This window comes from Toxorhynchites rutilus, chromosome 2 (genome assembly GCF_029784135.1).
Source record: "Toxorhynchites rutilus septentrionalis strain SRP chromosome 2, ASM2978413v1, whole genome shotgun sequence".
Taxonomy (NCBI): domain Eukaryota; kingdom Metazoa; phylum Arthropoda; class Insecta; order Diptera; family Culicidae; genus Toxorhynchites; species Toxorhynchites rutilus.
Window position 1 is genome coordinate 226,632,539 of NC_073745.1, and position 72,089 is coordinate 226,704,627.

The 72,089-nt window shown below is 39.3% G+C and overlaps 3 protein-coding genes across 11 annotated transcripts; 1 reads left to right on the forward strand and 2 right to left on the reverse strand.

Moving 5' to 3' along the window:
* Nucleotides 1-1,868: 1,868 nt before the first annotated feature.
* Nucleotides 1,869-13,555, forward strand: LOC129767464 (aldehyde dehydrogenase family 3 member A2-like). 9 transcript variants are annotated; one of them, XM_055768394.1, is made up of 11 exons: nt 1,869-1,966; nt 7,010-7,117; nt 7,188-7,300; nt 11,313-11,371; nt 11,430-11,488; nt 11,546-11,948; nt 12,006-12,400; nt 12,457-12,654; nt 12,726-12,841; nt 13,082-13,217; nt 13,299-13,555. In XM_055768394.1, the coding sequence occupies exons 4-11, from the start codon at nt 11,357-11,359 to the stop codon at nt 13,459-13,461; spliced, it is 1,485 nt and encodes a 494-aa protein (XP_055624369.1). In that variant the 5' UTR covers nt 1,869-1,966; nt 7,010-7,117; nt 7,188-7,300; nt 11,313-11,356; the 3' UTR covers nt 13,462-13,555. The 9 variants fall into 9 exon arrangements, with proteins under 9 accessions (XP_055624369.1, XP_055624371.1, XP_055624368.1 ...); XM_055768396.1 differs by having other exon boundaries at nt 7,238-7,300; XM_055768395.1 differs by having other exon boundaries at nt 1,874-1,966; nt 7,010-7,059; nt 7,123-7,300.
* A 7,192-nt stretch (nt 13,556-20,747) lies between these two features.
* Nucleotides 20,748-34,838, reverse strand: LOC129768490 (membrane-associated protein Hem). Its single transcript, XM_055770178.1, has 3 exons — nt 34,709-34,838; nt 32,762-34,141; nt 20,748-23,094 (listed from the first exon to the last, which is right to left on the reverse strand). Exons 2-3 carry the CDS (start codon nt 34,112-34,114, stop codon nt 21,076-21,078), a joined length of 3,372 nt encoding a protein of 1,123 aa, XP_055626153.1. The 5' UTR covers nt 34,115-34,141; nt 34,709-34,838; the 3' UTR covers nt 20,748-21,075.
* A 21,994-nt stretch (nt 34,839-56,832) lies between these two features.
* On the reverse strand, nt 56,833-60,378 carry LOC129766710 (uncharacterized). The gene has a single exon (XM_055767310.1). The coding sequence runs from the start codon at nt 60,376-60,378 to the stop codon at nt 56,833-56,835; it is 3,546 nt and encodes a 1,181-aa protein (XP_055623285.1).
* Nucleotides 60,379-72,089: the final 11,711 nt, after the last annotated feature.

A 72,089-nucleotide genomic window follows, 5' to 3' on the forward strand; every position in this document is an offset into this window, starting at 1 on the left:
GCAAAATTATCGATTTTCAGGCGAGGGGTCAGGGAAGAAGATGAAAGAAATGAGCGCCATTGTGGCAGCCTTTGTGGCTAGCTTCCACCTTCACCTTAAGGACAATCAAAAGAGCAGGTTGATATTAACACTTTGGCGTCCGGCGACACCACAGTGGTTACGTGCGCATAGTATCTCAGTGGCCGGCGATAATACTTTAGTATCGCTTGCATTCTGTTGGGGTTTTGTTTAGGTAACATTAACTTACACTCGCCAACAAGTTTTATGTTTTTTATAAGTAGGGGAGGTGGCGAAATACGGACATATTAAGAAGAACTCAAATTATATCTTTCGAAACTCATGTTTCTCCAAAAAACTGCAGTTTCTTGCATTCCAATATACTGTTTTTCGAATTAATCGGCCGGAAATTTTTCAATGTTTTTACTAAAATTAAAACAGACCGAGAAGTAGAACATTTTTTCGATGATTACCCGCATGAACATATAATGGGGGGAATATGGACAGATTTGTAATATTTATGTATGTATGTCTTCTAAATTTCATGGAAGTAAGAAAACTTGGTCGAGAACCTATGAAAACTAACAATGAGATTAGTAAAACTTAACAATTTATAATATCCCGATAATGTCATGAACGAGAGGCGACAAGCCAAGTAATCCGAATTAGCGCTGCCGGCGCCAAGCGAATATTTTTTTACGACGTCAAAGTGTTAATATTCTAGAAATGGGGCATTTATCAGATTACTGCGAAGTCGCTACTAAAGAGCATCTCACATGTTCCAAGTTCACCAGAAAAAAGAACAGTTTTAAGGAATTCCTCAATTAGAAACGAGAGATAGGTAATGAGAGCGGCCCACGGAAATGACTTTTTATTTAATTCGGCTTAACGTTTTTACTACATGGCCTGATTCACAATGTCTTGTGTATCATTCATTGTTTGGTGTTTTTGTGGTGCGGGTTGCAAGGCCTGCGACCAACCGCACTATCTCGCAGAAGGTGATACTGCTGTTTTACGTCCCGAGTACCACTTGGACTGGGCAGACGCTTATCTTCTTCTTCTTAAATGAGCTACCGTTCCTAGAGGAACTTCGCCGTTTCAACGTAGTACTACTTGCGAAATATGGAAAAAAAAATTTTTTTTTCAAATCTCCAGACTAGAATACTGCCTTAAACCGAAATCGGACCAGAGAACTGGATCATTCATACCATGCCCGGGTTGTGAACAAAAAGTGACTGGCGGTATCATTGCAAGTCGCACGAAATAAATAAAAACTCGCAGTAATTTGCATGCAATTTTTCAGTTGATTTGCATTTGTTTCTAACGAATTCGTAAAAGTGTCTTGCACTGGATAAACGCGATTTAACCTGTTGTTGTTCTAAGTAGCGTATGGCACTATGAACGATCAGAATTGTTTTCGAAAATGTAACACAGGAAAACTTGAGGATCGCCTGACCAAATCCAGGATTCGCTCAAAGAAATTTGAGTTTGTTTCATTATTCATTACAAACTTGAATAGTCATTTGAATCACCTTCACCATTCAATCTAATCGGAGGCATAAATGTTCATGTATAATTTACGCATCATCCCGTAAATCGCCACCAGACAGGTTCCAGTGTGTTGCTCCATTTCGCTGAGTTGCATTAGATTTGATATCATTATTCCATTTCCTTTCAGATTATTAGTATTTTTTTGTTTACATTATCTGTGTGTGATTTGTGTAGGTCAATGGTTCGTCAAACTCGAAGATAAAATCAAAAATAGTTCCCGTCATTATTTTGTTGATGAACGCACCTTTGATATATCTGCTGTTTCGGAGGACTGTTGTTGGATCACATTACTTTCTAATACCAGTCGGCATCACGATCTAAGCGAATTGCATTGTCTCGAAGCAGTGTGACTGTTCAGTTTATATCCAGCTGCTTGATTGGTAACACGAAAATTCAACAGAAGAGTGATAAGTGAATAGTAAGTTCAGCTAAATAAATAAGTGACCTGAAGTTTATGTTAGCACATTTTATCAATTAGAGAAACAAATCACACAATTGCGTTATTTATAAGTATCGGAGTGAAAAAGACACGTTACAATTATCGATCATCTGTAAACCGTGAGAGTTTAAAGTGTGTGTTGTCATTACATTATTTCTTAAATCGTCCTACGAAGGTCGATCTCTGCTTGGTTCCAAAAAAAGATTTCAAACACATGAAGTGAAACGGTTATCATGTTCACGGTCATGAATTTTTGAACGCGTTTCAACTGGAAGTGAATAGCATCTTGAGTCTTAATTTCGTTCGCCACAGTCTCATGCGAGATGCAACTTGTTTCGACCAACCAATTATTTTTGGCTATCATATAACCGATGTGTTATTATGCCATAGTGTGCATAAAATATATCCCAACAATCGTGTGAGCTAAACTGTGAAATGCAAAGAATTGTGAGTTTTGTGATTGATCAAATGCAGGATTCCAGTCTGTTAAACCGACAGCATGTGAGGTGTGATTTTTCGATTTATCGCACATCATTTCATTGATGCTAATTAACCCCTCAAAGGCATTTGAATATTGTGTGTAGTGGATTTCTGCTCCAGTGGCTGAGCGATAACCGTCAACTTATAGAAGATTTAGGTAGAATTTTGTCTGGATGAGGATGTTTTCCGTTAACAATCTACACTGATACACGCGTTCTCATTTCAATAGTCTTCCATGAGCATATCCCATAATTGAAAAAAGTGGAGCAAAACCCAACGAAAATTGGTAAAATACAATTTTGAATACGAGGTTCGGTAAAAAAATATGTACGTTTTATTTTCTATTAAAGGGTGTGTCACATCAAATTGCATCACGGAAAAAACGCTGTAGAAATTCGCCCAGTAGACCGATCCTTTTGAAAATTTTAGACAGTAAAATAAAAACTATTAAACAACTTTTGACATTTTCTATTTATTCATACTTCGAGCCCAAGCCCGTATGCTCGCACCTTCCTCTTTACCCCGTCTATAAGGTTCTGTACAACGTCAGGTTGTAGTTTTATTTGAACAGAAATTCATTTTCTCTTGAAGTCCGCCTCCGATTTGACAACTTTTGGGTTCTTCCGGAGGGCCTGCTTCATAATCGCCCAATATTTCTCTATTGGGCGAAGCTCCGGCGCGTTGGGCGGGTTCATTTCCTTTGGCACGAAGGTGACCCCGTTGGCTTCGTACCACTCCAACACGTCCTTTGAATAGTGGCACGAAGCGAGATCCGGCCAGAAGATGGTCGGGCCCTCGTGCTGCTTCAATAGTGGTAGTAAGCGCTTCTGTAGGCATTCCTTAAGGTAAACCTGCCCGTTTACCGTGCCGGTCATCACGAAGGGGGCGCTCCGCTTTCCGCAAGAGCAGATCGCTTGCCACACCATGTACTTTTTGGCAAACTTGGATAGTTTCTGCTTGCGAATCTCCTCCGGAACGCTGGATTTGTCCTCTGCGGAGAAGAAAAACAGGCCCGGCAGCTGACGAAAGTCCGCTTTGACGTAGGTTTCATCGTCCATTACCAAGCAATGCGGCTTCGTCAGCATTTCGGTGTACAGCTTCCGGGCTCGCGTCTTCCCCACCATGTTTTGCCTTTCGTCGCGGTTAGGAGCCTTCTGAACCTTGTATGTACGCAGGCCCTCCCGTTGCTTGGTCTGCTGGACGAATGAACTTGACAAATTCAGCTTATTGGCGACATCCAGGACCGAACTTCTCGGATCACGTCTAAACTGCTTAACTACGCGCTTGTGATCTTTTTCACTGACGGAGCATCTATTTTTGCCGTTCTTCACCTTCCGGTCGATGGTTAGGTTCTCGAAGTATCGTTTTAGTACTCTGCTGACCGTGGATTGGACGATTCCCAGCATCTTACCGATGTCCCGATATGACAACTCCGGATTCTCGAAATGAGTGCGCAGGATTAATTCACGACGCTCTTTTTCGTTCGACGACATTTTTCCAAATTTACGAAAAATTGACAGTGAAGCATGGCCAACGTGATCTATACACTCTTATCTGATTATAAGCGAAAGCTGAAGATATAATTCCTAAAAATTAAATTTCTACAGCGTTTTTTCCGTGATGCAATTTGATGCGACACACCCTTTATTCTACGTAATCGCCGTAACGTTCGAGGCATCTTTCATAGCGTGGCACGAGTTTTTCTATTCCGAGCGCGAAGTGCGTAGCGTCCAACTTTTTGAAGTACGATTTTACTGCGTCACGAATTTGTTCAGTATTATCGGATCGTTCACCACCGAACCGTACTATTGTGAAGGTTTGGGCCAATTAAGAACAAAAGGCCAGGTTTATTGACGAAAGGAGTGTTCCTCATCCACGATAATGCGCGGCCCCATTCTGCTAGCATAAATCAAGAGCAATTGGAAAAATTCAAGTTAAGAAGTGCTTTGGATTACACGTTGACACACGATTGACGTTGGTAGCATAGCTTAGATAAAACTGCTTTTCCGTGAAGACATTTTGTACAGATCTGATTTTTGAAGTATACGCGTATGCTGATTATACATGCAATTTCGAGAAAGCCTCGTACTGAAAATTCTTCCCTCTGGCGCTTATGTCAAAATGTGAGACTAAAGTAGCATATATGCAGTTACGAGGGTCGTTAAAAAAAAATTTTCAGTGTTTCAGAAATCGCGTAAAAATAAAGGTAGGAAAATAAACAAGGTGATTTTCGTAATATACGTTTTATTTGCTATTTTTCTACATAATCGCCGTAACGTTCGAGACATTTTTCATAGCGTGGCACGAGTTTTTCTATTCCGAGCGCGAAGTGCGTAGCGTCCAACTTTTTTAAGTACAATGTAGTGCATTTATTAACATAACAAGAAGCAGGATGCTACTAATGGAAATTCACATGGGTAATACAACTGCCCATCATTGGAAAAACGCAATTTTCTGGCTGAGCACTTCAAAAGTGTTTTTGATGATTCTTCCACCTCGTCGACTCAAATTTGTGCAACGCAATTCGTTCCTTTTCCACAAGATGGCTGAAGGTGCTATAAATAGTCGACGGCGACAGTTGATTTTTACTGAATCGTGAAGGGTCGTCATCTGTTGACCAAATATTGTTTCTAAGTCCTTGAATTTTGCAAAACAAGTTCTGTTTTCACTGCGTTGAAAATGTCGACAATCGCTGCAAATAAGCACTATTAGTGGAAAGTTTTGATTTTCTGTTTCCGTTGGAAGAAAAGAACAGCTGAAGCGCATTTAATGCTTGTGGAAGTTTACGGTGACTCTGCACCATCGGATAGTTTTTAGAGAGAATTGTTTGGACGGTTCAAAAGTTGCGATTTTTGTGTTAAAGACAAAAAGCGTCTGGGTCAACCGGAAAAGTTTGAGGGCGAAGAATTAGAGACATTACTTGATCAAGTTTCGTGTCAGACGCAAACAGAGCTTGCCTAATCATTGGGAGTAGCTCGATAAGCTACACTGGATTCTTTTTTTATGTTATGTTGCTGTTCGAGTCAAAAACTATTTTGAAAAAAAAAGCGGATGGGAAATGCTGGTTCATCCGCTTTACAGAACGGACCTTGTTCCTTCTGACTACCATACTGGTTTTGATCGATGCAAAAAATTGTTGACAAAACGAAGGAGAAAACTCATTTGCATGTTTTGGAATGGAACTGAAATCATATAAATTAATCATTAATGTTCAACAGTCCGAAACAGCAAAAAGTCAGGTGTTGTCACTTCACAAAAGTATTTGACTGACAACAAGCCAACTTAACTATAAAGTATTCTCCAACTAACGATTCCTGTAGAAAATTTTCTCAATTTTACTAAAACATCGTTTCATTTGTGTGATTTATACATGAAAACGTGAAAATAAGTGTTTGTAGTGAGACAACTTCTTGAGACATTGGATATTCCTCTATTTGTGGACCGATCTTAACCAAATTTTGTGGGTTGTTGACCCACTATGACTCATTGTTTGCTCAGAGTAACCCAAGTATAAACATGTTTGAGTTTATTTATTTTTAGTTTATTTTAGTTTATCAGATGAACCTAAGCATCTGATAAACTAAAAAAATGCTCTATTTTTGTGACGTGATATCGCTTCAAAATACCTGTTTTTCAAATGCTCGTTTCTCATAAATTACAAAATGAAACCTAGGTCTACACACGGCAAGTATTTAATCATCCATTCAATGGTATATAGAAATTGAAGTTTGATTAAGCAAGTGGAGAGATATCTCAAGAATCATAAAAATAGTGAAAACCTAAAATATTTTGATTTTAATTATGTAGTTTTTTAGACTCGCCCCACTCAAAAAAATTATGATATAACCAGTGCTTATTCAAAGGGGCTGTCCACATACCACGTGGACAGAAAAAGCATGATTTTAGACACCCCCTCCCCATGTTGTCCACGTGGACATTCCTCCGGTTTTGAGGAAAAAATCAAGAAATTCTATTTTGTTCGCTTAAATTCCATTTCAAGTTTGTTTCTATTTTCTATTCCATTTTTTTATTGATAAAAATTATAGCCTTACCAATGGTAACGGTTTGTCTTGAAATCTTCGATTTGTCTTCGATTGTCCGGGAGGTCATTATTTTCTTCCGAATTCCACTTACATTATCTTCATATTCATTTTAAAATATCGATTGTGAACTTATACTCAAGTATTTTTATTAAAGCTGGCTGGCTTATTGAGTTTTCAAAAAATCAGACAATGAAATCAAGCTTTTTCCTTGTTTTGTTTTTACTAGGTTCATTAGAGCCATCAGGCACCACCGAACCTGTAAAAGCGAAAGTCATTGATATTTAGACGAGAAAATTCTGTTTTCAAACAAAGTTTTTCGTTTCTCATGAAACTACAGATTCGTCTAAACATCAATGACTTTCGCTTTTACAGGTTCGGTGGTGCCTGATGGCTCTAATGAACTTAGTAAAAACAAAACAAGGAAAAAACCAAAAGCATATTTTTGTAGACATACATCTTTTCGATCATAGATACACCGTTTTTTTCCTGAATATTTCAGCATCTTCATGCAACTTGAGAATTCCATCCTCTCAGAACTTATGCTATGCAGTAAGTTGAAGTTCTTACAAGAATCTTAACAGTTAATAATCTGAAGATGCAATATCTGGTAAGTAAGGCGAGTGGTGTTTTAGAAGTGCCCTAGAAACGTTCTGGATCGTTGATTTTAATACGTTCAGCTGCTAGCAGTACTTGTTGGAATTCATCGAAACTACAGATTTTCTTCCAGTCCTACCAGACCCAGCCATAACTTTCTTCAAGCGAAAACCTGCTTCGGGGTTCCATTCACTTGGTAAGATTTTTTTTAACTCAACATTCTTGTGAATGATGTGCCCTTTACAATTCGCTACAAATATGTATTTTCGTCGCGTTTAAGAAACGAATCACAGTATGATATAAGTCCTTTCAAGTGTTTTTCGGTAAAATAAACCCTTATTCCGGAATCTGGTCGGATTTGAAATTAGCACAATGTTGCGTTCTTTAAGAGGGAATTCTAGTCTAGAAATTTGAAAAAAAAATTTTTTTTTCTTCATATTTCTCTAATTTAGACATTTAAGAATATACCATAGAAGAGACTTTTCGAAAATCTCATTATTTACCAAGGTATAGCCATTTTAGTGATGCGATATCTCATCTAGTACGGCCATAACAATTAACTTCAAACGCGTTTTTCTTGAAACATGTTTTTTCAAACTGGCTCACACAATATCTTAAGTACTACTTATCTGATCTATGTTTATATGAATACAATCTGTATGCATCTCTCTATCGCATGAACCTATAAAAAATCATAATTTCGTAACTTTAATTTTTTTTTAAATAAGAAACTTGAAAAAAATGTTTTAAATAGCATTTTTTCCTTCAAATTTCCGCCATTTTGTCAAAAAACACGTTTTTGACTTGTCCGAGGTTCATACGATAGTGGCAACTTTACTGATTCAGAATCTGTTCGATTTGTTTGTTTCAGATAACCAGAAGGGCTGGAATCGTGTACGCCATGGCTTTTTTTGAACCCCCTCACTTGATCAGCTTCTAATTATGAATATATTTATTTCCGTTCAATTTTTGTTTTATTGTTGAAAGATAGATAAACAAATAGTGATATAATGGATCGTAAAAATATTCTTTGTTTTACTTTTTCGGAGCTCGAAGAAACGTCCGAAATTCGTGTCTCTATCCCCCTTAATCTGGTCGAGTCAAATCCTATCAAATTGTGCAAATGTTGCAACCTTGAAATGCAGAATGAATTAATATGTAGTCCATGCATTGTTGCATGTTTGCATGTTACATGCATGTTTTTCGTGATGTTTCGTTTTCATGAACGGTGATTTTCGACATCTGTAGCGAATCTACTAATTCATGTGCATCAAAGATTAATCTTTTCTTTTAATAATCAGCAGTACCAGCATGAACTTTCAACAACTCAAAAGAAGCGTATTACAAAAATTACCAGACATCAATGAAAAACAACATCATTGCAAGAAATAGATCTCCAGAGATACGGCCCGTACACTCATGGCAGAATTTGTTGTTCGTTTCAATGTTCAGAGATCCTTGAGAATTCTCGAAAAAAACCCAAACAGTTTTGTCATCAAGAGCAAAAGCTGAATTCAACCCGCACTTAGGTCGTGATTTTTAATACTACAAAAAATTCAACATTCTTTGTGTTATTGGGTGTCTTTATCCTGACGGATTAAATGGCCCTCTATTACCGATTGGAATAAATTGATGGATCCTAGTTCATGTGCGTTACCTTCAGAATATACATTTCAGGAAAGAGGTTCAGTTATATGAAAAAATAAGAATGTTTGACCGAGCAGCACTCTCGGGCAGTTCAGTCTTTTTATTGATGAATACTGAGTACTATGGGCGGGCGTGAAGTTCAAAAAATCGTGTAAATACAAAACAGATCTCATTCAAATTTGAATATTAACTTGAATGTTTTACTTTAGAAAATACTTAACGTGTCCACGTGGACATTATCAAAACCCCCTCTCCCCTCACCGTGGACAAGCGTGGACATTTTCGTAACCCCTACCCCCCTAAAGTTGTCCACGTGGTAAGTGGACAGCCAAATAACGTTTTCAATTTTCTCCTAAAACTATATTTTAAATTTGGTTCTCTGGTGCATAACCTCATGGAATGAGTCTTATATCTCATCTTGTTTGGAGTTCGAGATGTTGGCATGAAAATCATGGCTGCCTGCCGGGGAGGTTTGACTCATTGTTTGGGAGGTTTTGATTGTCGATCGTTCTACGCGGATGATGTTGATACAGCAGAACTCCGATTATCCGCGAGCGGATGATCCGCATGCTGAAATATCTTTTTCTTTCTTTGAACTTCATTTTTAGTCCTCTATTGCGATATCCGCGATTCCCGTTATTCGCGTTGACCTTTCCAGACTATTCAGCGGATAATTGGAGTTCTACTGTATTTATAACACAGTTCGAAACATCACTGATTACTTGAACATAATATATACTTTTGAAGAGTGAAATTTTCTCACACTAAGTGTTCTAAAATTTAACATTGAGATTTTAATATTATTTGAAAGAAAATCAATGATTTTGACGCCCTTATAAAATCAGTCGTAATTTAAATTGGTCATATGATAATGAAAATTATGATTTTGTGTATTGTAACGAACTTGGCAAGCTGCCGGTACTCAAATTCCACCAAAGAGTGGAATAGCGAAAATCGCGCTCAGTGGTTCGCATGGAAATGAATCCGGCCAAAAGTTCAGAGCACTGATTAATTGTGAAGCACATACTGAAGAAAATGAGAGGAACTTTAATTGAACTGGAGAATTTTAGGCGGAAATGTAATTTGGCAGACAAACAAGAGGATACAGGGCTTGTGCAAAAGATGGTGGTCCGTATAGGATTAAAAGTTGGTAAGAAAGAAGATCGAAGCAATAGTCCCACAATAGCCCCTGTCACATTGGACTATGGGAAATAAAAGGCATTTTTTAACTCCAACAAGATTTTTGTGTTCGGATTGTTACAATAAGTAACAATTAAGCTGAAGATTACTGAGTAATTCTCATTTGATTATGTGAAAGTGAAGCATTTCATTTCATTTCATGCCCCAACAAACAATAATTAGCTGTCATAAAACTAGTCAGTTAAATAAAGGTCGAACAATAGCTCTGAGGTCTTAATAAGACAATATGCTGAACTATACGCTGTATAAAAGAATATTGAGACCAAATTGAAGCTATTACTCAACCATTGATATTTACCTGTATAATATGTCAGAGACACGTTTCGAAAACGTTTCTTCAACTGCAAAGCAGCTTTTGCACAACACATGACGAGCCGAAATGAATATTTGCTGTGAGCGTCTTTTAAGCTCATGTTCGACTGCTTGCCATACCATTTATGAGCGGTTTAACGGAGCAAATGGTTCGATGGAGGATCATCGATGCAAAGGTCGTGAGTTTGAATCTCAACTGAATGAGCTTTTAGTTCATCAGAAGCAATCAATTTTATCTAGCAGCTATAAAAGACTTATACAAGCGTCTGTCGAAGTGCTAAAAGCGAATTCTATTTATGAATATTTTGTAAAAGAAAATAATGCAGTCAGACAAGGACCACCTTCTTCGACAGCGCTGTCTAAGTAGAGCTAAACAAATCAAACTATGATCGAATAAACGTTTCCACTACAACTTTCAACTGGATAAACGTTTTAAACTGCATTTAACGAACAATATTGACGATAGTTTAAAAATATCTCCTAATCTGGGTGAGCCAGGGTTGAATAGAGGATTTAATTAAAAATAGTTCAGACACTATGAGGCACAGAGCTGAATAAAACTATCATAAAAACGTCAACCTCATACTTAGCGGGGATGTTTAGCGGATAACGGAGGTTATGAATAATTGGGATGAAGTTAATCACGGAACAAAAAGAGGCGAATGAACTGCAAAGTTTAAAGCCTCTCTAAAATAAAGAACGGAACACGGAACAAACCGATAATTGTATGGTCTCCTTGTTGGGTGGACACTTTAGAACAACTAGATGAATGGTAAAACGTATCGGAAAAGGTATATTTTTTTAAGAGAGTGTAAAACACGTTACTGGTACACAGTGATTAAAAATGTAGACAAAGATTAAGCCAAATAAGTCATTTTTTGGGTCTGACAGCAAGCATGGTGGTTTATCGATCTGTAATTTAAATAGTCATATTCAGTTTTTTAGCTAGTCGCATCCGTTTGGATGTACATATGTGTGTATCTAAGTACAACTATTCTATTTTAAATTCATTTTAATTCTCCATCTCCCAAAATTTTTCTTCGAGGCAGAATTGTTGCAACTAAGGGACACCTTTCCTAGAAGCTTCAACATAATGGATTCGGCCACTGTAAGTATAAAAAACGATACTATCGTTAATGATAGATTACGTATTAGTTCCAATTCAGGTAGTGCAGCAACTACGAAGTGCTTACCACAGCGGAAAAACAAGAAGTGTAGAATACAGGTACGAATTCATTGTGTATAATAAATTTAGTTCCTAGAATTTATTCGTAAACTGCAGAGAAAAACAACTCCGGAATCTGCTGCAATTGTATGAAGAAAATCATGAGGAAATGGCTAGGGTTTTAGAAATTGATCTAAGAAAACACAAACAAGAAGCATACATTCTAGAAATCGATTTTCTCATTAATGATCTTCGGAATATAATTTTCAACTTCCGCGAATGGGTCAAGCCAGAGCAACCGGGAAAGGCTATGTTGAACATGATGGATAAAGTTTTCATATATAAAGATCCCTACGGTGTAATATTGGTAATAGGTGCATGGAACTACCCGCTACAGGTCACTTTGGCACCCGTGGCTGCGGCAATTGCTGCGGGAAATTGTGTCCTAATCAAACCAAGTGAGGTGGCGCCAGCGACTTCTAGGTTTATCGCAGAAACAATTCCAAAATATTTGGATCAGGTATTGTGTTTGGTAAAAGTTCAATTTTGCATAAAATAATTACTAAATTTTCTCCAGGACTGTTATCGCGTTGTTGAAGGGGGCGTAAAAGAAACTTCCGAGCTGTTGCAACAAAAATTCGATTATATTTTCTTCACGGGATCTGGAAAGGTGGGACGTATTGTGCATCAAGCATGTAATACAAATCTAACACCTTGTACCCTTGAACTGGGCGGGAAAAGTCCATGCTTCATCGACAGCACAACGGACATATCTATCGCTACGAAACGAATACTTTGGGGAAAATTCATCAACGCTGGCCAAACATGCATCGCTCCAGATTATATACTTTGTTCTAAGGCAGTACAGGAACAGATTCTGGAGGAAGCAAGGTCTATCTTAATAGAGTGGTATGGTGAAGATCCGAAAAATAGCCCAGATCTATGTCGTATTATCAATCAAGGACACTTCGAGTAGGATTCATAAGTTCAAAATATGTAATTTGTTTTGTTATCCATTCACATTCTAGACGTCTGAGACGAATGATTGAAGGAGCAAATGTTGCGATAGGAGGTGATATAGATTCCGAAGAAAAGTATATTTCCCCAACAATACTTATCGATGTGGAACCCGAAGACGCCATAATGCAAGACGAAATTTTTGGCCCAATTCTACCAATCGTGAACGTTGAAGAATCACACGATGCAATTGAATTTATCAATTCGAGGTATAACTGAAAATAAATTTCTATTACAACTAGTGAATTCTTACAATGATCTATTTTAACATATAAAACAGAGCTCCAGCATTGGTGTTGTATATTTTTACACAAGATAAAGATTTACAAGAGGTCTTCATTCATACAACTACATCTGGTGGCATATGCCTCAATGACACAATCCTGCAATTCAATGGTAAGAATAACTCATGTTTGAATGGTATTGTTGTATGGTATATAGTCTTTGTTGCTGCCGGTTTTGACTAGAAGTTCTAAACTCTTTGGATGATTTGGCTTACATAGGAGAATAGAAATTTCAATAGAATACAATATTGAGTCTATTGCCTCGAAAAAAATAACGCATTTTTATGCTTTGCATCGGAATATTTTGTTCAGAATCGATATATTATTTGTTCTAATGTTTATCTATCAACAGTTGAATCATTGCCATTTGGAGGAGTCGGTCCCAGTGGAATGGGAGCATATCACGGCAAGTATGGGTTCGATTCATTCACACACAAAAAGTCTTGTCTTATGAAGGACTTCAACGCACTTGGAGAAAAGTTGGCTTCGTATGTATTGATGATTTCCCTAATTATATAGTATGTAGCATGTAACTACACTAGAACCAAAAAATTGTCATCCAATTTCAGCTCGAGGTATCCACCATATTCAGATAGTAAAATATCGTTTTTGGCAACTATGATGAAGAAACGCCAAGGATTCTCGGTAAAATTTTTACCGTACTTGTTCATGTTTGTGATCGGTGTAGGATTTGCATTGATTGGGAAAAATATTATGGATGCATACTACTAATTAATGTAAATAAACATTACTCAATTAAATTCAAAGAAAATAATGCAGTCAGACAAGGACCATCTTCCAAGACAAGACAAGGACCATTCTTCGATAGCGCATATCGCAATTAAATTCAAAAAAAAATAATCCAGTGAGAATTTTATTCCGTATAATATCCGAACATTTCAGTAATTGTGTGAAGAAGATCAAACTCACCAATGTAATACAGTAGAATCCCGATTATCAGCGAGCGGATGATCCGCGGTGATGATGAAACATGCTGAAATATCTTTTTTTCACGTTGCCACTTTATTTTTAGCCCTCTATTGCGTTATTCGCGATTTTAGTTATCCGAGGTGATGTTGCCAAACTACTCCGTGGATAATCGAGGTTCTACTGTATAAGATAATTATCACTATCGAACACATTTATCATTTTTTCTCACCACCTCAAACATGTTACTTTGTTATATAGAAGACATATTTGAAATAAACAGCTTAAATCGAACGATCCGTTCACGCGGGAACACACATTGTTGTTGATTAATGAAAATTGAAATAAATCATTTAATATTTGGAGTTATTTTTAACACAACCGCTACCATATACAATTTTACGCTTACACTTGTGCTAAACGTTTTACAATGCATGATCGGTCATTGATATGAAATCAGAACACGGTATTTCCGTTTGGATAACGGTTGAGATTTTTCAAATGTTCGATAGTTAGTTTCATGACATTTTATACAATGTAAAAATAGTTATCGGGTGCCATTATCGATTGACGCATTAATCTAATCAATCTATCCTGAAATGATTCAGTAATAAGCGTTTTAAATTGGACATTTTTCTCGGGCGATCGATTTTCGTTTGCAATTCGTACCCCTAATATGAACGGAAAACTTAATCCGTCAAAAAAAGACTAAGTCAAAAAAATTATAGGAGGTTGTGTCCAAGATACGACCGCATTGTTGACGTAGAACTACGCTGTTATTTCATATCAATCGTTTGTTTATACCTTCGGATATTATTCTAGAGTGCTGTGAAATTTTAAAAACAACTGCTTAGTAGAATAATCTCTGAAATGGATTTTTCATTGTAGGATTAGTTCACGATAATTGTTTGATTATTCATTCTTACCCTCGCGAAACAATACACAAGCTGTTCGCATGTCGCAATTTATTTCATGTTAATGCATTGAAAATTTACCTCGAACGCTGTTCCGGTGGCCTTTTTCGCAATTGATATAGACTCGGTTACAGTTGATTATATACATGGTGCACCAGCACCATTATTCCACTTCTCATAACTACATCAATATATCACCGCATGGAAACAATAACAATTACAACACTTGCAAGTATCAAATATCATGCTATATGTTATTCAGTATTGCATGTATACAGAGACATACATTGGTGGCTTGAACTACTAGGAATATAAACACTTTTCATCATTTTGCGCTATTCTCAAAAGAAACGCTTCTGTTAATATTACTGACCTCGAAAAAAGTTGCATTAATTTCTCATGCTCGAGAGAAGCGCAGCTGTCACCCTTAGTAGAGGAAGTTTTGCTACTGGCAAACGAAACCTAATCACATACAAAATTCCAGAAGGACATTTACTTTCTTGGTGACTAAACGAGCGAAATAAACTCTTTTTGTTAATATCAACAACCTCGAAAACAGTAGCATTGCTTCATTATGATCAAGATTAGCGCAAATGCAATCCTAGTTGAAGGCAGTTTTGCGACTGGCACGCGAACCCAAATAACTTATAACATTCCAGTAAGACATTCAAGATGCTTGGTATTCCCCAAATAATTTTTTGGCGCACAACCTTAACGCCTGCTTCGCCATAACGTCAGTCTAATGAATTGCTGCATTCTCAAAGGCACCAACCAATGAGGTACATATAGAGGTGGAGCAGTAGGTGAAGTATATCTGTATTGGCAACCAAAATATCGTGTCGTAATTATTTGCATTCAATATGAAATGTATATGGAAGAAACAAAACAATGTTGAAAATACTCACGGTTGCATGAAAATTTGAGCCAAAATTCTCATGAAATCATTCAACTGGTTGTTTTTTAACAGATGACAATTATATCGTGGCTTATTTCAATTATTCATGTGGTAAAAAAGTTCAGAGAGCGGTCGTATGCTTATTTCTCGAAAGCAGTAACATTTTCGGTGACATTTTGATTAACTGGCGATTATTATCTCACAACATACACACCGACACTGAGAGTCTTCGAAACAGCAACTTCATAACGGTAAAATAATGAAACTTTGTTTGTTTCTATGAACGTGGGGGAGGGAAAATGCCACATGGAAATATCACTCATATTCGTCTTTTTCGACGTGATCTCACAAATATTCACTCCGCGCTATCACATTAGCCTCATACTCAGCGAGAGCTCAACACAAATGTACTTTTTTAATTGATACATTACTTCCTGAAAATAGCATTTCTACATGGATGCGGTGGGCAGTAAAAGATAAACACAACGACTGACGTCACTATTTGCGAAATAGTTATGCGGCGCATGCTATGTCGCTTGAATCTCATTACCTTTTTTCCAGGACATTGACAACGAAGCCCTTATGATTACGGAAAACAAACAATGTTTACTGCTTGGAAAAAGACTGAATTATGCCACACAGCTTGTACTCTGCTGTAATATCCATCGATGTGAATTCGCTGATGAGTTTTTCAAGAGCGACCGCCTTCACCCCCAGCGGGAGGAGCTTGATTTTGGTTGCTGCCTGGGTAACGGCGTTTATATTTTCGACCGACGCGCCGAAATCGCCTACTTCGCTGTTGCTCGATGCGGTGTCACACTCGCGAGGGCTCGGTTCAGTGCGAGCGCTTTTCACTGCACCAACATCGCGTGCATCATTAGATGACGCTTGCCTCGAAATTTCAAATTTCGTCCGATGCCGAATGAAAGTTTACCTCAGCGCGATCCACTGTTTATACTCTAGGCAAATATTCCCCTTCATTCTTCTACTTTTCCTTTGTTCGCGGTGACTTCAAATCCTACGATTTCCCCTTCGTTGGTCGTCGATAAGTTGCTCGTTATTGACAGCTCTGTTCGGGAAAGCACACAAATGGACAGAACAAATGTATGGGAAAATGGAAACGCTTAGAGTTTTCATGAATTTTAACCATTTACAAACCAGGGGATTCTAATGTATTGCATATTAAACAAATCTTAGGGAATTTCCGATTCGTTTGGTATGTAAATCGCCAAAATCCGTTCGCGGCAAAAATAGTTATTAACGTTAACTTTATTTCATAAAAACGTGACCTGTTTTCTGATTTGGCACCCTTAATGAAAGACGTAGTTCTACGTCAAAAAACAGGTAACCTAAAATCCACGTGAGAGTCGTGATTCGCGTTGACAGTGGAATAGTATCGACGTCTCGTGGTGACTTCCAATTAGGGACTATGTATGTAATTGTTGGGAACATGGACATCCCTAACGACCGTTATCAGCATCAACACTGCTGAGCTCACTGGTAGCAGCTAAGCTGTCACTCGTAGATGCGCGCAACAGCATAAAAGAAACAACAACATTGTAATTCCGTCATCGTTTCATGTTCAATATGTTTTTAGTCCGTTCAATAATATAGTTTTAATTTGTTTGTATTTACGTTCGTGCGTGTTCCATTTGTACGTTATGTACACGGTCACCCCGACACCGCGTACGTAAAAGTGGCGACGAGGAAAAAGTTCAATTGAGAACATTTTGCGCGAGCAGGATCAGGCAGTTTAAAATCTCCCGCCGGTAGTGAGTGCACACCAACAGCAGTCGCAGCCAATCTTCCGCCCGCCGGTGTTTCAGCAACAACAACAACAACAAAATTTCCCATCGATCGACGCAACGATGCTGCAATTTTGCAACAGATGCAACAGCAAATACAGCAACAGATGCAACAATCATTGCAACAGTAGATGCAGCAACAGCTTCAAGCGCAGATGAAGCAGCAGCAATCATTTTTGAAGCAGCAAGAGCAGATGTTTAGAGCGGTGATGTCGGCCATCAATGTTCAAGTGCCGACGAACCCGGAACAAATTCTCGATTCGCTGGCGAGTAACATCCTCGAATTTCGATATGAGCCAGATCAAAACATTACATTTGCTGGTTGGTATGTGCGTTACAAGGATTTATTCGCCAAAGATGCCGTTCGACGATTAAGCGAAGGTGAGATTGCTGCTGAGGAAGTTGGGTCCATCGGAACACGAGAGGTACACCAGTTACATCCTACCGGAGAGCCCCAAAGCCAAGTTCGACGATACGGTGAGCAAACTCAAAAGTTTATTCGGCATCCCAGAATCCGTGATCAGCAAACGGTACCGGTGCTTGCAAGTCACGAAGCAAGCCACCGAAGACTACAAAACATGGATGAATTCAAATGCCTCGTGTTCGTATGTGGACTGAAAGCAGAAAGCGATGCGGAAGTCAGAACTAGGTTGCTGAGCAGAATTGAGAAGCGGAACGACATAACGTTGGAGCAGATTTTCGACGAATGCCAACGACTTCTAAATCTCAAGCACGACACGGCGATGATAGAGGCAGCGTCTTCGTCGGCAACAGTGTATGCAGTAGAGCGGAAGCAGTTAAGTGGGAACCATTTCCGCTCAGGGCGAGGATCGCCATAATCAAGATCCTCAAATCAGCGAGGTGCCGGTCCAGCATCACCGTGTTGGAACTGCGGTGCCATGCACTATTCCAAGGATTGCTCCTATCTTAAGAATCGGTGCAAGGATTGTGGTCAGGTGGGCCACAAAGATGGGTATTGCACTAGCGCTAAAAAAGCTAAATCGCCAAGCAAGCGACACTCATTCCAGCTTGTAGCGACAAGAAGAGTGCAAGTAAAAAGCATTCAGAGGCGAAGGAGATATGTGAATGCAGAAATAAACGGCTGGCAGATTACTCTTCAACTCGACACTGCTTCGGATATCAGCGTCATGGAGGCAGCAACATTGTAATTCCGTCATCGTTTCATGTTCAATATGTTTTTAGTCCGTTCAATAATATAGTTTTAATTTGTTTGGATTTACGTTCGTGCGTGTTTCATTTGTACGTTATGTACACGGCCACCCCGACACCGCGTACGTAAAAGTAATATTTCCGATCTTTATTTAACTATTCGTCTATACATTTCCAATATTGTTACTGAATCTTTTCATTATAATATAAAGTTGTCTTCAAAAACAATTTGCATGAGATTGTTTGACCACCTACAAAAAAAGTGTTTTTCATTTCAATAGAATACTAATTTGAAACAGAAGAGTTAATTTTCATTCATAATTTTAATTTTATAAGCGTGTTTATTTCGCCTGGAAATCGCGTTCCCCACGATAGGGGCAATATGACCGTGCGGGACATATATTGAACCAATAATACTTATATTCCAACAATTGTGTTAGAAACACTCTTATTATCGTGAAAACCGTATTCAGATTCAATTGTTTTATAAAGATATTGAAATAAATCTCACACTGACTGATTACCACGAAAACCATATAAGAAAAGCAGTCAACAAAAATAAGCTCTTAGAGGCGAATGAACTGAAAAGTTTAAACCCTCTTAAAACCAAAAAGAAGAAGAAGAAAATAAGCTCTGTACGCTTCATACTAAAATTTATGACTCTGCACTTTATATCAATTCCTGCTAGTATTATTTTTGAACATTTCCACTGATTCATTGCGCTGCTTTGCCGTTCCATGTAAAAGATTAGTTCTTTTTTATTGAGCGTAAATGAACAGGGCAGAATGGGCATACCTGCTTGGGGCAGTATGGCCAGGTATTTTTTCGACATAACCAGTAAATACAGATGTCACAATTTGTAAACATATTTGGAAATAGCTAGATGCGAAATCATGGTGCGGAATAATACCAGAACATCCGATCATAAAAAGTGGTCACAGACCAGCTTGAACGCGACCATCGAAACAGTCAAGGGTTTTGGAAAGTAAACTTCGGTGAGCTTGATGATGCACTCGTGGCCGAGTGGTTAGCGTCTCACATTATCATGCCGGGTGGTCGGGTTCGATTCCCGTTCTGGCCAGGGGATTTTTCGTCAAAGAATTTTCCTTCGACTTGCACTGTGGTCACGCGTATTCTAGAGATTGCCCCTCGGAATACATTCAAAGCGTGTTATTTGGCTTAAGGAATCTCAAGTCTGTATTAATGAATGACGCTAGTTAATGCGTGTGGATTATATGTCGAATGAGATTGCGCTCTTCAGTTTATTCTTCAGTGGCAGATTGGCAAAGCGCTGATTAGCGCGCTTCAGTGCTGGACACAGGTTTTCGCACACTCGAGCTCCCAAGAGTACAAATAATGTAAGAGAGTCACTGCTCGGGGGTACACTTTCGTTTTGCGAACTTATTATTATCTCGATTTTTTTTTGTCAAAAATTTACTTTCTGGCACTTGGTCGTTTTTTGGCTGAAAAGTCGGTTTTTGAAGAAAATTTTTTTTCGAGATAACAGTAAATCTCGACGTTTCATGCAATTCTAAGACATTTGGCATCAACAATATTTTTTTTTAAACCTCTATTTCCTTTACTCCCCCTTGGGTGATTTTTCAATTTTCAGAAAACCTAAATTTTGACATCTGCGACAATAGTAAATGACGTCCGAATGAGCAAATATTTTGCATAGGGTATTTTATCGTGCAAATCAACATTTCGCAAGGAGTCCCGTATGAAAAATCGATATAACGATTTTCATTGGCATCCTAAACCATACGTTTTGCTTCGTATTTCGAAAATAAACGACAAAGTCCCAGAGCGTCGATTTTAGACAAAACAAAATTTTCGGGATGACAAAAGATCTCGACGGTACATGCAACTTGAAGACATTTGGCATAAAAAAAAAATCGAAAACCCCAATTTTCTTTAACTAGGAACTGGTCCTAAATTTTATCGCGTCATCTTAGTTGTTAAGTATGCTTAAAACGCATTTTCCAATGAATTACTATTGTTTTACATACATATGTTATAACTTTCTTCGAACAATGCAAATAAATTATTGGAATGGATTGAAGTACTAGATTGGACGATTTTTTCTTCAAAGTTTTGTCATTTTCTTTTGTTTTTTTGCTTGAGCATTGGCGAAGATTGGGTTGCAACCAAGAACCAGGTTCTAGAAAAAACGAATTCATGATGTCATCGGAACTATCAACTGAACGCAATTATCGAAAATTTTGCTCTTTTCTACATTTCTGACTGATACAGTAGGGGAAAACGTTCTAGTATTCATCATGTTCTCTATAAGTAAAACACACCCGCTTCGAAATAGCTCTTAGATATTTTTTATTCCAAGAACCTTATGGAATATTGCCGTTTATAATTGGAGCGTCTTCTGTCTTTCGCGTCCGTTTCGTTACAATGAATATTTATCATATAAATTATTTACTTGTTTAAGCTTATATTATCATGAAATATGTATCCTTTGTTTTTTTTTCTCAAAATTTGATGTTTGATGGTTATGCTGACTTATAATGGTAGACGACGATCACTTATCATTCTCGTCTACACGAACAAGCATACGGTAAATAGAGCCGTAGTTCAAACGGATTTGGTTAAATTAGTGCCACTATGCGACGCTTGAGTTCTATCAATGCATTAGCATCTGTTCCTGCTTATATACTGCGTGGTAGGCGTTTCTGATTAACGCATATGGGAAGCATGATTCGAGCAAATCCATTGTCAGGAAGGGTGATTCTTGGACGATTTGATCTAGCAGGAGATAAATCGATTCTCGATTTTTGATTACATCTTTGTCGGATTCCTGTCCGAGCCTCAACAGTGAGGAGCTGGCCAGAGCCAAAAATTCTTTCATCCTATCTTCAATATCATTCTGCCCGCAGATCGTAAACATTGCACCAAAAATATTGTTTATCGCGACTGCCATACAGTGCGTATTGTTAGTGTGAGCCTCGAGCGAGGCTCGATAGAAAGAGGTGTCATTTTTAGCTAGTTTCGGAATGGACACGGCAACAAACACCATCAGTAAACAAACGATCAGATGTTCGCCTTCATCCAGTTCAGGCTTTTGTGCCTTCAACGCATTCGACAGTGCGGGATCGACTTTGCACTTAAGACCAGCTGCCGATGCCATTTCGAAAACAGTTTTCAGTGGATCCCCACCTGGAACGTGTTCCTGAAAATCTTTCACCGACGACAGAAGGAAAGGAATCCGTTGATCGAGCACATCAACCAGTGCTTCCTGGGCAAGCTGACGGAAACTTAATATCACACCAATGATGGTCATCCGCTGCAGGACATTGTCCACCTGCTGAAGTCTCTTGAATTGCTCTTTCATAATTTCTGGTTTGTCAAAGTTGCTTCGCAAAATAATCAACACTTCCTTATTCAATGCGACCATTCGTTTCAGCTCTTGCACTTGGTTTGCGATGTGCCACATTAGAGATTCGTTCAGCAGTTTGATTCCATAAGGACCGATAAGTTCGGCGAGTGCGCGAAGTTCGTTGAAATCCGAAAACTCCTCCGGATTGAATGGAATGCATCCTTCTGGTGTTATGCTCACAAAGGCCTTTTGATTCAACGAGAACACAATGTTCCCTCCACTAACTTTCCGCAGTAATACATCTGAGTACCATGTGTTATAATGCGCTGCGATGGTTTTCTCTCCATGGGTATCTTGGGCTTGGGTTTGTTGAAGCAGACAATTGTTGAACACTCTCGTAATATCAATGTGCACATAATTCTCAACCGTTTGCAATACATTCATGTAGGCCCTGACCGAGGCCAACAACTCGGAGGGTTTCGCGATTTCCATAGTGTCAGGATTGTACATAACCATTCCAACGAGCGCTCGTGAGAACCGTGTTTCAAGATGTTGACAGAGATACTCTCGAGGTGCGAATGCGTATTCCCAAACATTCACAGTCGGGCAGTAGTTAATTGCAAAGCAAAGTTCCGTTAGTGCCATGTGCAGTTTATCCATCGTTGTTAGTTCTTCCCTTGTTTTTCGATAACTTTCGTCACCAGGCCTTCTGATATCGTCCATGTGTTTTTTGTTTTTGTCCTTCTTTTTCCGGCTGGCCGCTGCCGATAGGATTTTGGCACAGTATTTGGGAAGCAATGCGTCAGCCATCAGACACTGTTCGTCGCAAATTGTTGTGATGATATTCTTTGCTTCCTTTGCCATCTCGTCCAAAAACATGTTCACCACCGACAACGAACGTTCTCTTATGTGATGCCGCTCCTCGGGACACATCTCGTGGGTGCAATTTTGAAAATGGCTACATATGAGCGGGAATGCAATAATGTATCGATTTTGAGCCGGAAATTCTAAACACATATGAAATTGATCTTCGAACATTTTGTTGTAGAAGCAGAATATCGACAGGTCCGAAGTCTCAACTAGTATCTCGTCCAAATTATCCACCATTTTAGTGTGAAATACCATCGAATCAAGTAATCGGGCTAAATCTGGAAAATCAGCTATGCGTATAGCGGATTTGGCGCTCATGAAAGTCTGCAGGCGGAACCAATCGAGCCGGAACGCACGAAAATCGAACGGCTCATTATCCTCTACTTGCTTTACGGAGAGCGAAGCCGCGGTATTGTACAGCGAGGAAAGAATGATGCTTTCATCTTCCGGGCAAACCTACAAAAAAATAAATTAGTAACGTTCAGAAATTGATTGCAATTATAGTAGAACCCCGATTATCCGCGAAATGGTCTGGCAAGGTCACCGTGAATAACTAAAAATGCAATAGAGGACTAAGATGAGATGTAAACACGAAAAAAGATACCGTGAAACTCCCTCCCAACCAGTGCATGATTCCGCCCATTTGAAATTCTCTATTTGTGTATACATGCAAAACTATAACTATTCGACAAATTAACAACCAAGCACTATTGGTTACGCTTTACTATATAAATTTCTGCCAATATCGTTCGTCGCCCTGTCATTCGCCATATTTCTTGTTTACCTTAGAAAAGTGACCAACAACATTGTTTACAATTGTCACCAATTTACAAAATATAATATAAACGATTGAAAATCTCCGGAAAAATTATAAAAACTGAACGATACACTGCTCTGATTTATTATTTTCTCACAACTTTTCATTGTGCTGGGTAGGATGCGCCAGCGCGTAGTCGGCTGACTGCCGATTGACCCAAGGATAAGCAAAGATAAGTAAACTGAGTATCAAGGACCGTTTCTTCAACTACAGTATCATTAACGTGCATTGCCACACGAAGGGAAACCCGACGACGAAAACAGGAAGTGGGTTATATCTGTGGTATAACCGCAAGGGTGACGTAGGACTTCCGTTGATTTAGTGATCATTTGTTTGAAGTTGCATCTCAATGAATGGATGAAAGAATAAATTGCAAGTTTGGTGAAAATTCTTCTTGTAAATCTGTGAGCGGATGAGTTATTTGTATGAAATGATCATATATATTCAGAAAACTTCAATTAAACTCTTTCAAAGTTGTGAAGTGGTCCTGAAAAGAACCGGTTTGGGGTTATGTGGACCTGAAATGAGTGATTGCCGGATGGTTTGATTGGTGAGCCCATGTGCGGATCCGATAAGAAACAATTGATATAAATAAAGTCATAACAAGCTTTATGTAACATGTGTGTGTGTGGCGGCTGGTTCGATGCATCAAACGGAACCAATTTTCGATACTGATACTCTCTTGGTTGCCTTCTCTTCTCCCGATGGATCGGCTTTTCTGCGCTCCCTCACAGTTCGAAACATACTGAATGCGTTTCAAGTCAGGTCAGTTAATGAATCACTCGTTCCCTCGCCGTCTAGCTCGTCCAGCGACGATATTGTCCAGTTGATGTCCTCGCGAAAAATAAATGAGTTTCACCACCAGAATATCGCTTATGTATGCTTTTTGTCCGTGATTGAATCGAGAGAAGGTATGGTTTACGATGGCAATTTGGAAGCCAAACTAGATGCGAATGAACTCTCTGAGTTTGAAACTTTCAGCGGTTGAGCAATAATCGATTGAAAATTATATGATTTTCGGATACGAAAATATCCTACTGATGGGGAAGAATAATCTTCAGAAGCTTTCCTGCTAATTAATTGCACTTGATTGAAAAATCACCAAACCAAATGTATTTGGTCGCAGTGTTTTATGGATAGAAAATATTAAAATAAACTATTTCGCTTGAATGTATTTTTCAATTTCAAGGGGAACTGGCAGATTATTTTTCAGCAACGATAAGATCTATGCAGATTCTACTCGATACTCGACGCCAATCAGTGGTTGATGCTAACTCGATAACCAGATGTTAATAGCACTTGATTGAAAAATCACAAAACCAAATGTATTCGATCACAGCAGAGTTATATGGACAGAAAACATCAAAATAAACTCTTTCGCTTGAATGTATTTTTCAATTCTAAAGGGAACTAGATTATTTTTCAGCAACGATGACATCTTTCTGGAATCTTCTCGATGCTAGATAGCAACCAAATGAAAAGAATTCCGCGCGTGTATGTGTGTGTGTGGCGGCTGCTCCGATGCCTCAAGCGGAACCGTTTTTCGAAGCTGATACTCTCTTGGTCGCCTTTTAAGTGACATCACTCTCCTCCTGATGGAATCTCTTCTGGCCTAAGATGCACAAACAGGCTCTTGGTGACACCGTTCATCAGCGCTTCCATGATAAACGAAATTATCTTCACCACAACAGCGACAACATGCTCCAATCGCTGTTCAATTATAACTGAGTGGATTTCCGAGCGGCGCTCGCTTATATACCGATTGGTGATTTCAATGGCCTGTTTTGAAAGCAATTTTAAGGCTATTGAAACAAGTTTTTGGATCAAAACAACAAATTAGTAACAAGTATATAATGCGTAGACATTTTATCTTTCGAATGAAGTGTTTATCATACCATTTCGTTCAGTTGTTTAGAAGCTATTAACGCTCAAAATCTCGGTCTCCGGCGTAACGCTTTCGTTTTCGAAACTTTGATTTTACACCCCGGTATAGAAATGAAAGACGTAGTCCTACGTCAAAAAGGATCGTTCTACGCGCACTCGGGCAAGTGTTCGACAGCTGCCCACAGAGGGACATGAAAATTGTCATTGGAGACATGAATGCGCAAGTAGGGCGAGAGATAATGTATAGACCGGCGACTGGGGCCGAATAGCCTGTATGCCGTATCAAATGATAATGGCCAACGATGTATAAAATTGACAGCCTCTCGGAGTTTGATAGTCCGAGATAGTACTTCTTTCCCCCGCAAGGATATCTATAAAGCTACTTGAAGATCATCTGACCAACACAGAAGATCAAATCGACTACGTACTAATCGACGGAATATTTTTCTCCGACATCATCAATGTTCATACGTATCGCAATGCGACCCAACACTGAGTAACTACGGGACACCGCTGTTGCCATAGAATACTCGTAGCAGATGGAGGCAGCGATACCAACGGAAGAGCAGCTAGGCGCAACTACTCTTGAAGATGGCTGGAGGAATATTCGTACAGCCATAGGGTGTACTGCTATGGCGGCGCTAGGTACGACGGCCCCGAACCGGAGGAATGACTGGTTTGACAGCGAATGCGAGCAATTTGTTGAGGAGAAGAATGCAGTTAGAGCGAAAATGCTGCAGTATCGTACGAGAGCTAACGTGGAACGATACAGACAGGCGAGGAACAAGCAAAATCGATCTTCCGCACGAAAAAGCGCCAGCAGGAAGACAGAGATCGAAGCGATTAAACACCTGTACCAAGTAAACGACGCACGGAAGCATAACCGCATGCGCAAAAGCTATGTGCCACAAGCCGATATGTGTCGAGATGTGGAAGGTTATTTTCTCACTAACGAGTTCGAGATGGTTGAAAGGTGGAAGCAACATTATGACGAACATCTAAACGGAATGGTACGACGATAGATCTAGGAGCACGTGTAGTCGATGTTCCGATCCCTGATCTCCAAGAAGTAATGGAAGATATTGGACGATTGAAAAACAATAAAGCCGCTGGTATCGACAATTCATCGAGCGAGCTACTAAAATGCGGTTGTGAAGCACTAGTTAGAGCACTGCACTGTGTAATCGTCAAGATTTGGGAGTGGTATCGTGTGTCTATTCAATGCTGTTCGTCTACTCATAACTGATGCCCAACACGGTTTCGTGAAAAAAAGGTCAACCGTTTCTAATCTGATGAGCTGTATGAGCGTTTTGTCAGAAACCGTAGAAAGTTGCAGTTAGGTAGATGCTTGATAAAGTTCCTCACTGAATGGATAACTGGGTGGCTCAGATCGTACCTAACCGAGCTTTCGTGAAAGTTGAAAGTGCTCGTTCCCGTACATACTGTATTACATCCGGCGTCCCACAAGGCAGCGTTCTTGGGCCTTTGTTTTTCATTGTCTTCGTCAATGATCTCGCCAGCCGGCTGAAATCTGGTAAGTTTTTGTACGCTGATGACTTAAAAATATTTAGAGAAATCACTTCCATTCTGGACTGCTGTGCTTTACAAGCCGACGCGAATGAATTGATTCCATGGTGTGCTGATAATGGCATGGAGCTGAACATCAGCAAGTGCAAGACAATAAGCTTTACGAGGCGTCAATCGTTTGTATCTCATGACTACGTTATTTGCTCTGCCGTTATCGATCGCGTTAACTCCATTGGAGATCTCGACGTTATTTTCGACACCAAACTGAAGTTTCTGAACACATCAACACCGTCATTTGCTCTTGACCTCTCGCTTTGCTCGAATTCACTATCGTTAGATTGCAAGTGGAATGTAATCCAGGACCCCAACGGTAGTGATCACTTGCCAATCAAAATTTCCATCACCATTGGGTCGAATTTTTCTGAATCTATAAACATGGCATATGACCTCACAAGACACATTGACTGGAAAAAATATGCGGACGCGATTGCTCTAGCCATCAATTCCAGAGATGGTTTACCTCCATTGGAGGAGTATAACTTCCTTTCTCGTTTGATCTATGACAGCGCGGTTCGCGCTCAAACGAAACCCATCCCAGGCTCCACTATTCGTCGAAGGCCTCCCAATCCATGGTGGGATAGCCAATGTTCCAAGCTTTATCAGGATAAATCGAACGCATTCAAAGCTTTTCGGAAACGTGGAACCATTGAAAATTTTCAATCGTATTTGGACCTTGAAAATCAATTTAAAAACTTGATCAAAGGGAAAAAACGTGCTTATTGGCGAAATTTCGTGGGAGGTTTGTCACGAGAAACGTCAATGAAAAAATTATGGAAAGTGGCTCGAAACATGAGAAATCGCTCTTCATCCAATGAAAGCGAGGAATATTCACATCGATGGATTTTTAATTTTGCACGGAAGGTTTGTCCTGATTCCGCTCCTGTGCAAAAAATTGTTCGAGATATACCACAAGATAGGTGCGATCTTGATTCCGAGTTTTCGATGGTAGAATTCTCTCTTGCTCTGCTTTCATGTAACAATTCTGCTCCGGGATCGGATAGAATTAAGTTCAACTTGCTGAAAAACCTCCCTGATGTGGCGAAACATCGCTTGTTGAATTTATTCAATCGGTTTCTGGAGAATAATATTGTTCCAGGTGATTGGAGACAAGTACGAGTTATAGCTATTCAAAAACCCGCGTCCGACTTCAATTCGTACCGCCCAATAGCAATGCTGTCTTGTATACGGAAATTGTTGGAGAAAATGATCTTGTTTCGCCTTGATCGATGGGTTGAAACGAATGGCCTACTCTCAGATACACAATATGGGTTCCGCAGGGGCAAGGGGACGAATGATTGTCTTGCGTTGCTTTCTTCAGAAATTCAAATGGCTTACGCCGGAAAAAAACAAATGGCTTCAGTATTCTTGGACATAAGGCCCCCTTTATTCTTTTTTATTATTTTGATTCTGTTTCAATAGAGGTTTTGACAGACAAATTACACTCTCGGGGTCTGCCGCCTCTATTTAATAATATGTTATATAACTTGCTTTGTGAGAAGCATTTGAACTTTTCTCACGGAGATTCGGCAGTAAGTCGGGTCTCTTACATGGGCCTCCCCCAGGGCTCATGTTTAAGCCCCCTTTTGTACAACTTCTATGTAAGCGACATCGACAATTGCCTTACACAAAATTGCAGCCTAAGACAACTTGCAGATGGTGGAGTGGTCTCTGTCGTAGGATCAACAGAATCCGGCCTACAAGAACCCTTACAAGATACTTTGAACAATTTTTCAACCTGGGCCATTGGGCTAGGGATCGAATTCTCCACGGAGAAAACAGAGATGGTGGTTTTTTCTAGGAAGCATAGACCAGCAAAACCAAAGCTTCAACTTTTGGGTAAACCGATCACTCATGCTATGTCATTCAAGTATCTTGGGGTCTGGTTCGACTCCAAATGTACTTGGGGGGCCATATTAGGTATCTGAGTAAAAAATGCCAACAAAGAATAAATTTTCTCCGTACAATTACCGGCACCTGGTGGGGAGCTCATCCCGAAGATCTTATAATGTTGTATAGAACAACTATTCTCTCAGTGATGGAGTATGGCAGTTTCTGTTTTCAATCAGCTGCCAAAACACACTTAATTAAACTCGAGCGAATTCAGTATCTTTGTCTCCGTATTGCGTTGGGATGTATGCCCTCAACGCATACCATGAGTCTCGAGGTTTTGGCAGGCCTACTCCCACTAAAAGATCGCTTCAATTTATTATCTCTTCGGTTCTTCATCCGGTGTAAGGTCATGAACCTATTGGTGATCGGAAATTTTGAGCGGCTGATCGAGCTAAATTTTCACTCCGGATTCATGAGTTCATATCATGAATTCATCTCCATGCAGGTTGATTCTTCTTCGTATATTCCCAACCGTGTTTGTTTCCCTGACTACATCAATTCCTCTGTGCATTTTGATCTGTCCATGAAGCAAGATATCCATGGATATTCAGATTACCAACGATCGAGGATCGCTCCAACGATCTTCGATGAAAAATATAGGGGTATCAATTGTGATAATATGTACTTTACTGATGGGTCCACTATAAATGAGTCCACAGGATTTGGAGTGTTCAACGAATTTTTTAGCACCTCACACAGTCTTCAGAATCCTTGCTCAGTGTATATTGCTGAATTGGCAGCAATTCATTGGGCGCTGGACAGCGTCGCCTCACGACCTGTTGAACACTATTACATTGTAACGGATAGTCTTAGCTCTGTCGAAGCTATCCGTTCAGTGAGGCCGGAAAAGCACTCGCCGTACTTCCTTGAGAGAATACGAAAAATTTTGAGTGCTTTATCCAGACGCTGTTATGTCATTACCTTTGTGTGGGTCCCTTCTCATTGCTCAATTCCGGGTAATGAGAGGGCTGACTCATTAGCAAAGGTAGGTGCGATTGAAGGCGATATTTATCAGCGTCAAATCGCCTTCAATGAAGTTTACTCTTTAGTCCGTAAAAATACCATCGCTAACTGGCAACGCAAATGGAACGAAGATGAATTGGGCCGGTGGCTTCACTCGATTATCCCTAAGGTTAGCCTCAAACCATGGTTCAAAAGTCTGGACTTGAGTCGGGACTTTATTCGCACCTTCTCCCGACTCATGTCCAATCACTGTTCGTTAGACGCGCTACTCTTTCGTTTCAATCTGGCCGGCAGCAATATCTGCGTTTGTGGCCGAGGTTACCACGACATCGAACACGTTGTTTGGTCGTGTGAGGTGTATCTTGTTGCCAGATCGAATTTAGAGAACTCCCTTCGGGCTAGAGGAAGGCAGCCCAATGTGCCGGTGAGAGATGTGTTGGCTCGGTTAGACTTTGATTACATGTCCCAAATATATGTTTTCCTTAAATCTATCGATGTTCGTGTGTGATTATCCTTATATCCTTATACCCTCCATTTCTTCCTTTGTGAGTAATTGGTCCGCTTGCTATAAACAGAAGAATGAAATGTAAATTCACAACTGATGTACGAATAGATTTAAGAATTGAGTGTGTGTGATTATCAACATTGTAATAATTTCCTTATACCCCATCCTTTTCCTGAGAAAATGTCACCCTTTTAATCTCGAGTCCACCACGAGTAATCGGTTTCCCACATTACTAACCATAGATTTAAGAAAATTGTTCATATATATAGTTTTAAAAATATATTTAAGATTTCGGCTCCTTTAAACTTATGTAACTGAGCCTGTAAAAATAAACGAATTTATAAAAAAAAAACACCGTCATCGGAAAAGGATACGCTGTCTTAGGGTTTATCCGGCGGAACTCGCAGTCCTTCCGGGACCCGTACACGCTGAAGTCTTTGTACAGCTCAATGGTACGAAGTGTCTCTGAATACGCAGCATGCATGTGGGCTCCCTACCATACAACGATTATCGTCAGGATTAAAAAAGTGCAACGCTGTTTTATCCGCTACGCCTTAAGGCAACTGCCATGGAACGATCCCACTCATCTTCCTGATTACGAGACTCGCTGTATGTTCGTCGACTTGGAAACTCTGTCGACAAGGAGGACGAAAATTCAACGTTTGTTTGTCTTCGATTTGTTGTCCGGAAACATCGACTGTGCGCAGCTAATAAACGAAATACGTTTCTATGGTCCCACCAGACAGCTCCGCGGAAGACAACTATTGGCGATACGGCTACATAGAACCTCGTACGGGCAGAATTGTCCTTGACCAGCTGCTTCCGTGCATTCAACGAAGTTGGATGTCACTTCGATTTTAATATGTCCAAATGTGTTTTCAAACGTAGAATTAAGAATATTAGGTAGTTTATAAGATTTGTCAGTCTGTGCGATATGTCTAAGACGAAGTAAAGTAAATAAAAAAAATCGATCGGGATAAGCTATGGCAAATTATGTACGACCACGGATTTCCGGTTCGAGTATCGGGGATCCTCTCGAGTCCCTCCGGATCTCGGAGAGGGGTAAAGTAAGGTGATAAGCTATCCTGTATGCTGTTTAATATCACTTTAAAAGATGTGATGAGAAGAGCGGGGATAGACACGAGTTGTACAATTTTCCGAAAGTCAGTCGAGACTCCGGAAGACAGTACGGTCGAGTCAGGGACGAATGACCTTTGAGTTAAAGTCCTTTCAAAAACAAGAACCGAACCAAACTACGGTCGAGTAAAATTCGCCGCATCACAAAGTCTACGGCCACGAGACGTTGGTTATTCTCGCGGAGAATCAGCGCGTCCTTAGGCGGAAGGCGTTGCCCACCACCTGGAGTGCACATGGATGACGGAATGTGGAGAAGGCGAACAAACTATGAGTTGCACCAGTTGCTAGAGAACCTCTCATCGTTTATACCGCGAAAATTGGCTAGCTGCATTGGGCTGGGAACGTTGCAAGCATGTCGGACGACAGCCCAGTGAAAATGGTCTTCGACAACGACCCAATAGGAACGAGCAGAGAAGATGCGCAGCGGCAAGATGGTACGACCAAGTGGAAGCCGACTTGCGGATCCTACGCAAACTGCATGACTGGCAACAAACAGTTATGAATCTAGGTGAATGGAAACGATTTTCGTGTACAGCACTGGCCACTAGGGCCTTTTGTTGAATAAGTAAGTACATAAGCATTGATATAACTATTTGATTATTGGAACTAGAAACATTGATTAACGGAATTATCAAAAAAATAAGTTTTGTTGGTTGAAATTAGGACCAAAAGGTGAACAAAGGTTTTCGTCATTATAGGTAGTATAAATGCAGCAACGCTCATCCGTATGTTTATCGGATTATTATCGGTAAATTACAAGCAAGTAGCACGTTTAAGAACATTATATACGCGCAAGCAGATTTATTTGAGGTATACCAATAATAAAGATTGTGTTAGTTGAGCGGTATATAAGTACATCACGCCATTTCAGCATGAAAACTAGGTTTTATCAACACTGAACTAATTAAACTTTCTATCTGTAAGGTCATGTGCACCGGTGGTCATTTAATCTGAAAGCCAGAGCCAAAACCAAAGGAAATGAGCCCACTGACAAATATTCCTGAATGGCGTTAACGTTCCCTGTGAAACTTTTGCCGTCTCAACGCATTAACTAGCGTCATTTATTAATACTTAGTTGAGATTTCTTAAGCCGAATAACACGCCTTGAATGTATTCCGAGGGGTAAGCTCTAGAATACGCGTGACCACAGTGCATGTCGAAGGAAATTTCTCTGACGAAAAATCCCCCGGCCAGAACGGGATCGAACCCGAACAGCCGGCATGATAATGTGAGACGCTAACCACTCGGCCACGGGTGCACACTGACAAATATTGGAAAGCCTCTAGATTTACTACGGAACACGCGCCGCGGATAATAGGAATGCCACTGTAATTAAATACCTGTAATTGTTGCATCTTAAAGTTCAAATCAATCGCATCATATCCGGACAAGTACTGTACATAATAGCGCTGCATCACTTGACTGTACTTTCGAACGAGAGCTCGCAATTCTTCCATGTGAAACAGCAATTCCGGAAGTTGTCGATCGACCAAATCCTCGGTGGATTTTCCCTTGCTTTTTACGACCGGCGGATTGTCGTTGTGACGGAGCAGCCATAAAATCTCATCTCTTGCGTAGCATAATCCGATGAAGATAAGTAGTGCTTTAGGACCCAACAATCCTGGCTGATCGGTCATAATAAGCGCTAGTTCCTTCAGGGCTGTACGTAGAAATTTTCTTCTCTCTCGATGAAGCAAACCAGCCTTTTGGATCGCTTGGTTATAGCATTCCTTCACCTCAGAGATACGCTTACTGTATCCCTTCATTCCCTCGAACGTGTTCTGGATGTACTGATGGATGTAGATAACCTCATCCCGAAATAGCGCTACAACCCAACTCGAGTCCAGAGCCGATATCCACATGTTAGTAATTAAATCTTGATGTCCTAGCGCTTGGTGGTTCAGCATTAGGCCGAAAATAACCCAACGATCCAGTGTTTCAAGCGAAATATATTCGCATGACATCGTATCGGTTTTGGCCGCCTTCAATAGCGTGGCTGGAGTGCCAACAAGACTAAGCAGCTGCAGTTCACGCCACTTTTCCGCGCTCAAATTTCTCATCGGGTAAATTTTGGTGAGGGATGTAATCGCGCTTGAAAGCAGACGTTGATGAGGGATAAATTCATCGGCAAGCTTCTTGACGGGAACATCGTAATCGATTATCATCTGTCCCAAGCGGGGGAAACTTTGATCGCTTTGCTGGTGTTGCATTTCATAAGCAGCATTGAACAGACCCAACACAGCCTTTCGGTCTTCCACTCGGGACAGTAGTATCATTAGCGAAACGTAGGTTGTCACCAAATCCAAATAGTTCTTGGTGAGCTCAAAGTTCAGTGTCACATCCAAATGTATTTGCAGCGCATCCATCGTGGTCAAAATCTCACAAACATTGTCTTTGAAATCCAGCAAATCGACAAATGTATAGTAGTAAAGCGAAAGAGATTTGATTATCTCCGTTTTGATGTTGGTAATGGCAGTCAGTCCTTTGATGTCGATATTGGGAAATCTTTTCACGATGAACTTGATTGAAGATTCGAGCGATTTTTCCGACAAGAAACCGGGCTTTGATTTGGTGTCTCCACATGCTTTCTTTATGTTGTAGATCCGCGTCAAAATGCCAACGCCTCTGTCACTGAGAATTATTAGTTTCTCAGAAATTTTCTGCTGGTTTGGATTAAGTTGGCGAGCCATCATCGAAGCATCAATTGCACTTCCGGTGCGCTGTAAATAAGAGAATAAAAACAAACCCGTGTGAATAGAGGAGTAAATATAATCACACAATCCTTTGGCAAATTATGATAATTGTATCTTTTGATCTCATATAACCGGATCACTGTTGAAATAAACAGAGTGTTAAACGAATAGCTTAACGGCTGGAAGACTGCATTGCTGACGGATTCTCTATGGACAGCTACGAGCACGCAATGTATGTAATTACGTTGGCTCTGCTTTGGTCGTCTCATTCGAAATACCGCGAAATGGGATTACTCCCATTAGATTACATTGATAGTTTTTCACCCTTCCGTGGATTAACGCAATGCATTGAAATTTAGAAAACAAATTGTTAACATAATTGAAGCAAATCACTGCAGGGGAACAGTCACTACCAATTTGCACTTGTTTGCAGTGATTTCAACACATCACTATTTTCATTCATTCATACGACTAATTTATGCTAGTGAAAAAAAAATAGGGGCGAGCCGTATTTTTCAGATATATTTTGCACAATTTATCCGATCATTTACCACTGCTCCTGAAGAACATTCGATCTCATCCGGTGCTACTAACCTATGTCTGTAAAATTTCACTTGTTTGATTCGGTAGTGTGACAATTTCGCTTTAAAAATTAAGAAATTCGGAACGATTTGCTCTGATCCATGATAACATTTTTACACGACGAGAATAATTTATACTGTCATTTGCGGTTTGCATGTGTGAGTGGTACAGTAGCCCTCTAGAAATTTATCGATTCTGCTCGAAGGTGTTTCCCCTGTTTATGTGTAGACCAATTTTCTAGTAGAATCGGTGACATCTATGTGTGATAATAACCTACTTTATGTTTTAAGTTTGTAGCAAAAACGCTAACCGACGGAACTAGGCCGATTTTTTCTTTCACAGGGGGTACGAACCGTGCAAACAGAGAATGTGTATGTTTACATATTGCATACATTCGGGAATTTCTCTTACTGCTTCGTACACTTGGCAATTGACGAAATAATGCAAAGCTGCATCAATTCATGCGACACCTACTTTTGAGCTCCGAACCACAAAAGTGATTGTATTTTTATGCGCCTGAAAGCGACATTCAATTTTAATTATTTTTGTTCTATTTCTATTTAAATTCATTTTATCCATTAAATGTCGTCAGAAAATGGTAATATAGTTAGATTTTTGTATCTTTACAATGGTTTCAACACGCGATTGGACAAAAGTCGTAGATAATCTCCAAAATTTTTAACATTGATACTGCATACAGGATATGAGTAGGGGAAAGTTGCCCCAATCCGACCGGTGGCTTTGAACCGACCATCCCTTGGATTTCTGGAATGGCGCAAACTACCGAATATTTAGTAGTGCCAAATGAAAGGTGTCACAACGCTGACAATTTGATAGTATGGTGACCTTTTTCCAGCTCCCTTCATTCTAGTGTTCTGACGCCGTTTTGTGTTTTTAATGCTTAAAAAAGGGAATGATAGATTTTTGACCTGTATAGAAAATCATTTAAATGTTCTTGTAGATGTCGAAAAATTACAAAATCAGGCAATTTAGATTGCTTATGGTCATCAAAACATGCCGTTAATTGAAAAAAGTCAAGGTGGTCTTAAACCGACCCTTTGTTTCTGCTTTTTGTGTGGGCGTTTGATCGTTGAACCCTGAGTGCTGAGGGTTGAGCGTTGACGTTGTATTTGTTCCTGTTTTCGTTTCCGTTTCTGCATGTGTTTTTCTGCTACCGCCATTTCGCTCTAATACTATCTTCGTATCGCTTTAATACTTGTCTAACTTAACTCTTCCAACTTTATCTCCGGTTTATTAGTGTCGTCCTCAATTAACCAAAAGCCACCATCTTCGTTTGCAAAACGGCATCGGAATACCATATTCGACTTCCGCTGTTATAGCCCTTTCACCCAATACAGGTCCGGATCGATTATTCGATTATATACAATTTTGGACTCGATTATATAAAGTTGGAAAGAAAAATATGTGTTTTTCATTTTTCAAATATGACTTATTTCACGTAAAACTGTTACCTTTCAACGTTTCAAGATTTTGCTTGAATTTTCACCAGGAATTTGTTCATATCGATATTGCAGCGAAATTAAGATAGATTGAAGTTGGGTGTCAAAGTAAAAAAATGTAGAGCGATTAGGAAGCTTCAATTTAATTGATAGAAACAATCATGTTCAATAATTTCCTCCAACTTGCACTGTGATCACGCGTATTCTAGAATTTGCCACTCAGAATGCATTCAAGGCGTGTTATTTGGCATAGAAATCTCAACTAAGTACTAATAAAAATGACGCAAGTAATACTACGTTGAGACGGCGAAGTTCCTCTAGGAACGTTAGTGCCATTGAAAAAGAAGAAGAAGAATCATGTTCAATATTAATTTTTATGATAAAATTAATAATAACACATTGAAAATTACTAACTTTGAAGTTTTTTACTTCTAAAATGTTTTTTAAATCTACTAATATAGATGTTTCACAACTATATGCTATTCTTTATTTCCTCATCTTTCAAATGAAAGCAACAGAATCGTCTTCTGTAGCGTACTTTTTAATGTAGAGTCTGTAGTCTCACAGAGTCCGAAACAAAAAAAAAAGTTTTATTACTCTGTCATTGCTGAAATTCGAAAATATGCGTAGAAGGATTTTTTTCATCAAATATTATCCTCTATCACCTCCTGGATGAATTCGGATTCTTTTCTATGAGAAAGGTATTCTATGACTTTAAGCGGATGAATCAATAATTAAATTCTTATTTTATGTTAAAAAAAGCGAAAAATAAATGTATAAAAAACGATAAGGTTTTGAGAAAATATGTAATCCACCATTTTGTAACGGCCGCCATCTTGGGTTTTTTAGATCATGAAATACGCAGTTTTATAATGACTGATCTATGAATGTTGTACAGCGTTACAGACAAACATGTTACAAACATACAAACGTAAAAATATACAGCCATTCCATGCCAAACCGATATAGCGGTTCTCAGATTTATGTGAAAATTGGTAGTTTTGTTCTTTATCGCAAAACATTTGACCTGATTTTTTTTATTTTTTCATTAAGGTGACCATTTCCATTTTAGAGTTGTCCGAAAAATCAACTTTTTCCTCTTTTTTCTAAAAATGACTTTTATAAAAAAATCATAACTTTTGAACTACTAAACCGATTCAGATGATCTACATATCAAATTAAAGCCAATCACTTTTGTTTTAAACACTATACCTGGAGAAATTCTGCTTTTGTTATTATTGTTTGTATTCGTTTTATTTATTGTTTTCATAGTCTCGGGACCAAAGGCGCTATATTTTTTATATTTTTTTCTGGAAAGCTGAGGATTTTTCACATAACATATGTCGAAACCAGAGAGGCGTTTTTTTCGTTTTGCTTGATCCCATTTTTGTCGATAATCACAATTTTACCGTCCCCCTCTACCACCCTCCACTAAAAGAACACTAAAATAATGTTTTATAATTGTCCAACAGTTGATTGTTTCAATAATCAATAGAGTAGCCATCTTGGGTGGCCGTCTTCCCCCACTCTCCCCTATATATAACAGCTCGTCAATAGATTACAAGTCGGGGTTAGTACCGTCCTGAATCATATTTCGGACACTTTGTTCCAATATGTTGAAATGCAAATTTCTGCATTACTCGGGAATAAATCAAGCAAACGAAATCAAATTTGGCATTTGGAGGTTTTAGGGTGCAATAAATGTTTCTATGGTGATTTAACACTCTTCCCCCCTCTTTATACACTTTATGCCATACAGATGAAACACAAATTTCTGCATTACTCCGGAATTAATCAAGCAAACGAAATTAAATTTAGCATGAGGAGGTTTTAGGAGGCAAGAAACGTTTCTAAGGTGGTTTGACACTCCTCCCCCTCTCTACAGGGAAGGGGGAGGGGGTCTGAATAACTAGAGAATTAATCAAGCATGTGGAATCAAACTTGGCATATAGAGGTTTTAGGGATCGATAAACGTTTGTATGGTGGTTCGATACTCCTCCCCCCTTTTTAAAGAGAGACTGCCACACAAATGAAACTCGGGAATTAATCAAGCGAACGAAACCAAATTTGGCATGTGGAGGTTTTAGGGTGCAATAAATGTTTCTACGGTGGTTAGATACCCCTTCCCTTCTATCTAAGTGGGAGGCTGCGATACAAATGAATCACAAATTTCTGCATTACTCAAAAACTAATTAAGCAAAAGGAACCAAATATGGTATATGGAGGTTTTAGGAGGCAATAAATGTTTCTATGGTGGTTTGACACTCCTCCTTCTGCCTAAGGTGGGGGGGGGGGGGCTGCATTACTCGAGAATCAATCAAGCAAATGGAACTAAAATTGTGCATGAAGGTTTCAGAGGGAGGGGGGGAGGTGTGTTTGCATAACTCGAGAACTAAATCAAGCAAATGAAGCATGTTATGGAGAAACATATTATTTGCAATTGGTTGAAAAATCTTGAACGAGAATTGATATTATAATGACGAGTTTTGGTAGAAGTACTAGGAATTTTATAGTAAAAGGTAATTTTAAAGGGTAGATTAAAAGATCAATCAATGAACAGTTCTGCGATTGTACCCATGAACGTGCGCTTAATAAGAAAACGTGGACGTGATAACGAAAAATAAATTTTGGGTGGGACGAAGTTTGCCGGGTCTCCTAGTTACTCTAGAAAATGTAAAATATTTTCTAATCAAAAATAACAAATACATTTATTGTACCGCTTTCAACTCCGCCTGCGAATGACGGATCTCTATAATAGCATGTTCGAAAAAAAACTTGAAGCTATTGAGAACCAGAGCAGAGAGTCCAAAGTCCCTAAGTAGGATGGTTGTAATAGCTGTTATCCATGGTTATTATACAAAAAAGAAAATAATAAACTCCTAATCACAGTAAATCCCGATTCTTATCTCCCCCCACTAACAACTATCCCTTCCTTAATAATCGCTATGGTACTACGCTACGAAGGCGACCCTTCTGGCCTTCGGGCGGCGAATATCATACCAACATTGCTTCCCTTTCCCTGGAGACTGTAAGAATGTGGCCGGCGTCGTTATTGACTATTTAAAGCTCGGTTCACCGAATCTTGTACAATGAGAATGATTTGCCACTTCCAAGCGTCTTTCGCCGTGTTCTTTGTGCAATTTCGCTGGTTCAGGTCAATCACGTAGAGCAACTACGAAGTGTACTGTCTACCCAAGCTCAAGCTCAGTCTCTAACGTATTGTAACGCTTTCAAAGTAAGCAACTTCCGAAATACACCCTTTTCAAAGAATAATCCATACCTCCCAGCTCAACGTATGATTCGTTGAATGCATTGGAAGCGCTCTTGAACAGTCTGACAAATAAAAGTTTTATCATCCATTTAAGAAAATCAACATGATCAAATTGTAATATTGAAATATATTGATATCGCGGGACATTTTCGTTCCTTTTGCCAAATGCGCGACGTTTCGCGGGACGTAATCCTACGCGGGACATTTCGTTGAAATGCGGGACTGTCCCGCGTAACGCGGCACGTTTGGTCAGTTTAGTGTACCGGTAAGTTTCTTCGGTTTTACAACAGATGGCGTAACTTAATTATTATTCCAGTGAATCAAATTTTCAGACATCCGTTGGAAAGCTACTGTCATTGCGCATCTTTTTCAGTATATGTCAAAAAGTTGAAGCGTAAACAACATAGTTTTTAGCCACTTCGAATATGTAGAATTTCGTACCAACGAGTGTGTTTTTGCGGAGAGTGTTACTTCATTCCTTCAATATGAAGAAAAAAGCTGCGGAAAGTCATCGCATTTTGGACGAAGTTTATGGTGACCATGCTGCTGCGAACTGCGAACTGAGCGAACGGTTCAGACGTGGTTTGCACGGTTTGATAGTAGCAATTTTGACATGGAAGACGAAGTACGTTCCGGACTGCCAAAAAAGTTTGAAGATGAAGAATTGGAGGCTTTACTCGATCAAGATCCGTCACAAACGCAACTAGAACTTGCAGACACACTTGGAGTAGCTCAGCAAACCATATCCGATCATTTAAAAGTAATGGGAATGATCCGAAAGATAGGACATTGGGTGCCGTATGAATTGAAGCCATGAGACGCCGAACGCCGTTTTTTTCAAATGCGAACAACTGCTCCAACGGCATAAAAGAAAACGTTTTTTGTATCGAATCGTTGCTGGCGATGAAAAGTTGGTCCATGACGACAATCCTACGAGGGTCACTATTTATATTTCGGGAATTGGCAACACTGATGTCATGTGAGTCCATCTGACGGTTCCATCGTAAAGTTTGACGTTTTTGACGATATACGTACTAAGAACATTTTGTCATACGGACGCTATTTGTTTATTTTATATTTAGTTGAAAGTTTGGTCTCGGCAAAAAAATGGAACTGAATCGTGAACATTTTCGTGCGATGATTTTTTACGACTTTCGACGTGGATTATCACAACAAGAGTGCGTCAATCAACTTAATTTGACTTTTGGCGATGAAGCTCCATCAAAAACCACTGTGTATCGCTGGTATAGTGAATTCAATCGTGGTCGTAGTTCGCTGTCCGACGAGTTTCGTGAAGGTCGTCCAAAATCGATTGTAGTGCCAGAAAACATCGATGCTGTGCACGAAATGATTAAGCAAGATCGTCATGTAACCTATTGTGAGATTGAGGCATCCCTAAGCATTAGTTCCACCAGCATATATGCGATTTTACATGAACACTTAGTTGTGCGAAAATTATGTTCACGTTGGATCCCACATAATTTGACAATCGCTCAAAAAAAGGCTCGTGTCGATTGGAATAAATGCTTTGAAAATTGGTTTAAGCGCATGCAAAAGTGTATCGATCATCGTGGCGAGTACTTTGAAAAACAATAAAAATATATTCGCAGCTTAACTATTTGTTTTTGTTCCTATTCCCGAAATATAAATAGTGACCCTCGTAAACGTCGGGCAACGAATGGATACTTCGGCCATTCATCAACATCGACGGCCGCGCGGAATATTCACGGCCAGAAGGTTATGCTATCTATTTGGTGGGACCAGACAATGCTTGGCCGCATGTCGTGAAACCGGTCAAAACATACTCGGAAACGCTGAAATGGAAGGTCCTATTCTACCCGTCGTATTCTCCAGACATTGCTCCGTCCGATTACTACCTTTTTCGATCGATGCAACATGGCCTGGTTGACCAGGACTTCTCCAATTTTGATAAGTTAAAAATTGGATCGATTCGGCCGATTATTTTCGCAAAGGGATCCGTGAATTGCCAGAAAGATGGGAAAAAAGTTTTGACTAGCGATGGACAATACTTTGAATATTAAATTTGTAACCATTTTTGCAGAATAAAGCAATAATTTTTGAAAAAAAAAATACGAAGAAACTTACCGGTTCTTCTATGGTTTTTTATTTAACTTGACTCCTCGAACAATCAAAATGGTTTTGGAAATCCTTACATGGTATTTGTAAACTTCGCCACCACGTTACTATAACACGACTATATCGCACAGACCGTTTCAGGGTTGCCGGTATATATCCTTATATACGCTACATTTTTTACAATTCTTTGATGTGATCGTTACTTGAAGACGTTGATGACATCAGAACTATTGAAGGCATGATACCATTCAGATACACGTCGAAGCGTCAATAATTTCTGTAACATTTTTAGCTAAATTCAATTTGCAGTACAAAATTTGAGACACAGGGGCTGATCACGAACGTCACTTCACGGAACGAAGTGAATTGTATACAACCTCATTACGGCAGCCACCGTGTGTGTAGAATCCGAAAGAGTTCATCCGTCGTGACAACTTTGATGAACTCGGTGTTTTTATGAATATCACGATACTGTCATGTTACGTAGAACAGGTATATTTGACACTTGTGTTTTAGATGGTGAAAGCTAGTCACACGGAATGGAGTAAGTAGGAGTAGCAAAAAAGCTAAATAAATACGAAATTAAGTATTTATTTAGCTTGTTTGCTAATATTTTGAATCTTGTCTTGTCTTGTTTAGGAAAGAAAAGATAAACAAACAGCAATTTACCCGCTTGGATGCATTTTAGACGAAATCCTGACATGTCCAGAGGATGTAAATTTGTTTATTTTTGGACTCTGTTACTGCAATATGAGGAGTAATTAGGAACTAATAATGTAGCTCCCACAGGCCCATTGAAATAATGCAAAAGGTAAGTAACTACACTTCCGATTGTCCTGAATGAATAGCAATTTTTTATTTTCATTTTTAGGAGTAGACTAACAGAAAGATGCAACACAATAAACGTGAATTGAGGCCACTGGCCCAAATACGTTGTAACAGTGTAGAGAATCAACAATTCGACATCTCTCATTAGAAAGAACGATCATTATGATTGATCATGTATGATATTGATTAGTTGATATTTTGAGTATTGAATAATAACCGTGAAGTTTTTCCAACATTGTAGAAATATTTTCAACGATATTGTTTTGAAGACATGCTTTGAATAAAAGAATAATAAAAAAAGCGATACATAATAAATTTGAGAGCCAAATGAATTGCAAAGTTTAATGTTTCTTAAAAACAAAGAACTGAACTGAGCTGATGATAAGTTTCAAACAAGGAAAAAATGAGTCTATCAGTGCAAAGCATTCACAAGATTCTGTTATGAAATTATTTTTTCATAATTTTGATATACGTCTAAAGAAAATCTGCATCACTTTCTGCTTTTAGAAAATTCCTTGAAATTCATCAGATGTTTTATATGAAGATCATGTGTCTGAACGATGCTCTAACAAGTTCCTGTTTACATAATTAAATCAAAACTCGTGTCCCGTATATCAAATTACACGAGAATAGGAAGGATAAAAGGATTGAAATTCAGAAACCCATGTGAAAGTGGCTCAGATTATACTGATCGTGAGGTGGATAAATTAGGGTTTTCTATGAGTTAAAGAAGGTATCATTCAATAAAATTGTAAAAATTTGTAGAAAGAAAATCCGTTCTTGATGGCCTGAGTTGCTCTTTCAAGCTCCTCCTTCTTCCAACGTTGTCTGCCCATCCTCTTTTTGTAATTCCGTGACATCTGGAACAATTAGATCAAAGAGAAGCCTCAAACCTGTAGGACCAACTCACCCCACAGAAACGTGTCCATGTCACCCCACACAACATACAAAAATTAAAATGCAATTAATTTCATTTATTGTTATTAAACTTACAGTTTCGCTGCATCAAATTGTTCCTCTTTTGTAGACGAACAGATCTTTACTGCACAATACACGAAAAGTTTGTTTAATCAGTGGGAAAAAACCTTAAAACCACGATCGGAAAACCAACATTTTGACGTAGGACTACGTCTTTCATTTCTATACCGGGGTGTAAAATCAAAGTTTCGAAAACGAAAGCGTTACGCCGGAGACCGAGATTTTGAGCGTTAATAACTCCTAAACAACTGATCGAAATGGTATGATAAACACTTCATTCGAAAGATAAAATGTCGCGTTATATACTTGTTACTTTTTGATCCAAAAACTTGTTTCAATAGTCTTAAAATTGCTTTCAAAACAGGCTATTGAAATCACCAATCGGTATATAAGCGAGCGGCGCTCGGAAATCTACTCAGTTCTAATTGAACAGCGATTGGAGCATGTTGTCGCTGTTGCGGTGAAGCTCTTTATTTATCATGAAAGCGCGGATGAACGGTGTCACCAAGAGCCTGTTTGTGCACCCTAGGCCAGAAGGGAATCTATCAGGAGGAGAGTGATGCCACAAACGGTTCCCTGGGAAGACATTGCTACACACACATACACGCGCGGCTATTAACAGGTGGTTATCGAGTTGGCATTAACCACTGGTGGGCTTCCAGTATCGAGGAAAATGTGGAAATATCTAATCGTTACTGAGAATAATCTGCCAGTTCCTTTGGGAATTTTCAAAATATATTCATGTGAAAGAGTTTAATTGAATGTTTTCTATCCATGTTACACTGTGACCAAATACATTTGGTTTTGTGATTTTTCAATCAATCGCAATCAACAGGATAGCTTCTGAAGATTATTCTTCCCCATCAGTAGGATATTTCCGTATCCAATATTGGATGCATAAAACCTTGTGCCTCCAACGTAACGCTCTCGTTTTCGAAGTTCTCCAAATATTCATTCATTCAGAATGAATTCAGATTCAACTTCATACAAATGATCTCTATATCAACGAGAGTCCTACGTCACCCTTGCGGTTATACCATAGATATAACCCACTTCCTGTTTTTTGACAATCAAAGTGCTTGTTGTGTTCATGCTACCGTTTTTTTCCACCTGTCGAATTTTACCAAAGTTTTTTTACGTTAGTTACACACGGTTCAATATTAAAAGAAAATGACATCATAAAAAATCCAAGTTAAGTTGTACTTTCTAAGATAAAGGGGTGGTCCAAATCACCCCGTATGTCCAACTCACCCCGTGTTACCCTAATGAACGATGAAACACACTTGGCATGAACTATTGAAACCGATCACTGTCAACAAACTACATTACAAGTTTCGCATCAGTATAAACTACAGTTGCGTTTAGAAGAATTTCGACAATCCCATAAAGCGGGCTCTTGGTCCCGCTTGGACCGGTTCCTTTTGGCAGAATGCACATTCACCTACCACAACTAAAATTGGAATATGAAATTGTCTATGAAATGATTTGCCATATTATTGAACTTTCCAAATCTACCTTTTCAATATTAGTCGAACCTAGATATCGCTCGAATTGTTCGCAATCGAAGCCATGAGATTCGATTCCAAGAAAACTCCTGCCGGATACTGGCTTTCATCCTGGAAGCAAAAATGCTAATTTTGGAAAGCCGGTATAATCATTACGCAAACAATTTCGCCCCAGTCCAATAGCGGTGATGATATCGTTTGCCCTACTCTTTGGGTAGCCGCCTTATGTCAATCCTGGGCGGAAAGAAAGTTCCTTTCCTTCAGTAACTTACTGACGCTTACTGCTTATTGCTTACTGCGCTTGTCATAACCAGTTTTTGTGTGCTGTCCTTCTCAGCCTCAACCTGTTTGGCTGATAATTTAACGGGATCAAATCGAATGTCGACCCTCATATCTGGTAATCTGTTGTCCGATTTGATTCCTTGTCGGAGAAAAAAAAACAAACTCGCCATCCTATTTGGATTGAGAAGGGTAGAATTGGCGAACGAAAATCGTAACTGTTATAGGGAAAAGTTTTGAACCAGATGGCGAGAGAAAATTAGACGAATATTTTCGAGTGCATTACATAAAGTACTGTACTGTCCCGATTCGGATAACGAAGTATATCGTACGTGCTATGCTAATTCCGTAGTGTCTGTGAATCTCGAAATTTTTGCGATCATCTGAAGAATCTGAAGCTTTTATTCAATAAACCATCCCAGGACCTTCCTGCTGTTGTGGACTGATCCGTAATTCTGCAAGACTATTCAAACTCTACGGTGGTTATGGCGCAAAAATGGCACTAAATCATTCTGAAGTACTTCGTTGTATTCCTGAATGTTCATTTTTATTGATGGAAGAGCTATCTGTCTAGACATCTTTGATAACATTTTCCCTAAACCACCAAATCCCGACTCTTCCGTATGATTTTATATTTATGTGTTTATTGGAAATTTTGTTTTATGGATGTTTCTCGCCTAAACAAAACAACATAGTTCAAATTATCAATCGAAAAACGAAGATAGTTATTATATTCTACACCCAACCTTACATATGTGTAAAAAAAAACTCCCTAAAATGACTGGTTGTATCGTTCTTAAACATTGTGTATAAGTATTTCTCACACTAATTAATAACCAACAACGATTCTTAAAAAATATTCAACGGTATTTTTGATTGTTTGAATGATACATATTTAAACGTTATGGCACAAACGTCATCAGATAGGTATGAAAGTTTTGTTATACTACATACGGGAAAGCAAACGCATGTAACGAAAATCAAAGCAGTAAATCGAGAATTAATTGCGGTGATATAATATATGTGTTATTTCTCCATAAGTGAATCACAATATAGGAATCATAACAACCGTTTCTGAGTCTTACCTAAATCCACAAATTACTCTATAGCGACAGTACTCTATTCATTGCAAATTTAGACCATTGCCCTGCAGAAACAAACTGCTTCTGATGTGGACCTGGTGCAAGACGCAACTGAATACATGTTTATAATAAAGCTATGCTGCCCTGCAGGGAAGCTACCGGAAGCTGCATTCTGAAGACGGACACAAGCTCTCGACGATAATAATGCCATAATTGTTTTTAAAGCTTTAATATTATAATACATTATTAATTACCCTCCCACATCCTAGGCAATGATTTATTATCGTCATTCGGGATCTGCAGATCTGCGTATTTGTCGAATGAAGCGGTTGAATCCGTGCGTCGTGTCGGCGTAACCTCCCCTCCACTGAGCTATTTGCTCCCGAATTGGGTCCACGGCGCGATCCAAAATCACACCTCTGAGCATCGCTAGCGTATCTAGAATGTGAATTTGTGTGCGGTCGCGCCATTCAAAGCGTAAGCATGTGAATATTCTTCCCCAACATAATTGCATGTATTTACGACCAATGCATCATGCGAACAATATTCGCCAAACGCGCGGGATGTGTACGGAGCCCGGGATTGAGCTATAATCGTTCTCCTTTTGTTTTGTAGCCGGGAATTAATTATTCCTGTCCCGGTATGTTCGCGCCCTGATGGCCGCTTGGGAGCCTGAATTAAGAGTATGCATTTTCAGGACAAGCACACATAGAGATGTCGATGCCGAATCAATTTCCCAATTAATCTAAGAATAATAATGAGTTTGTATTGCTGAAAACATTTCGGCTCAAGTTGGACCAGCAAACAGCGAGATAGATCACTGAACCTAATGGAGAAATAACAAATATTATAATTATAAAAATTGTTGTATGGAATCTAAACGATCTTGAACATCACTGCCCTGTTGCACAACTCCACAACGCAACAACGCAGAACTGTGTAGCATCAGATGATTATCAAGATATCGTTTTGATTGGCTGTTTAATTACGATAAATAATAACCCCGGGGAACGATTCTGCTAAAGACAAGCCGATGGTGGTCTGGTACTTGCGTGAATACTCGGGAGGAATTCTTGGAGGTGAATTGTGTAATTATTATGGCTTAGCCTGGAGGGATACACTGATTGTCCATCAATTACACTGAAATTGTACGCGCGTTTGCGCTTCCGTTCCAAGCCCATAATGGCGATATTAATATACGATTATGGTAATTAGTTAGCCAATCACTCAAATCGTTTTTAATGAGGAAAAATTTGAAAATACGACTATGTCCTCTAGCCGATGAAAGTTTGCATAATCCTTTGAGTGACAATTCAACTCAGAGTGTAAAGTGTATTCAATCAACAATCAAACATTATGAGAATGAGTTTGATTCTTTTAACGAAATTCTTTGGATAGGAGCATCGACCGGAATTTAAGTTTTAACTGTACGAGCTTTCATGATCGATCTATCATTTGGTTCACGAGTTACTTGATGGTCATGATCGATGAAACCCGAAGAAATGGCTGGATATGAGTTCGTATTCTGGATGTTACTGTGACTGTCTATTTTTAGCGTTTCGTAATTTGCGTTCCTCGCCTTATCCAATTACATACAAATTCCGAACACTTAAGCTTTTTAGGCCATTAAATAGTGTCTTATTACTCAAAATGGTACTGTTCGCGAAATTAATTTGATTTTGGTATACAATAGAACTTTTTTTCTCTTGACTACAATAAAATTGATTTACAAATAAATATTAATGGTAAAAAACGAAAAAAATATGTTCAATTACATTTGTCTCAAATTTCGAACACCAATTTTGTCACTAACTCAAATACCGAACACTTTGGTGTTAAATTCCGAACACTATTTAAATTTAGTAAATTTACATTTGAAAATAAAGTGTTCGAAATTTGAGACAAAACGGTACATACACCCAAACTAGCGTTGGCAGAAAGCATGTCGTCTTTGGCAGAAATGATGCCATTTTGTGTGCTGAAGAGTCAAATGAACAAATAATGAGCTGTTTTAAAAGCTGAAAAATGGTTTGCATGTATGCGAGCAGACATCTTTTTCTGTTTTCTTTTCTCATTTCATTTGGGATTGCGCCAAAATAAAAGTCCATGCGACGTCATTGGGGATCGAACCAAGGCTGGCTGGAATGCAAATCTATTTTACACGCTATACACATGGCTAATGATGCTTCAGTAGTTGTTCAGCAAATACGTGATAATATTGCACCTGATTATAAAATGAGGTTGGGAAGTGTTTTCTGAGAGTAAAAAAGGAGCGCATGAAGGAGAACAATATCTATCTCGGTCTGGGCCGTGTATGTGGCAAAGTATGCGGAAGGCTTATTCGTCTTTTGTTTCGCTCGCTCGTATTAATCTTATATTGCTGTACCATTTATATTATATTATACAAATGTTTACCAGTATTTGTGAGTCATGACATTTTGTGTTATGTTATGTCTCATTTAATGTCATAAATCGGGATGACAAAACATGAGCTAAAAATCAATTTTGGGTGTATATGATAACTGTGATGCTTGCTTTCAGTTACAATTCCCACTAATGGTTATGTATGATTCGTTGCATTAAAAATTTGAACCCATAATCAGGGATGCCAACCAAATTTTTTGTAACAGCTGGAAAAATTAAAAAAAAAAACTGGAAAAAGCTAGAAGAATAGATTTTTCTTTTCTCGACTTTGTTTATATTAGCAAAATAAATCACTATATATCGTAGTGACAGTGTCAGTAAGTAGCATTTTAATTATTTCTCATTTTATTTGTGAACATAAATACTTGTTTATTTCTACATTATACTTCTAGTTTAACATTTTGCATCGTTCCAGCTAAACCTGGGTTTTCTTTATGCATGTCTACATAATTTTTGTGAGCTGGAACTTTTGTTATAGTTTTTGTTACTTTTCTACTTCTTAGTTTTGTTTTGTTCAAATTGTATTCTGAATCAAAGTTCATCAGTTACTGAGGAATGCGGCATAATCGGAAATGTGATAATTTTTCTCAATTAGGGATAAGCAAAATTATTGTCATATCTTTTTAGTGATAAATACTTCGAAAGTGATTTCATCTAGAGAAAAGAAGCATTCTTGCGTTCGTTTACAGTGAAGTCAGCAAAATCCAAGTTTCGGATCTGCCTCAACCCATTGTAAGGCCGTGGCAACTATATTGCCAACATTAAAAATATTCTTTCCCCTGCACTTGGAATATTATTTCAATATTTTACTTAACCAAAAACTTTTAAAAATATCTGGCAATACCCCATTTTTTGGGCTGCTAGTTGTTAAGTTTTTCACTGTAAACTATTATTTAGAATCTACTGTGAAAGATCATGCAATTTTTTCAATAAAATAAATGGTGTATTTGATAAAAAATTCAAAATGTAAGTTTTTCTTCGAAACTTTATATAAAGGGTACTTCGAAAGTGATTTCATCTAGAGAAAAGAAGCATTCTTGCGTTCGTTTACAGTGAAGTCAGCAAAATCCAAGTTTCGGATCTGCCTCAACCCATTGTAAGGCCGTGGCAACTATATTGCCAACATTAAAAATATTCTTTCCCCTGCACTTGGAATATTATTTCAATATTTTACTTAACCAAAAACTTTTAAAAATATCTGGCAATACCCCATTTTTTGGGCTGCTAGTTGTTAAGTTTTTCACTGTAAACTATTATTTAGGATCTACTGTGAAAGATCATGCAATTTTTTCAATAAAATAAATGGTGTATTTGATAAAAAATTCAAAATGTAAGTTTTTCTTCGAAACTTTATATAAAAAACAGTTGTTTTTATTTTTGCATAACCAAAGGCGCAATAAAGTGAATTTATCAAGCAGTGGTAAACAGTGTTTTTGGGTTAACGGACAGTGACAACTATAGTGCCACCAATTTTTACAACTATTTCAATAGTTTCAATTTTTTTCAAATATTTGTTATTCCTCATTTTAGGATTATGTTCAATGAAGTTGAAATCGATTCGTTGCCTAGTTTCCACGGCCTTATAAAGGGTTAAACCGTCAAAGATGATCTTACGGGAAACGGGAAAGTAAATTCATTCGTAAGTGGTAAATTCAAATTATTGAAATAATTGCACTGGTGGGGTTGAAATGGACAGTCACATCCAATGCACGATGGAAAGTGAAGGGAACGAACGAACGTGATGAATTATAGAGGTTTTAAACTTTTCAGTTCATTCGCCTCTAAACGTGAAGGGAAGAATATTCAACTCTTTTTTATATTGCTTTCTATTTTTGTTCTATTTCAGTTACTGTACGCATAAACACTGAGAGAGAGAGAGAGAGCGAAATTATTCCTCCCGCGAGCGATAAGCTTCTATGCTTCGTATACTATTGACCTGTCCATATTCCCCTCACTACATGTCTATTATACCCGCATCGATAAAAATGTTCTACTTTCCGGCTTGTTTTAATTTAATTAAAAAACATGGACAAACACATTTTCATAAAACATTTGGCCAATTATTTCGAAAACCAGTATATTGAACCAGAAACTGCTTCTAAGTTTTGGAAAACATGAGTTTCCAAAGATACGATTTATTTAAGTTATTTTCCGCATGAGTTATGGCATATTTTCCTTCGCTGATCGTATTGTTTTCACATATTCATGTTGGAGAGCCTTAACCCTTCTCTTCGTTGGCTGAGGTATTTTGATTGAATGTAATACTGTTCCGTTTACTGTTTTTGAAACCATAGGCAGCCGTGGCAGTGTTCCGAGCTTTGCAATACAATTTTCTTATCCAATGTTAAAGTTGCTAAAACTTACATTATGGACCCATCAAACGTAACAATAATAATTGTATTGATATCAACACAATTTTATTCTATTGACTTTCATGACATGAAACGCTATGACTTAGAAATAACATTTTATTGAGTGGTTTTTATAGCTGTTTCGATGATGTTGTCTGGTATCAGTGTCGAAAAAATAACGATGCATTCACCAATACAAAAAAAACCATTGCCGAAGATTGAAAATGAAAATTTAACTTTCAGAGCACTAGCTCGAGTTTTCCGACGTTTTTCACTAAACAGTGCGACAGCAGATGGAAATTTAATATCTTGTGAGTAATCGATTAGAGTTTGGTTGATCTTACTTGATGGAAAGTGTACGAAAAAGATCATTTTCTTCACACTGTTCCGCGAAATTATTGATTTTCGAGCGAGGGGTGAGGGAGGTAGATGAAAGAAATGAGCGCCATTGTGGCAGCCATTTGTGGCTAGCTTCCACCTTCCCCTTAAAAAGCTGCTGGATTCTATCAGGCATTTGTTTGCATGCATATGATGCATACTATGACAAACACATTTTAATGTAAACAAGTCTAGGCAGTAACTTTTTCGTTTTAATTTCGCCACGACATCGAACACGTTGTTTGGTTGTGCGAGTTGTATCTTGTAGTCAGATCGAATTTATTAAACTCCCTTCGGGCTCGAGGAAAGCTTTGCCGTAATCTCGCAAAGTGACGCAAGCGCCAGAGGTAGGAACTTTCAGTACGAGACTTTTTGTAAAATTGCATGTATAATCAGCATACGCGTACATAACGAAAATCTGATCTGTACAAAATGTGTATTGTTGATGGAAAAACATTGCCATCGGCTTGATTTTTGAAAAAATGCAGTTTTTTAAGCTATGCCACCAACGCCAGTTTGTTGTGGAAACAGCAAATTTAAATCTCTGTTTCCACAACCGATTGGCGTTCATCCATTAAAGTATGTGAGAATCTGTTTCCAATTATTTTTTCCAACATGCTGCGTTGAGCGAAGCAGCAGGGAGAAGAATTCACATACTTTCCCAATTTTGTAGCATGAGTCGAGCAGGTTAATGTAGTTGAGAACCCGATTGTAATAATTATGGACAGCACTGATTTTTTCGAATTCAAAATGCAATTGAAACCATCCGTGTTAAATAACATAATGCCGTCCGAAATTATCCGAAGTAAAACAGATACAGTTTACGCGAGGATGTTTTGAGTTTTGTTACAAGATGTGTTTCGTTTCGTTTGGAGCATTTAGAAGAGTGCAGCTGTTCACCAAACCCGACATTTATCCTTCAATCAACACTCAGCTTCAATTTATCCGAAAGAGAAATTGAACAGGCGAGGAACGTAAATATCGTCAAGAAGCTTTGTCCCTTGATGCCTGAAGAAAAAAGACACTACATATTAGGGAATCCTTGTAATCAACAATTAAATTGATGAGTTTGAACTATTTAGTTCTAATCTTTATGAGCTATATGTGAGAACAGCAATAGGATAACTTTACTTTAAGATGAGTTTGATTTTATGAATTTAAAGTACATGGTTTTGTGAGCTTCTTAGTACATGATTTGTAATTCTGACACAAAATTGCTATTATAAAAGTAACATTACATGGAGATGGACTGTTTTTGATTAAAATACTTGGCATGACAAAATTTTCGGAAAAGTGTTTTTTACAAGAAAGAAGGCATGTGACTTTTATTATTCTAAACGTTCATTACGGAAGAAGTTGTTATGTGAATATTTCTGTCCCTGCTCGTTCATCGTACTCTGTCAGAACAGATAAAAAAATCACATCGCATCACTATGAAATCACGTCACAACATAGGGAAAATGGCGCTTGCGCCCCATCACAGTGGAAATGGCGCTTGCGCCACTCCGTTTTCAAGCTTTCACGTGGTCATTTTTCACATTTCTGTAAATTTTCACAGTTGTTTGGAAGGATTTGGTATTCTTTATCGATCTATAACAAAAAACGTAAAATGTCAATGTTGGCGCTTGCGTCACTTTGCGAGATTACGGCAGAGCAGCCCAATGTGCTGGTGAGAGATGTGTTGGCTCGGTTAGACCTTGATTACATGTCCCAAATACAGGTATTTATATATTCGCAATTTCACTTTCAACGTTAATTTTCGAATCCAATACATAATCGAATCACAAAAAAGCTATTTTTCTATTAATGTTTGACATTCATACATTAATGAAAAACTGTTTTCTTGAGATTCAATTATGTATAGGATTTGAAAATAATTGTTGAAAAAAGTCACATGGGGTTTGTGTCCGAGGTACGACCGCATAGTTGACGTAGGATTCTGTTGATTTTGGATATGTTTGAAGAATAATATCGTTAAACTCTTTGATAATGATTTGGTGGCTTCCTGAAAAGGGCCGTTTTGTTTGGTAGTTGGGTATTGTTTGTTCACTCCACCAGTGTTTACCACGTGATGATGACAGAAGGATGGTAAATAGTCGTTGGATGGTGTGTATCAGATTTAAAATCAAAAATACCGAAGTGGAACGAGATATGATGAAAACTGCTCTCTGTGATCCTAGACGAGATGCCTCCTGTGTTATGTATGGATGAAATAAAGAAGAAAAAAAAACTTCACCAAATTACCAATACCGAACACAATTATCAATTTTTCTCATCAGTAAAAACATGTTAATTTAATATAGAGAAAACATATTTGAAATGGAAAAGGTAATTTCCTTTTATAATTTTTACTTTCTGAGTGTTTATTCAACCCAATGCGAATTTTAATTGGACTTACAAACACATTTATACTATATGAAGAGTCATCACTTTTTATAATATTTCTTCACTTTTCCAATTTTTCTCGCCGTATAAACTTTCCTTGGGGGAAAATGAAAACAACAAAACAGACAGCTTAAACCAAACGACCCGTTCTCGAGCGGGAACACACCTTGGATTTTATTTATGAATATTGAAATAAATTGAATTTGAATTTTTAACACAATTGCTACCAAATACAATTTTACACTTACACTTGTGCTAAATTTTTTACAATACACGATCGGTCATTGATATGAAATTTCACGAAGTAACCAACATTAAAGTTCCAAATTTAAATTTTATTTGCTAGAATAAATCGTATCACTCACCTTACTTGCAATATAAAAATGCCTCCGACTTTCATATACTTGCAATGCCGATTATCCCCGGGCAGCTTGGTTTTGATGTCTCTGTTAGGGAACATATTTCGGTAGAAACAAAAGTTCCCCCTACTTTTATGTATTTGCAATGCCGAATTCCCCCAGGCAGCTTGGTTTTGATGTCTCTGTTAGGGACCAGCCGCATGTGTCGTCAATTTCGACCAATCAGAAGTGGATATTTCCGTTAGGATAGGGGTTGAGATTTTTCAATTGTTTTCAATTAGTTTCATGACATATATTATTTTCTGCAATATAAAAAATTGTTATGGAGTGCCGAAATCGATTGACGCAAAAATTTCATCAATCCATCATGAAATGATTGAGCAATAAGCGTTTGAAATTGGACAATTTTCACGATGTGCTCGATTTTCGATTTTCAATTTGTACCCCAATATGTTCCCGTGATCCTACGTCAAAAAATGGTCGACTATATATAATCGAGTCCGATCTGTATATGTTTTCCTTAAAGCTATCGATCTTCGAGTGTGATTGTTCTTACATCTTTTTCCTCTCCTTTTCGTCCTTTGCGAGCTATCGGTTCCCTTCCTACTAACATTAGAATAAGTTTAATTGTAATACATATTAGATGTAAGGATAGTTTTAAGGATTGAGTGTGAAGTGTGAGTGTGAATGAGAATGTGAATGTGAGAATGAGTGTGAGCATTGCTACAATCTCTCCGTTGGCAGAATATCTCACGAGATTCTGTTTGTACGGAATTCAGTTTCTATCAAAGCATTCAATCCAGATGCGTGCAATCCAGCTCATCATGATGAACAGCTTAGATCAGCTCAGCTCATCTAGAAGCGCTGTTCTTTATGCACATCTTTCCAGCTCAGTTGTCAGTGTCGACGTCTGGTGGCGACTTTCATTTTGGGTTCCAAACTCGATAGTGTAATCTTTATCAGATTAGAAGAGTTTTAAAATGTTAAAATTCAAACGAAATTTTTCACACCATGTTATTAAATTAGTTGAAACATGTATTCCTGACTCTTATTTACCCATTTGTCTATACAGGGTGACGAATAAGTAACGCAACGCTCTCTGAAGGAAAAAAAATAACGATCGCGCTGTAACTATAGAGCATGTTGGTTCCTAAGCGGTTCAGTTGTCGATTTTATATAATTTTTCATTCGAGAATTAAGATTTTGTATTGTGAGAAATTTTTTTATACGAAAATTTTTGTTGCGTCAATCGGTTGCGTGACTTGTACACCCTGTACCCTTTCGACGTTTTTACTGAGACTTTTCATTATAATAAAAAGTTGTCTTCAAAAACAATTTTTTCATGAGATTTTTCACCGTCCGCAAACAAAGTTTTTTTCATTGAAATAGAATACTAATTTGATACACAGAAGTTTCATTCACAATTTTAGTTTTGAAAACGTGTTCATTCTGCACGAAAGTCAATCATTATTTTTGGCGCCCCCTAGACTGGTAAACAACGCTCAATGCCGTCAGCGCGAATGTAACAGTTGAAAAAACAAGGAACAAATCAAACTGAACTGATTTCATAACACTAAGAGCGAAAGCGGTTAATTCATTTGAATCTTAGGCTGAAGTCACATTAGGCGGATTCGCCGCCGCGGATATCGCGACGGTTATTTTCTCCATTTGAAAACCGCCCGGCTCTGTGTGACATGGCTCATTCACAATACACTGTAGATCCTCCGCTGCGGTTTTACTCGCGGAATCCGCGGCGGCGAATCCGCCTAATGTGACATCAGCCTTACAGCTCACGCACTCTCTGCAATTCTATAGCTCTTTGCCCTCCGGCATCATTATCAAAGTGAGCTGAAGAGCTGTTTGGTTTTTTTTGCGAGCTGTTCCGTGTCAACTCACTCACAAAGAGTCGATTCTTCGGAACAGCTCATGAGTGGATGGCACATCTCTAATTCAATCACAGTCCTGTAGAGCGTTCTAGAGCCAATTTCGATAACCTCAATCAAATTGTAGAAGTATTCGTTAACATGAAGTGCATCTTCCTTCCAGAAGAAATGTTAAAAATATAAGAAAATGGTTAAAACTGTAAAAAATAAAAAAGACGAGCGGGTAATTGGCGATCTAACGTACACTTCTACACCTAGGCGGCACTGCAGTGAAAGTGATTGTTGTTCGTTAAAATTAAGATGTTAGTATTGGGCCATAGTGGCCCAACACGGCTTTCGGACTAAGTACTAACTCCTTCACGGTCGGTTTTAGACTGAACTGTATTTCCTTAAATTTTACATTGCTTAGGTCACTTGGGTGTTTCTTGTTTCTCCATGTCAGCACAAAATGTGCGTTTGATTATACAGCGTTCGCATTATTTTGATTATACAGCATTCACACTATCGAGTCGGATCCTCCGCTGCGCCCCTTCCAGTTCGCGCAGTCGTTTCGTGTTTCTCCTCCAATGGTAGTAAATGATGGCGATCACCATCGCCACGATGAATGCCCCGTCTATGGAATATGATGCGACGTCGTGCATCGATATGGTATTCTCGATCTTATCGCTGCCGAACATTATACTTGTTTTTAATTGTCGCGTTTTCTTGGAACTCGTAATGTTCCCTACATTGTGGCGCATTTTATTGCATCGAGGAGGGTCTTAATCGCTGACCCAAGCACTCGAGCGTGTGAAACCACTTCGTTTGGAATTTCGGGTCTCGCTATTATCAGCGGAAATTTGCATTGTCAATTTTTTCATAGGGTCGTCACCCAATCTGATTTCGTGTACTTCCATTTTCTCCCCCCTTTGGGACGAGGGCGTAGTCTACCGTCCCAAATCATTTGGGGTGCTTGGGGAGGGGGATCGTCTTCTAGTTCGATTGCTTCGGCTTGAGATTGCTGTTCGTTATCAGCTGTGTTGTCATACTCTTCTATAATGGGTTGAATGGTGTGCTCCTCGACTGGTAGAGGAGCAAGTGTTCGCACGTTGCGTTTGTAAATTCCGGTAGCGGTTCGCACTACTGCCACTCGGACTACTCCATCATTTCCAGGGTGTATTTGTGTGACAATTCCCATAGGCCACCTTGCTACGGGAAGGTGATCGTCTCCGATCAATACGATTTGGCCTACCTTAACGTTGGCTTGTTGCTTGGTCCATTTTGCATAATCACGTAACTGGTGGAGATACTCGTCTCTCCATCTTCTCCAAAATTGTTCGAGCTGCGATTGTACTCGTTTCCATCTGGTTGTGAGATTGCTTCCATCCTCACTCTGCGTAGGGATGGGCACGGCTAGCATTGGGCGTGCTATCAAAAAATGACCGGGTGTGATCGCGGTCGGTGAATCTGGCGTCGTGTAAACAGGTGTGAGTGGTCGCGAATTCATTATTGCGGCCACTTGGTAGAACAGTGTCTGCAATTCCATGATGTTTAGCTGTGCTCCTCTGGCCGCTGCACTAAAGAGCCGCTTGGCTACCTTTATGTTCGCTTCCCAAAGTCCTCCAAAGCTGGGGCTTCGGGGTGGAATGAATGAAAATCTTATTCTGTGAGTTGCCGCAATATCAACTAATTTGTTTTGAAAAACTTCATTGTTATATATTCTTCGTAAACGATTGAGTTCTCTGCTGGCCCCGACAAAGTTCCGCCCATTGTCGGAGTAAATAACCTCGGGTATTCCCCTCACTGATGTGAAACGGAGAAGTGCTGATATGAACGCTGCCGTCGACTGATCTTCGACGACTTCTAGGTGAACTGCTTTGGTCGCAAAACATATGAAGATGCAAGCATATGCTGTGGTCTTGCATTTCGATTTTTGATTGAGATATACTTCGAATGGCCCACATAAGTCCACTCCCGTGTGAGTGAACGCTACTGATTCATTTACCCTGGGCGAGGGCAGTTGTCCCATTCGTTGCTGTAAACGTCTGGGCCGCGCTTTGGCACATAAGATGCATCGTTGAATGACTCCTTGTACGGTCCTTCGGAGATCCCTCATCCAAAATCTTTGTCGAAATTCGTTTATTACCAGATCTGTTCCGGCGTGAAATCTATCCTCATGTATTTTTTGAATTATTACCCTCGAAAATGGGTGCGATTTGGGAATCAATATTGGATTCTTTTGTGAGATGGGCATTTCTGCATTGTGGAGTCTCCCTGTGACATGTATGACTCCATTTCTGACGATTGCGTTGAGATGCTGGAAAGGTCCTTTCGTAGGCACCTTCCCAGTTTTTCGTAATTCCGCTACTTCATTTGGATAAATAGTGGCTTGCATAATTCGGACTACGAGTGTTAGTCCTTCATTCAATTCAGTGGTGGTGAGTGGGCCCGATCTCTTTTCGTTTCTGATGCCTGTGTCTTTATTGACCTTCTTCATATTGTTTATGGCTCTACACAGCCATGCAAAGTGTCTTACTGTTTTGTCATGAGTGTGATGGTGCGGGTATTTTGCGATTAAGTCTTCGCATGCCTTTCCTGTTGCTGCTACCAATCGTGTTATTGGTTCTTTAATCTCTTCCTGTTCTGCAGCAGCAGTGTATTCGTAGCCGCTCTGCAGATAATATTGTCTTCTTCGTATACATTCCGGTCCGTGTAACCAAAATTCTAGTTTTGCTTCGCGTAATTTTCTGACTGGAATTCCTCTCGAAACCATATCAGCCGGATTTTCTTTCGTAGATATATATTTCCAATGCTCTGGATTCGTGGTGGAGTGTATCTTCTGCACTCTATTTCTAATGAAGGTTCCCCAACGTGTATTTGAAGATTTGATCCAACTTAGCGCTACTTGTGAATCACTGTAGTAATATTCCGACGAGATTCGACCGGCCAGAATGCTCTTTATTTTAGCAGTTAGTTCTGCTAGAAGTGCCGCCGCCAAGAGTTCCAGACGGGGCAGAGTGACCTTCTTCAAAGGCGCCACTCTCGATTTCGAACATAAGAGATTCGTACTCTCTTCTCCTTTTAAGTTGATTGCATGTAAGTAAATGACGCATCCATAAGCCTTTTCGGAGGCGTCACTGAATCCGTGTAAATCTAGTGCGATCGTATGACTCGGAGTCGACATCCGAGGTATTTCTATCTTGCTGAGCTCCACTAATGAAGCTTCGAACTTCTTCCATGAGCTTAGTGCTTGATCTGGAACATCATCGTCCCAGCTGACGTTATAAGTCCACAATTCTTGCATCAATATTTTAGCTGTAATGATTACAGGTTGTATCAATCCGATTGGGTCATACAGTCTCAAAATCTTCGAGACCATCTGTCGCTTTGTGAGCGCTTCGTATGTTTCACCTATGTTTTTCGTACTGATGAACTGGAACACGTCTGTTTTGGGGTTCCAGGCTATCCCCAATGTCTTTATGACCTCTTGGTCACCAACTTGGATCAATGGTTCCAAGTCTTTCTCTGGAATTCCTTCCAGTACGCTTGCGTTGTTTGATGCCCACTTTCGAAGTGGAAATCCATGAAGTGACAATGCATGCTCTATTTCTCGTTTCGTCTTCGTCAGTTCATCTGCGTTGGACGCTCCAATCATTAGATTGTCAACATAGAACGATCGTTGAATGGTGTCGGCAATTCTCGGATTTACCGACCGATAATCTTCAGCTGCTTCGTGTAGTGCCCTACAGGCCAAGAATGATGAAGACGCTTCACCATATGTGACAGTCGTCAGTCTATACGCTTTCAATTGATCATTGGGGCTGTCGCGCCACAAAATACATTGTAACCAAGTGTCTGTGTATGCGATGTGAATTTGTCTGTACATCTTTGCAATATCTGCTACTAGCACGTCGTTGTGCGTCTTGAAATCAATTAGCAGATCAAATAAGTCCTTTTGAATGGTTGGTCCCACGATTTGTATATCGTTCAGGGATACTCCGGTTGACGTCTTTGCACTTGCGTCGAACACCACCCTAACCTTGGTGGATGTTGAATCTGGTTTCACCACACACGAGTGAGGGATGAAATACTTTACTTTGTGAAAGTCTTCTGTGGTGACTGGTACCATATGTCCCAGTGTTTCATATTCATTCATGAATGCCCTGTACTCTTTGTACAGGTCTGCATTCCGCTTGAGCCTTTGCTCAAGCGATGTGAATCTTCTATATGCTTGTTGATAAGAGTCGCCTAACGATGACGGCTCCCCCCGTAGGGGCATTCGTGTAATGTATCTCCCGTCGGGAGCGATCTCTAACGTTGTGCGGAAGTGACTTTCCGCCTCGCATTCGTCATGTTGCTTTGGTTCCCAGTCTTGAAAGCACGCTTCTTCAAGACGCCAAAACTTCTCTATGAGTTTGGCCATTTCGTCCTGTGGGAATTCGAATTCATTTCTGCTACACCTTGTAGCAGACAATACAGTGGTTGATGGGCTGCTGTGACGTAGCGTCCCACATGCAATCCAGCCCAAGCTGGACTCTTGATACGTAAGACCGTTGGCTACGCTAAGCCGGCCTGGCATTAGAATTTTGAAAAATATTCTCGCTCCGAGGAGAATGTCGATTTCATTCGATCTGTAAAACTGGGGATCGGCAAGGTGCAATTGTTCTGGTATCCGTATACCCTTTTCATCAATAGCTGTGCTTGGTTGATCGTCCAATATCTTTGGCACTATGATCAATTCTAAACTTTCATTGTAGTTGCTTGCGTGAGAGGCTATCACAGTTTTGATACCCCTTTTAACATGTGCTTGTCCGCTAACTCCTTTAATGGTTACGTTTACCGAGTGTTGCGGAATTCCTAGGCTTCGAGCAGCCTTTTCTGTGATTGTTTCTACTTGACTCCCTGAATCAAGTAGACATCGAAGAGGGTGCCATTTCTGCTCACCCTTAACATGAATTATGGCTGTGCCCAGAAAGACGTATTCTTCCTGAGCTAGTCATTTCGTTGAACTTGCTTGTGCTTGATTGACATCCTTCTCGGGATGCAATTGTTGGATCTCGTCCCCCTTGGGAGAGTCTCCACGATGAAGTAGTGTATGATGCTTCGTGCTGCATATTTGGCATTTCCGTTGTGATTTGCACTCCTTCGTTGAGTGCCCAGGTATGAGGCAATTAAAGCAGTGCCTCCCTGCTTTGATAGTTTCCCATCGTTCTGGGATGCTCATTTTCGTGAATTTAGGACACGTAAATGCTGTGTGTCCTTCATTGTGACAAACGTAGCACCGCTGTGCTTCCCTTTTGTCTTTGGTGGTCGCAGCTTTGCCTTCGATTGCTGCTACGACTTTCGGCTGGGGTCGATGACTAGAGTGTGCCGTTTCGGCAGCCACTTTGCAAGTCATCTGGTTAGCCAGCCGCTCTAATTCTATTTTGAATTCGCTCCAAACATAAATGCGCTGGAGGTCCAACTTTTCTTCAATCTTAGAAAGTGTTGATTCATCCAATCGTTCTTTCACTAAGCATATTAGTAACCCATTGGCGATGCAATCTGGTTCGCCAGGTTGTTCATTTGCTATTTGTCGAGTGGCGGACAATAGTGTATCGACAGCGTCGATCAGTCCTAGTATCGCTCTTTGCGATGCCTTATGTATCCTTTTAATTTTCAGCAGAGTGTAAAAGTAACCTTCATATGCGATTCGTTTCTTGTAGAATCTTGCTTCCAGTTTGGCCCAGGCTTCAGTGAAAGGCACTCCTGAATTCTCGAGTGCTTCGCAGGAGTTACGAGCGGGCTCGTATTCTAAACATTTCGCCAGGAAAGCGTATTTGCTTGCATCCTCGTTTAGGGTCGCAATCCGCTTCTCAAAGCGGGCTTTAAACGATAGCCACTCGGTGGCTGACCCACGGAACTTCGGGAGCTCCAATCGGGGTAAATAATCGGCCTTGCTATTGCCGGTGATCATTGTTTGATCCAGTACTTGCCTTGAACCTTCATCCTGACTCGGTTCATTCGTCTGTGATTGCGCATGCCGTATTCTCTTTGCCAAACTGGCTCTGGACTTGATATATGCGGGGAGGAGAGCATCCCGTCTCTTGGAGGGCCCCGTTTGGCCCTCAATTTTCAGTATCACTGCACAAGCTTGATCGTACAAGCTTGTTAGTACTTCTTGTTGCACTAGTAATGTTTCGACTTCGTCGTCGTCTTCTGCTAATTTGCATGCGTCTTTGATAATCGGAGCAATGCTTTGCTCCAGTGCCGTTAGCTGCTTTTTCCAGCTTTCAACGGCATCGTCCTCGTTTGTCGTCATGTTTATTTGATTTGATAATTACTAACCGCTTTACTTGTTTGATTGACTCAAATACTTAGCTGGGTCATTGATTATGCTCCAGTCTAAATAGTCGGCTATGGCTTCGGCCGATCTATTTAGTTCAGTGGTAAATCTGCTTTCGTATCTTGTTTATAACCGCGGCTCCTGCCGCCAAGTTGAACATGTGCGATATTATCAGTTTTATCGCTGCAGCTTCTTCCCGCGTACGACGCGGGTCCTGTTTCAAATTCTCCTCCGTATCCCTCATATACATGTAGCACATGGAATACAGTAGGTCGTTGGAATGTCGAGAATTCATCTTTACAAATTTTTCACATCAGTCACAATAATTCGTGTTTATCACACATCTTCCACGCAGTTGCACACCGTGCTTCGCTCACGGGCGAAGTTTACTTATTGATCACACAGTCACGCAGTGTCATGTTATGATTCCCACGAATGGGAAATTCACGTTGTCAATTTTCAGCCACACAGTGGCGCATTGTAATAACTATGCAGTGGCGCAGCATACTTCCCGCGAGTAGGAAGTTCACTTTGTTAATTTTTAGCCACGCAGTGGCACACCATACTTCCCGCGAATGGGAGATTCATTTTCTTGGTTTCAGCCACTCAATGGCGCAACATCTTCCGTGCGCTGAGACAATGTCACTTCACTTTCCGATTATACAGCCATGCAATGGCATCACTTTTTCGCGCGCGGAGAGAATGTCACTTCACTTATCAGAATCGATTACTTTCGCGAGTCCGTGATCGCTCGAAGTGCGATCACGTCGGGGTCACCAAATGTTGTTCGTTAAAATTAAGATGTTAGTATTGGGCCATAGTGGCCCAACACGGCTTTCGGACTAAGTACTAACTCCTTCACGGTCGGTTTTAGACTGAACTGTATTTCCTTAAATTTTACATTGCTTAGGTCACTTGGGTGTTTCTTGTTTCTCCATGTCAGCACAAAATGTGCGTTTGATTATACAGCGTTCGCATTATTTTGATTATACAGCATTCACACTATCGAGTCGGATCCTCCGCTGCGCCCCTTCCAGTTCGCGCAGTCGTTTCGTGTTTCTCCTCCAATGGTAGTAAATGATGGCGATCACCATCGCCACGATGAATGCCCCGTCTATGGAATATGATGCGACGTCGTGCATCGATATGGTATTCTCGATCTTATCGCTGCCGAACATTATACTTGTTTTTAATTGTCGCGTTTTCTTGGAACTCGTAATGTTCCCTACATTGTGGCGCATTTTATTGCATCGAGGAGGGTCTTAATCGCTGACCCAAGCACTCGAGCGTGTGAAACCACTTCGTTTGGAATTTCGGGTCTCGCTATTATCAGCGGAAATTTGCATTGTCAATTTTTTCATAGGGTCGTCACCCAATCTGATTTCGTGTACTTCCAGTGATTATGGTTTCAAATTTTGCAATGTGAGTTTATGGACGGTTTGTAGTTCTTTCCATAAATTACAATGTTATAATCATAAAAGATTATTTGATTGCGATGAGTTTGGAAGAAATTTAATTTTGAGCAATTTTATACAAAACATGTTATTTTCTTACTTCTTTCAGTAGTGAAAACTGTATAAATGTTGACAATGGTTGAATCAAAAAAGGAAATTCGAGAGCACAATCAAAAACAAGTTGAAAAATGCATGGTTCCTGCATGTTAGAACTATTTTGGAAAGTCCGGAGGTAAAATATACGTGATTTGTTTTTGAGTTTTAGGTTACATTATCAAATCCAGATGTCTCACTGATCGTTTACGTTTTGCGTTAGATCGCCAATGTCGGGAACATAACCGAAGAGACGCAGGACACCCTTTCGCCGGAACCATTGGAGGAGCTCAAATTGGACCAATCAAAACGGGTCACATAGTGCGTTTGGACAATGCTTGACATTTCAAAATTCTTCGATTGTTTATCTCGAGAAAAATAAAATGTTATTCATTGTGATAGATGCGTAGAAATATTTCCTATCAATTAATCTAAACATTTTTGCTATTTATTAGGAAATGTTCGAGTTATAAGCGTTCGAAACCTTTCATTTTTCTCCACATGTTCAGTGCTTACATTTTCATTTTACTCCCTATATCTTCCGGTTAGGTGCATTAATCTAGCTTGGTTTGCCGACAAGTGACTCGTTCTCCGTCGACCGATCATTTTTCTGTGAATCGCAGGAAGCAACATATTCATAATATTATTAATGCATATTGTGTGGTGTTAGATAAATTATAATAAAAGACCGACTACTTGAAAATTGAAGTCGAATGAATGAATTGTCGCCCAATGAAATAGCACGTACAAATTATGACTTCCATGCTTATTGGTGACATCGTTTGCGAGTGAAATCGTCTCGTGCAACAACTCCTATAGAAGTGTTTTCAGACTCCCGGTGTGTTACATTGAATAATAGTCTCAGTTGTTGAAAGACTCTGATCGTCAGTAACGAAACGACGTTCTACCCCTTTAAGACATAGCAATGCTCATTGTCTCGAATACTGGCTCATATATCTCTGTGCCAACAGTTCTATTCCAGCTTGAATCATTAATATCGTTATTATTGCACACATTTAATCATTTGACATTTCCTTGCATTCATCCTTACCGGCGGAGTATTGTTCTCGATTCAAAGGTCTATCGAAAGAGTTAGTTTCACTACAAATTAATTAGTAGGTTGGGGGAAGAGAAGTCCATTATTTTTGCATGAAATTTCAAACCTTTATTTAAGATGTTTTAGGATTGTCCGATATGGGTCAACTATGCACCGTTTTGTTGCATAATTTTAAAGTTAGCTTCAAAATGCCTCATTCATAGAAGTCTTGGTCCTTATTGGCGAAAAACTCTAGTAATCGGAAGATTTTGATCAATCTTCTCTTGATCCCAATTTCTTATCACTGAGGAAGTTGCAATGCGAGAAAAGGATGGTGATAATCGCTTGTTGCCATGTCCGAATTTTATGCTGGATGCATTAAAACTTACCATCCAATCTCCCACAGTTTATGGCGAGTCACTACAGATGTGAGTGGTCCTGCGTTGACACCTCTTCTGTTGGCTTCAAACCATCCAGTTGTTGACAGTAGAGATCTGAATTCAGTGTTTAGCTATAAGAAAACAACTCATAATAAATTATTCCTTTCAAGTCACACCAAATCATTATCATCTAACATCAGAACCTTCCAGGTCGTTAGACCTGGTTTGGCAACAGCAGCTCAAGCTGCTTCACCACGCTTTGATCATCATCGTTTCCGCACAATTTTGTTTGTATGTGACCCATTTTTCATTCCAAGTTAATATCCGTTTAAGAAATGGGTCGATTTCAATCCGTTTGACCAAGGCTTCGCAACTCCATGTTTTCTGGTGATAAATGGTATTGTACTCAAGCATCGAGCTTCTGTGTTCATCCAGCGTTGTGCAAGTGATTTAAAACTATTTTATGGTCGATTTTTAGCTCCTGGGTGAAGCTACAACTAGTAACATGCCTGTCAACTTCGATTATTTAAGCGATTTTATCGACATCTTCGACGACGTGCGAAAAACTTTGCACATCCGTTGAACACGTTAGAAAAATAGAAATTGAGGTAGGCAGGGCGAACCCAATAATGAAAGTGCTTTCACGGCTATCGGGCGACATGTATCAACCGCTGATCAATCCTGACATCGAAGGACTTTCAAACATGTTTATAGATTTTTGTATCTTCACCAATATTTACAGAAAACCTCGTTGCCGTCTGGTCGCTGGCTGGATGACTGATGAATCATGAATGCTGTGAAATCACGAACAGCTTGTTTATATTCAATAAACCGAAAACGGGCGGAGTTTAAACTTCAATATTTTCTCTACCCACATTGTTCGTAAAACGAACGCTACATTTGCTATTTATATCTCATAAAAACGTGCCCTGTTTTCTGATTCGGCACTATTACTGAAAGACGAAGTCCTACGTCAAAAACAATTGGTTAATCCAACCAGAATAGCCCGCGGCCCGCAGGTTGCTATTGATTTCGGAAAAGCAGTGAATGTCAAACGGTAATAGGAAAAGGTCTCGTCGTCAGTTTTCTACAGATGAACGTTGGATCAGAACTTGATCGTTCGAGCATGTCTTCAGACACATGATTGCGATGAAACTTTTGGAGAAAATTGAGCTCTTTTGGCACAAGTCGTGCTGCAACTTTTCTCATGCCTAAAACACCTACCAAAATATGACGAACGGTCTCGTGAGGGATATTCAATTCACGAGTTAACTCTCTTATACTTGAATGACGGTTTCCGAGCATCATTCTATTTATTATGTAGATGTATTCATCAGTTGAAGCGGGGATGGTCGTCCTTGACCTTGTATTATAAGTTTGGATGTTACTATACCTCTGTGGAATTTTGGCATGACGAGTTGCCAGATATCGCTAAGAGTGTTCCAGTGCCGAGCAGGAGAGAGATAAGCTGGATCCAATCGGACGAAGGGACGTTATGCTAGGATCCAAGGTGGATTTCATCTATGAGAATTCGCGGGAAATATAGGGTTGGGGAAAAAGAAATGTCGTATTTCTGATCGAAATTTGACGCTTTATTTAACATACTTAAAATTATCCAATTTATGTCAAATACGCGCCATTTTGTTTGCAAACTTGTTGCCATTTAGAAGGCAACTTTATTATCCCCCTCTTATAAAACCCACTCCTTATTTGCAAAAAACTCAGACAGTCAGTTTTCGCAAGCCTCTTTTGAGGCCAACTTAGTATCACCAAGAGCGTTTTGGATGGACCGGAAGAGATGATACTCACTTGGAGCCAAGTCCGGACTATACGGTGGGTGCAATAGGACATCCCATCCGAGCTCCCGTAGCTTCTGGCGGGTCATCAAAGATCTGTGAGGCCGAGCGTTGTCCTGGTGGAAAACAACACCAATCCTATTGATCATTTCTGGCCGCTTCTGGTCAATCGCCTGCTTCAAACGGTCGAGTTGCTCACAGCAGAGAACCGAGTTGAGGATCTGGCCATAGTTGAGTAGCTCATAGTGGATGATTACCTTCCAATCCCATCAAACACACAGCAAAACCTTCCTGGCCGTCAATCCGGGCTTGGCGATGGTTTGGGCCGGCTCACCGCGCTTCGACCACGACTTTTTTCGCTTTAGGTTGTCGTACGTAATCCACTTTTCATCACCAGTTACCATCTTCTTCAAAAATGGGTCGAGTTCGTTCCGTTTCAGCAGTGCATCGCAGGCGTTGATTCGGTCTAAAGGATTTTTTTGCGTCAACTCGTGTGGCACCTATACATTCGGCTTTTTTGGAATCCAATCTTCTGCTAATGGTTCCAAACGGTTTTATGGTCTATACCCAGTTCCTGGCCAATCGAGCGAGTGCTCACATGTCGGTCTACTTGGATGATTTCAACGATTTTATCGGTTTCCACGACGATTGGCCAACCAGTACGGGGTGTATCTTCGACAGCCACTACACCAGAATGAAATCGATTAAACCAACGCTGTGCTGTGCGAATCCTTACAGTATCGGGTCCATAAACTACACAATTTTTTTCGGCCGCCTTCATTGCAGTTTTACCTCGCAGGTAGTAAAAACGTAAAATATGGCGAATTTATTGCTTGGTGGACTCTATCTTTGGCGCGCTACAACTTGAGACTGAAAAGGACAATCACAACACTGTCAAAACGACACTTGTAGCACAGATTGTCGTCTTTAAATAGCCGTATAGTATGACCCGATGCGATAAGTACAACACAAGATATGTTTAAGTGTTGCCGTATATTGACAATATACGACATTTCTTTTTCCCTAACCCAATATTTGTGGCTTTAAATGGATTGATTATTCCGGAGGAGGTATCACCTGTTCCGGAAGAGCAGTTGAAAATTGAGTAGCCGACCATATTTATGCTCGTATCTCCGGAGGCTCCAGTGCTGGAGTGGAAGATGTCTATGAGGAAGGCGCATCGGTACTATCACTACAATTAAGAAGGAGCGAACCTATTGCTGATAATCTGAGGTCCAATGGTTGAAAGTTTACCAGACCAGGTTGTTTTTCCGATTTTTTCCTGCTGGTGTTAATGATGATGAGCCCTTGATGTGATTATAAGCTCTTCGAATATAATCCGTTTTTTTTAATCCTACAATTACGGTCTTAAATATTCACGTAATCCCTATGAATATTGAGACTATCTATAAAACAAAAATAATATTATGGAATATCATTTTCGAAGAACATCGTATTCATGTCTTTCTCCTTCAAATGTTCCGCTCAGCCATATTTCCACAAGTTGTGGGCAATGGAAATGAATCCACGGGTTCAATTAAACCTGTATCCGACCCGACCGATAAGAAATCCACGCGCAATGAAGCCTAAGATTATTTCTTTTGTTTTGGCGTTGCCACCAACCGAAGTGTTTTCCAGAAAAATAAATCAGCTGAGAAAATGCATTCAGAGAAAAATGTTGGGAAAATCAATTTTCCGTGTTGAACTTCAAGCTGGCTCTATGTTCTTATTCGTTCTTTCTAATTTACGACTTTTTCTTTCTACTTTAGGACACCGTCAACTGGTGTAATATTCCATTAATATAAACGCAATATTTAAGGTCTGCTTTTTACTAATGATTTTCACCGGAATGACACCATCAGAATAAAAAGCAATGCACAAAAACTAAAACTATTTAGTAGGTTAGATTCGGATTTAAGCATCAATCAGTATTCGTGCAATGAAGTGGTAGTGAAAAACAAACATGTTTCGTTAAAGTTACCAAAATTGGGTCTGGTGCTAGAAACTCTTTCGTTTCTGTTGTATACAGTTATGAATTTTATTTTATCCTGGAAAACTAAAAATAACAGAAAGGAAGTAAGATAGTTTGTGAAGGGCAAAAAATTAATTGCTTTTGTTGTAAAGTTTTCTTCCGTGTTTCCGGTATCACCCGAACGATGTAGAATGAGAGCGGAAGACGAGTGCTCAGCAGCCAAAAGTAGAAATGGAAACCTACGCCGCTCTCTTCCGCCCACCAGGTACGGCGGGGGTTGTATCAATTTAAAATAGGTTTGAATGGTATGGTCTGTGTGGAAGTGAGTGCACATCTTTTTCTGCCTAACAGCACACTTCTTCTCACCACAGTTGGTGAAAACCGGTAAACGGCATATACGAGGTTAGTTGCTCCCAGGGTGCTGTTTGGTGTAATGAAAAAAAGTTGAAATTTTAATGTGAGCATTCAACTGGAACTTTTTTTTTGTGCGCTTGGTTTTCTGAAATTTCTGCAAGTAGAAAGATGTTGTTGGCTGCAAAGAACTAGAACCGTTTTTTTTCGGGTTCATACATATAAATTAAAACAACGATCCAGCTCTAGAATGCATTTCGGTTTGCGGTAAAGAAATGTCCAAGTAGATTGGGGTATATCCTTTGAACTGCATTGTTGCATTACATTTTTATACGTTTAACTCAAGCAATATTAGTTTCTTCTGTAATTCCCTTAAGGCAGTATTCTAGCTTAGACATTTTAAAATAATCAAATTTTTTTCCTTCAAATTTCTGAAGTTTAGGTGTTCAAGAATATACCCTAGAAAGGACTTTTCGTCAATTATTTAGTACTAGCTAACCCGGCAAACTTCGTCCCGCCCAAAATTTGTTTTTTGTTATCAATACCTTCAAACATTCACGTTTTCTTACTATGAGCAAGTTCATGGGCCCAATCGCAGAACTGTTGATTGATTGATCTTCTAATCGACCCCGTCGAATTTACCTTTTACTATAAAATTCCTAGTATTTCTAATAAAACTCATGATTATAATATAAGATTATTTTCAGACACAATTCTCGTTCAAGATTTTTCAACCACTTGCAAATAACATGTTTCTCCGTTACATGGAATAAATGTTTTATACAGAAAATATGATAATATAAAGACAGCGTCGGACAATTCTTTCCTCGAGGTCTGCTCTTATCAACACATCCGTCGATCCTTTTTTTGATATAGATAGAAGAAGATATAAGATATAAGAGTGCGTTTCATCACATTAAAATCCATTTCCAGTTTCGAACAAAGATCAATTTCATTAGCGCAAACATCAAATGAACTAACAGCACTTGTCACTATGTAATTGTAGAACACATGGGAATTAAATTTTCCGAATTTTCCCTTTTTCCTTCGGAGTTTTCCAAAAATTTTCAATTGTCATGTTGTGTTGGAATATTTTTGGTTGAAATATGTGTCATATTTTTATGCGACCCCCTCTCCATTCCAGAGGAGGGAGGGGTGTCATACCATCATAGAAACATTTCTGTCATACCCTAAAACCCTCACTTTCCAAGTTGTGCTTGATTAGTACTCGAGTTATGCAGAAGTTTGTGTTTCGCTTGTATGGCAACCCCCCTTAGAAAGGGGGGAGGAGTGTATCCACCATAGAAACGTTTCGAGCCCCGTAAAACCTTCACATGCCAAATTTGGCTCCATTTGCTTGATTAGTTTTCGAGTTATGCAGAAATTTGTGTTTCACTTGTATGACAGCCCACCCTTAGAGAGCGGGAGGAGTGTCTAACCACCATAGAAACATTTATTGCATCCTAAACCCTCAATATTCTTAATTTGGTTTCATTTGCTTGATTAATTCTTTAGTAATGTAGAAATTTGTGTTTCATTTGTATGGCAGCCCCCCCTTAGAGAAGAGGGAGGAGTATCTCACCACCGTAAAATCATTTATTGCACCCTAAAACCTCCACATGCCAAATTTGGTTTCATTTGCTTGATTGATTCTCGAGTAATGCAGAAATTTGTATTCCGTTTGTATGGCAGACCCCCCTTTGAGAGGGGGTGGAGAGTCAAGACAACATAGAAACATTTGTTGCACCCTAAAACCTCTACATGCAAAATTTGGTTTCTTTGGCTTGATTAATTTCCATGTTATGCAGAAATTTATGTTTCATTTGTATGGCAGCCCCCCCTAACAGAGGGGGCAGTATCTAACAGTATCTAACCACCGTAAAAACATTTCTTGCACCCTAAAACTTTCACATGCCTACTTTGGTTTCGTTTACTTGATTCGAGTAATGCAGAAGTTTGTGTTTTGCTTGTATGGCAACCCCCCTTAGAGAGGGGGGAGAAGTATCTAACCACCATAAAATCATTTATTGCACCCTAAAACCTCCCGATGCCTAATTTGGTTGCATTTGCTTGATTAATTCTCGAGTAGTGTAGAAATTTGTGTTTCATTTGTATGGTAGCCCCTCCTTAGAGAGGGGGAGGGGTCTCAAACTATCACGAAAACCTTCCCCGGCCCCAAAAACCCCTAAATACCAATTTTCATGTCGATCGGTTCAGTAGTTTCCGTGTCCATAAAAATCAGACATACAGAGAGACAGACAGACAGACAGACAGACAGACAGACAGACAGACATACAGAAATCCATTTTTATATATTATATATAGATTAAGTACTATTTACCGAGCTAGAGCCGTTTTAGTGATGCGGTATCTAACCTGGTACGACCATAACAATGAACTTCAAACGCGTTTTTCTCGAAACTAGTTTTTTCAAACTGGCGTACACGATATCTCAAGTTCTATTGAACTATTCTATTGAATTCATCTCGGATTTGTATGAATACAATAGGCATGTATCTCTCTATCGCATGAACCATTAAAAAATCATAATTTTTTTTATTTCACTATTTTTATCAAATCGGGAAACAAAAAGTTTGGAAAAACAGAAAGAAATCGATATTGTATTTCTTCCCGATATTTTTGTCCTTTGCATCTACACTAGGGTGCCAATGAAAATGGTCATCTCTAATCTCAAAAAAAAAAAAATTTCGGAAACCCCGGTTTCCT

Coding starts and splice junctions, on each gene's coding strand:
- LOC129768490 (XM_055770178.1), bottom strand. CDS start 34,114: ATGATGGCTCGCCAACTTAATCCAAACCAGCAGAAAATTTCTGAGAAA. Junction 23,095..32,761: donor TTAAGATGCAACAATTACAG/GTATTTAATTAC, acceptor ATTTTTTTGTAG/GTTTGCCCGGAAGATGAAAG.
- LOC129767464 (XM_055768393.1), top strand. Junction 11,949..12,005: donor TTCCAAAATATTTGGATCAG/GTATTGTGTTTG, acceptor AATTTTCTCCAG/GACTGTTATCGCGTTGTTGA. Junction 13,218..13,298: donor CTTGGAGAAAAGTTGGCTTC/GTATGTATTGAT, acceptor ATCCAATTTCAG/CTCGAGGTATCCACCATATT.
- LOC129766710 (XM_055767310.1), bottom strand. CDS start 60,378: ATGGCCAAACTCATAGAGAAGTTTTGGCGTCTTGAAGAAGCGTGCTTT.